Below are 72,089 nucleotides of genomic sequence, written 5' to 3' on the forward strand. Positions count from 1 at the left end.
AATTAAATAATAAAGTCATATTAATAATAGATAGTTTGGTTATAATTGACTTGGCTTCTCAAAATGCCTGTTTCTAAGACTTTATTAAACTTTCAGGAGCGAAAATTTTATATAGAGTAGTCATACATATTATTTTCATTATTACGATTAAATATTTTATATAAAATTGCTACAAAAACTGATTCAGCAGTTAAAAATATCTACCAATAGATTTTTTAATTACATATATTATACTTATAACAGAAAATTTTAATCTTTCTATTAATTTACTTCAATGTAGAAATTGTTAATGTTTTAGATCTAGATATAAAACTTCAAATTTAATTAAACAAATTGAAACGAGAAGATTAATGTATTAAAATACAAACGATACATGGAATTTAAAAAATTTTATATTTTTTTTTAACATAAGAAACTATAAACGTTGTATGTTATTTAAGAGATAAAGCAATATTCTTAAACTAAATGTTTTGTTCTTGTCAGAGACAAATTTTTTAATTAGTATTTAATAAATGTTTTCGTATAGTTTGCGTTTAATTATTTTTTTAGTGAAACTTCATTAAATATATTAATATGTTGAGTAACTTTTATAAACTTTTTTATTATATAAGAAAATTGATTATTCATTTAACTTGTTTTTATAGATGAATTTAAAATGTTATAGTAAAATTTAATACTTTTAAAATTTTTACTCGTACTTCGCTTAAAACATGTATTTAAAAAAAAAAACTAAATAAACACTGATAATCAAACAATTCAAACTTAGTGTTTTACCCTTAAGGGATTCTTAAAAACTAGAGATTGACAAAATTATAAGTTTATTTAAAGTTACAACTTTGGAATGTTAAGATCTTTTATGACGTAATACTTGAGTTTTGTTTGTTTGCTTAAGCTGGTAAAACACTGTGTACATGCTCATTTAGTTGTATAATTGTGTAGACTTACTCAATATTACAAATGTGTAGTTCATTTGGTGTCTTAAAAAATATTAAAATTACTATTTTTTGTAAAAATGCAAAACATTTTAATTGAGTTCATTTTCAAACAGTTGAATTCTTTGATTAATTTTAATGAGCTTATATGTAAACAATCAAGTCCGAGAGTTTTTATAAACTTATTGTTTAACTGGAAAAAGTTAGTTTAAAAAAATCATTTTAATATTGTTTAAATTTTATAACTATTGAAAATCATTAATAACTATTTAAACTTTTAGTTATGCAAAATTGAATTCGTTAAATTCGCGTAAACCTAATATAATTAGACTATATTTACTTACTAATTTATTTACCTGTTTAAGTTAATTCTACTTTTATTTGTTTAGCCTAAAATAAACAAACTTTTTTTTTTTTTTTAAGATAAACAAATTAAAATTGTGAGTTTTTGAATAACAGCTATAATTCTCATGAACTGAAAAAATATACTATAATATAAAATTAGTTATTTGAAGCAGGTTTATAATTCAAAAACAAAAATGTATTTACGTCTTTAAACCTTTTTTTTAATTGTTCAACCTAACTTAAAAAACTTAAAAAAAATTAATTCTTAGTATAATATTCAACTCAAAATAAATACAGTCATTTTACTACTTTGTAAGGAAATAAAAATCTTAAAAATACTGAAGCTAAGTATTCAACAAAAAAAAATTTTGAGCACTAAAACTTAATTTCAGTAGAAAACAAGAAAGTGAATGTTTATTTTAAATTTTTTTTAAACTAGTTGTTTGTTAAATTTGTTGGCTCATGATAATTATGAAGTTGACATTTGAAATTTTTGTTAAATACTAAATAATCAACAGAGTATAGTTACGAAGTTGTCAGGCAAAAGATAAATTGGACTCCAGCAAGAAATTATTGTCAAGAGAGAGGGGGCGACATAATACAAATGGACCCAAGAGTGTTAAATAGAAGTGGAAGAACGTAAGTTGCTTAACATTTACAAAAGTCTGTGCAATTTAGTCTTTTTTATAGTTTTTATTCATAAATTAACAATAAAAGTTATAAAGTTTGTATGTAGCTATATAATACTGTTCTAATTATGTTTATTATTGTACAAATAACATAAAAGTAGCTAATTTTGTAAACGTTAAATGAAAAAATTCATTAATTTCATTAGTTTGCTATACTAGGTATTATATTCTACTATTTAAGAAATTCTAATTTACCATTGTTTTTCTTTCGATTTATAGTAAGGAAAATAAACAGAGTTCAACTATGAGTAGTACATTTATAAACCAAAAAAGCTTAAATTTACCATTGAAAAGTGTATAAATTACTTTTCTGACAGTTATTAAATTAAAAATTTCAGACAAATAGCCGACAAATTAGGAATGCCGCTTTATATTGCTTACCACGTGGGAGTAAGAAGAGACGAGTCGGGTGTCTGGAGGAGAAGCAGAGACGGAGTAGAGGTGACTATAAGTGGGTGGCATTCCAAGGGGTTTCCAAGAAGTAAGAAAGAAAATACTGTTTTGTTTTGGGAACTCGAAAATGACTCGAACATAAATACCGTTTACAACTATCCTGATGGCTCAGCTTACTTCGTTTGTGAGTACTAACTTTACTTGACCCGAGATTTCTATTTTTTCAAACAGGATTTAACAATTTTGTAAACATAATTTCTGAAGTCTCAGAATATATATTGATTATTTACTTTATATTTTCTATTAAAAACTTTAATTGTTAAAACCACTATCTTTTTCTACTAATGTTTAAAAAGAACACTTTTTTAAAGTTTTGTGCCTCTTATAGTATAAGATGTTAATTATCTTTGTTTCTTATTAAATAAAAAATTTTAAGAATTTTAATAAACAAAATACTAGTCGTTTTCTTGTTGTCTAATGTTTTAACTTTACTTGTTTTTAATTTCTAGATAAAAAATAACTGTTTATCTAAAAAAAAATTAAAACTTAAAATTATTTAATAATAATTAGCTATTGTTTGAATTATAAAAGTTTTCAACAACAGCATCAAATTTTAAATATGTTTGCTGATCAAGTTATTTTACAATGCTAAGAAATAGTCAGAAATCCACTACTTATTTAAGAAGTAAAATAAATACGTTTCCTAGTTATTCAGTAGAAAAAAACCCTAAAGATACATCGTATAATTTCATTGTGACCAGTTTTTAAAACAAGCATAATTTCGAGGATGTTTTGTAAAAACTTTTCTCTATATACTTTAGAAGGTTATAAAAGATAAATATAATTGCAAATGTTTTAATAAATTTTCGCAAAATATTTTTTAGAACTTAAAATTGTGAAAACTTTGTTGAAAATTTAAATTATTTAAAAATAATTTATTTATTTAGTATATTATTTGAGTAAATTGTCCTTAGACAAGACGTTAAAAGGTATCCGTGGTATGCAACTCGATAAAGGAAAGGTTTCTTGTATACCAAGTCATGGATTAAATATTTTCAGCATATTTTTGTTCCTCAATAAACTTTAACAATCGGTGATTATAGATAAATACGAAAATCTATGAAAAGTTAGGTAAAACTACTCTGTTCTATGAGTCGTAATTTTAAAATGTTGTAGTTTTAAACTACGAAAAAAAATGTTTTGATTTTTTGGGTTATTAGGTTGAAGTGAATTATTTATTCAGCGTATAAGTATAGGTATAGAACTTAAAATAAAAACTAAGATGTTTGTTTAAATTTTTTTTTGTAAAATAAACGCTATATTGTTTTATAAACTACGTATATACTGATAATTTATAAGTCGTGTTACAAGAGAAAAAGATAAATTGTAGAAAAGTTATATTTTTACATAAAAACTTAAGAAGCGTTATTTTTTGTAAAGGTTTTTGTGCTGAAGTAGCTTAAAATTTTTGTAGAAGTTTACAAGAAGAATAAAAAAGTACATAATTATATAAACAAATATATTAAAATATATATCTTGATAGATGTTGTTTTTAAGCTTTAGTATTGTTTTGTTGTAATAAAAAATCACAACATAAAGACAGATATTTTTTTTGATTATAACTTTAATTATACTTTTAGTATGTGCTTTAGAATGAAAACAATGTGTTTTAATTTTTTTTTATCAAAACAGTTTCAAGTATGCTAACTTTAACACAAAAATACAAAGCAAAACATTAACAGATCTTTACAACAATGCTTTATTTGCTTTTTAACAAAAACACTTTTAATTATTAAAAAAGTTTATATTAGTTTATCAAATAGGGCACTTATTTAGTAAAATTTTATAAATAATACAAACTCATAACAATTGTAGAATCACTTTAGAAGATAAACTGTGTTGACTTTTTGATCTTTTATAACTTTCGGAAAAAACTAGTTTAAAACAAGCTATTTATGAAAAAGAAGACAAGTTTGTTTTAGAATTATTTTTGACTTTTACGTAAAAAAGTTTTATTTATGAATTATGGTAAGGAAGTTTAGGAAAATAATGAATGATTTAAAATTATTAACATAGTTAAAAAAGTTATTTTTTCTCAACTATATGCTTAAAATTAAAGTTATGTCCAGTGTTATATCTTCATTTCACCTCCTGTCGAACCAATATAAGGTTTAACTTATTATTAACTTAATTACTTTTATTATAGGCATCACTGTGCGCGTGTTAATTGCAATTTTAGCGATGAAAATAATAAAAGATAATAAAACTATAAAACGTGTAAGTAATAACAACAGCAGTAAGTAATAAAATTAAAATACAAAAGTCTTTTATTATACAAGCTGCTTAATTAGAGTTAACACATGTGAGAAAGTTAAGTTTAAAAAAAGTGAAGTTTTTTTGGATACACTACAACTACTTTCAAATTTTATTCTGTATATTACCACAATTTGTTGGTCCAAATAATAGTTGCATCCAATAGAGCGAAATTTCTACAGAAAGCTTTGTTTTACATTAAGTCTATTTCACCTTAAATGAACGAAAGGTAATGTAGAATTTTTAAGCTTTATCTTGTTTTTGTTTATATTTTTATGTTTGTTTCAGATATTTTAATTTATTAACAAAATCACTTAATTTAACAATGAATTATTGTTCAGTGACAAAATTTCATTTATGTATTTAAAATTATTCTTTCTTTAAACTTTTTTTAAAATTATCTAATAATTTTGTATTGTCCTTTACTTTTCAAAAATATACGTAAATCATCTTTAGCAATAGTTAAACATATATATGCTAAAAGTAGCTGAAAAAAACAAATCGTGTTTTTTTTTAAATAGCAAATATTTCTTGATAATACAATTATTTTTTTAATCGGTTTTCAACTGAATATATACTAACTTAAAATCACTTAGCATAAGACTAAATTGGAGATTTCTAACTTTAATACTTCTAAATACCAGTAACATCTATTTTATTTTATTTAATTATTGAATACTGCCATGCCACTATTTAAACAGTTATTGTAGCTTTTTTTTATAATCTTATTACAGATGCTTTAAACAACACATATTGTTCACAACAGTATATAAAAAAAAGTAGAATATAAATATGGTGTAAAGTATTGTATAAATTATAGTAGTAATAGTTAAAGTATAAATAGCTAACTTATATCAAAATTAAGATAAAAAAGAGATTTCAAAACTACTTTACAAAACTGTTTTAATATACCTTTAAATTCTGTAATAATAACTAAAAAAATTAGTCAAACCTGCTTGGTAAGTATTTAGAATTTTAGAAAAAATACTTTTTGATAATTTTAACAAGTAGAGTTAAGATTTTTTTATTTAGGAAAATTTTTGCACACTATATGTATATATATATAAATTATTTTGGTGAAATTTAGTTTATTGTATAATGATATTAGGTATTAAAACTTAAGTTTATTTTGTGTTTTACTTGAAACAATGTTTTCTTATAATTTCCTAAAAATATATTGTTTTGTATAAGTCTTTTAATTAAAATAATTTTTTGAAATTAACTTTCTATAACATTTAAAAACTTTTGAACACCATCAAATATATGATTCGAATATTTTGATTGTATAAAACAGGGGTCGGCAAACTGCGGCCCGCGGGCCAATTGCGGCCCGCGAAGGGTAAATCTGCGGCCCGCGAGCACGTTATTTTTTTGAATGGAATGCGGCCCGCGAAAGAAAATTTTGTGGCCCGCGAGCATGTAAAAGTGGCCCGCTGAGCAAAAAATATATTTCAAGTAAAATTTTTTTCGGTAATTCGATTTAATGTGTTTGTTTGGTTTTAAGTCTCTGTATAACATTTAAAAATAATTAGAAGAAATTGCTACTTTAATTTAAAAATGTAAAAAAGACAGATTAACATTCTAACAGAATATTTTTCTGAGTTTCATAATAACTTCTATTTTACAACAGCAAGTAATTATCTAAAAAAAGAGTGCTTGAATTTAATAAGTTTGTTATATTATACCTATTTATCAAATAAACTAAATGCCAATGTTTTCCATTTTGTACAAAAGTAATGCACAGTAATTAACTAAAGTGCCATTTCTTTATAGCTTAGATATTCTTTCCAATATTTTTTATACCTAAGTTTCTTTGATATATTTTTTATTTGTAAATGTTATGTTTTAGTGTAAAAACATTTAAAATAACATAGTAATAAGAAAAAGAGGTTTATTTAAGTTTTGTTTTAACACATTTTAATTTTTTAGAGGTTTTCTTTGCACTTGAACTAATTTATATGCACACAAACTTAAAAAAATGCTCATATTTAAAACCATTTTTTATAAAATACTTTAGTTAGTTTAACTTTAGTTTATGCATAATTTTCTAAGTTTGTTTTTTCTATATGTAATATCTAAATTTGCACAGACACAATTAAAACAATATATACGACATAAACTAATATAGTTTTGGTAGGTATACATTTTCATTTTTCAAACATTGATTTTGTCAAACTAAGTTAACTTTTATGCTTTGCATATCAATAGACACATTTGCTGTTTTTTGGAGCTACCTATTTAATATAAACTAGACTTAGGGATAGTTTATAAACATTGACACACACTCAGACTATCACTATTTGAAGACTTCAAATCTCAGGCCAACTAAGTCATTTTATAAGTTTTTGGCTAGAATTGTTTTTTGTTTACAAAAATATCTGGAATTTTTTTGTTAATTCAGGCTGGCTTTTTTGCTTAAAAGAGTAGCAAATTAAATTTATGATGTAAGTTTTGCTTAACCCAAAGTGTTAGTTTCAGTTATATTATATGTTATAATATATCAAGTTCAAGCTTTGAACTTAAAAATTTATGCTCAAAAATTTTGGAAAAAAACTTGAATTTGAAAATTTTTGAAAAAGCCTGGAGTTTCAAACAGTTTTTACATGTAAAGTAGTGAAATTTCGATTTGACACAAAAAATATAGCAAATAAACATTTCTATATTAAAAAATATACTTAAGTAGCTTACCAGTGTTTTTTAATATTGATATACTTTATAAGACACTTTTTAAACTTTAATTAAACGTTATACTAAAAATAAAAGAAGGAATTGTACTTCTAAAAACTTTTTGTGCATTGCACCTTTACTTGTAAAACTTCACCGATTGTTGTGCTTCGTGTTTGAACTAAACCAAGAAATTATACTTAAGTTTCAAAGTTAAAAAAACATCTCTAATAAAAATTCTCAGATGAGCAATAGTTTTTTTTATCGGTGCTCTCATCTTAACATATTGATTAAAGTCATAATTTGATTTATGCGACTTTATAACCTTAATGCATTTCCTAAATATGACTTTTTGTTGTCATTGAAGAAATAAGCAAAAGTTTTTCATTACTGCCAAAAAAAATTCTTTAAAAAAGTTTTCAATTATAAACGGTATCTCATTATAAATAATAAATTTGCTACTTTATAACTTGCCTTAACAACTTTTTTCTGATAATTCTGTAGTTACTGAAGATAATCATGTGCTTTGTTGGAACTGACTTTGGTGATTTGTTTTTTTTATCGTTTCTCGCAATAACTCCTAACTAACGTTTTTTTTTTTTTTGCTCGTCTTTTATTTTACAACTAATATTTTAAAATTCTTCTTGCAGATAAAGAATTGCTGTAATGCTTAATAAAAAAGAGGTTTTTCTCTTCGCTAATGACTCAATTAAGTTTTATACTTTTGTTAAAAATGTTTAAGAAAGTTAATTGTCCATTCCAGCTGACTTATATTTTTTTGGCATTCAATTTGTTTACTGTTAATAAGTTTCGTTATTTCTTTATGTTGTGAACTTTGTTTTAACTGGGTTGCTACACCAACAGGCTATTTAAAAAGCTTGAAAACTCAGATGTGTGTGAAACTTTTATTTTAAACACTTTAAATAAATCTTAGAATTCCCAGAATAGTTTTTATGACTGTAGTGTAGTTTACTAATTGTAGTTTTTTCTAGTTTTTTACACTTTGTGTACTTTTTAATGATGATGATATTTTTACTAGGTACTTGAGCTTGATTTACAACGATTTACTAGCTTTTTAAACTTTTAATGAACTTAGGCTGGTTTGATACAACTCAGACATGTTTGCTTTTTAAGTGACAACCATGTAAAAGACTAGTTACTAATAAGATATTTTATTTAAGTATTCGAGAATTAATCATGTTAAAGAATTTGTTCTAGCTTTCTATAATACAAACAGGTATTAATTTTATTAAATTAACTAATTACTAAATTTTAATGAATGTAAACTATTTAACACGCAAAAACTTTTTTTTGGAGTTAATATTCTTAGAAATATGAAAAAATGGGTTTATAATAAAACAAATATATAAAAGTAACTAATAAATTGTCTTTCAAGTTAAATTGTATGTAAAATTAAAAAAGTATCAAATTTAACTTAGTAAGTGCTTATGAAAGTACATAGTTTATTAACACTTAAGTGTATTAGTCAATGTAAATTTTATTCTAATTTTATTTAATTAAATTTAAATAGTCATTCTATGTATAGCTAAAAGTTATTTAAAATGATAAGGTGAATAAAAGTAAAAATTTTCTTTAGTGTGACTAAAACTAAAACCAAAAGATTATTCAAATGTCACTAAAACTAAAACTGCGGCCCTCGAAGACTTTGTAAACTTGAAATTTGGCCCGCGACCACCAACTGCCTGCCGACCCCTGGTATAAAACAAAAGAAAAATGTAATTATAGTTTTAAAGTACAGTTTAATTTAAGTATTACCAAGAAAGATATTTTGATATTTAATATATTGCTGACGTACTATCTTAAACCACACAAATTTTAAAACAAGTTTTCGTATAAAATGTAAAGATAAACAACAAAGTTTACATCTCGTGAATGGTATCTATATTTGTACTGCATAAAGCAGTTTTAACTTTCAGCGAAATTATTTCAATCTGTTATTACTTTAAACGTTATTGGTACATATGTTTACTTAGTAAAAGTTATGATTAATATATTTACTTATTAATATAAAGTTTGTAAAAGAAAACATTGCTAGACTTTTCTAATCTTGAATGATCAAATGAAAACATTATTCTCTTACCTCCGTCTCGAAGTCTTTTCAATTTAAATTTCATCTACGTTGTAAAATTAGAGTATAGTATAAAAAGTATAGTTTAGTTAAGCTAAATCTAACTACGGTTTTTTAATTTATCAAGCAATGATATACAAGCATTTCTTTTTAACTATTATTGGTAACATAAAAAAAAAAACATTGTTTTCTTATAGTAATCTCAATCTCTTAAAAGTTTTACAAAGTACATAACAAAATACTACACTTTTAAATCTAAAAAATATTTCGTAGTTATTTGTATTAGTTCATTGATATATTTATCCAAAACTTCTTTTTTTAGGTCATAAAATTGTGTTGCCCGTTGCAGTTTGTAACTAAAAAAGTCCTCCTTAGTACTTTACCTTACATACTGCGTTTGGAACTGAATTTATTTTAACTGCCATTTGATGAACATACAAATACTGGATATACAAAAATATTCTGCAATTTATGTATAAACAATACAAAATACTAAAACAACACAAATTAACGAAAAATAATAAAACTAGAGTCAAACTTAATCGTTCGTAAAAATCACATATAACTTAAACGTAAAATATTTAATTTAATTAGTATTTAAATTAAATACTTGGAATCGGCTATACTATTTTTAACTTGTATATTCATATTCTAACTACACAGTGTTTAAGCTAAATACGTAAATTGAACCAATCTATATATATCAAATTAAAAAATATAAAACTCAAGATACAAAAGTTTAATTTAATTTTTGAAAAAAGGATATGATGCTAATTTTTAATAGTTGAAATTGCTTGAAGTAAAAATTATATCATTAACTTATTATTATTTATTATATTAAAAAAATTAACGCACTGCAGATTCGTTCAATGTACGTACCTGCATTGATAATAAAATACAAGTTTGAGTGTAAACGTGTGTCATAATTGAACAAGAAACATTAAAATGTTGGTACAATTCCGATACAGCTTTTAATTTAGTTAAAACTAATGAAACTATATTTCATTAAACATATCAGGTATTATTGGTCTTTACTTACAAAAACCTATAATATATAGACATAATCTATAACAAAAACTTAAGTTATATAAATAAATCATAGTTTGTGAAGAGATGTAAAAAAAAAATAACTAAAACGTTTTTTTGTTTTTAATATATATTTTTTGTATATAGATAGTTTAGATTAATGGCATACAATTTTTTTCAATCAAATTTTAATTATTGAACACAATTATACTTTTAGGTCAAGAATTATATAAGTTTTACCTAAGTTTAAAAATCTTATTGAAGCTCTTTATACACAAAGAAAATCTTTATTTAAAGTTATCTATATACATAAAAAGTTTATATTTAAATCATTTTATAAAAACTATTCTAGCTTAACTTTATAAAAACCATAGCTTATTAAAAACAATAATTTTTGGAAAAATATGTATAGTAAAATTCAGTCTTAAACTTTAGTTTAAGCCTTAATTTTTTAAACTTTTACAACTGTATTTAAACAGTTTGCTACTTAATAAACTACTATAAATTTAAGTTAGGTCCACACTGTTTAAAGCTTTATGAAAAAAATAAATAAACTCAAATGTCTGCGCAAAATAAATTTCAGCCATAATTAATTATTAGTTAGTGTAATAAACTACTTATAAGCTTACATATATACTTTAAAGCCACGAGTTTTGTGGTAAAAATGTTGACTAACACAAGACTACGTACCATTTTAATAACTAGTAGGTATTTATATGTCATTTCTTTTTTCAGAAATGTTCAGTAATATTGTATTTACTTCACTTGTAAGTTGTTTTTATAAAATGGTTAATTTATTTATATGATTAAACTTACTATATTCCATACATGGCACTATACCTTTTAACGACTACAGTTAAACGTTTCTAACTAACATTTTAAAAAGATTACTATACATTTTGCGTTTGTAAAGCTTGTTTAAAACTATTTTTGACGTATAATTGTTTAGCTATGAAAGTAAAACTTATAAAAAATACGAACTATATAAATAAATCAAACACCTTTTTTTTTTCTAATTTGTTCTCTGTATACAAATTTCAAGTTACAAACTGCATTGCGCAGTACAAATATTCAAGATGCCTTTTTATACAAAGTTGAAAAACTATCACTATTATTATAGAACCTTTTACATAATAAGATTGTGAGAACTTGGTTCTTAAATCCATTCTATTTACAAAAGTCAAAAGATTATTTAAGGGCTAAATTTAATATGAATTTTTAAAACCAATATTGTCATTATGATTAGTCTAATGCTTTAGGTGCACATAAAAAACTAGCTATTTCCTTTTACATCTTCATCCTAACCAGCTGACTGAAATTATTTTCTTCCACGACTTCATCCTGACAGCTGACTGAAAATATTTCTTTTCATCACTTTATGCTGACCGCTGACTGAAAATATTTCCTTTTATCATTTCATCCTGACCGCTGACTGAAAATTTTTCCTTTTATCATTTCATCCTAACCGCTAACTGACACTTAAAAGTGTTCCCTATATTGTGGATTTTTTATTGGTAAAATGGTTAAAATGATTATTGTAGCAGTATTGTGTAAGTTTTTTTTTGTGAACATGTAAATGATAGCAATGAAAAAGATAAATCATATTTTATTCAAAGTTTAAAATATCAAATACGTTACTTGCTGTTAAATAAATAATACAGATTATTCAAACTGTCTTCTACATGACGAAACAACTATATTTCAAATTATTTTGTAAAAAACTTTCTTAATATATTCATTGTTTATTTTCTTTCGTTTGTTTGATTTTTGTTCCACAGACGAATGTGGTTTTAAAAGTTTTACATTCAAACAAAGATCAAACGGATTTAAAGAAATTATTTTTGCCAGCTTAAAGTGTTTTGTAATTAGATTGAATTTAGTTAAAAAGTTTTCTTCGAGTTTTTGTAGTTAAATTATTTATATGAAATCAATTTTTAAAAAATGTTTGTTATGCCTATTACTATTCATTTACTATATAATATTTAATAACTTTAATAAATTGTTACATGTATCTTAAGCAATTTCAAAGTAAACAGTTACCTATCATTGTTACATATATTAACTTACAAGGTTTGTAATAAAAGTAGATTAAGTTTTAAGTCAGTTGTTCATAAAATTTAATGATAGCCACATTAAACCAGTTTTTCTAATGAACGTAAATTTTCGGTGGATTTGTTAACCTGGCTTAAACTTAATTCGTAAAACTCAAAAAGAAGCAGAACAATTATCTGTAACTGACTAACAAAACAACAGCTCAATTTAACACCGTTTATTAACAGCCCGGTCTTATCATATTGATATTACCTTTCACCACTTTATGCTGATCGCTGACTGAAAATATTATTTTCACCACTTCATCCTTACCGCTGACTGAAAATATTTCCTTTCACCACTTCATCCTGACCGCTGAATGTAAATATTTCCTTTCACAACCTCATCCTGACCGCTAATTGACATTTAAAAAAGCTCTCTATATTGTAGATTTTTTTGGTCAAATGGTTAAAATGCTAATTGTAGACAGTAATGTATTTTTGTGAACATGTAAATCGTAGCTATGAAAAAGATAAATCGTATTTTATTCAAAGTTTAAACTATCAAATACCTTACTTGCTGTAAAATTAAAATTATAGATTATTCAAAGTGTCATATATATGACGTAACAACTATATTACAAATTATTTTGTCAAAAACTTTCTTAATATATTCATTGTGAATTATTTTCTCTAGTTTTTTTGATTATTTGTTCCACAGACAAATGTGGTTTTAAAAGTTTTACATTAAAACAAAGCTTTAACGAAATTAAGCAATTATTTTTTCCATGGGGATGTGTCACTTTTGCACGAGGTGACACTTTTGCACGGCGACTCTTTAATTAATTCTTACAGAAAAATGTATTGTTACATAAAATACTAAAAGAAGTTAAAAAAAATTGTAAACATATTTTTTGACTTTTCTAAAATACTAGTTTCTTTGTGAAAAACAATTTCAAGTTGTTCTTATTTATGTCTTCAGGCACAATATTAAATGCAACCAACAATTTTTAATCTAAACTTCATATTGTAGATTGCACATAAAATTTTTGACATCATAAAACTATAATGACTAAAAATTGAAAATTTTTATAATGACTTATATAGAAACAATGAAATTTTCAAGAAATGACCATAAGATTATTTAAATTATTTTCATTGAGTTTTTACTTTTCGATTTCTATTGAATAAATATTTATAATTGTTTTAAAATTTTAAATTATAATTAGTAGTCAACCTTCCGTCTATCATAGTTCAAAATTTCAAAATTTCAACAAAACTTTGTTTTAAAAAAATTTTTGTAAAAAATAAGTTAAAAATTATTAAAACTTATACTTGTATTGCAAAACAACACTGTTAAAATAGTTTTTGAAATTTCAACTTATTGATGACGTAACATTTTAATTCCAGATTGTTGCCTAAAGATTTTTTTATAAATTAAGACCAATAATAATTTTTACGTTGCTATTACCGGTCCTTAATTTAAACTGCTAAACGCAGTTTAAACTTTCACACAATTTATTCAAAATCGTTATATAATAGAGATTGTTTCATAATTTAAACACTATTGCTATCATTGTTTATTTGTGTAACCTACTTAGTACAAAGAAGGAAAACAAAAATAGTGCTTAATAAAACTATTAAAAGAATATGTCATAAAATTTCACTAGATACAGCAAAACAAACGTTTACCAGATAGTTAATGTTTAAAATAGAACATAGTATATTTACTTACGAAACACAAGGTTAAAATTAAGATAAAGGATACTATATTAAACTGTTAAAAACAATCTCCAAAAATGCAAATAACAATTAAGTTAACAAAGTTTAGTAATTAAGCTACGTAACTTACGACTAATACAAAATAATTTTCTACTATATTGTGTAAAATTATGAGGCTTAATGTGTTTAAGAATTTTCACTTCGAAGCAGAACTTTATAGGGGATATTTAAAATTCTAGTCTAAAGAATCAAAAGTTTGTTAACTTGTAAATAAGCAATTTATAGTAATTGATCTACAGAACTAACAGTTTTTAGCTTACTTAAATCTTAAGAAAGTAGTCTAAAAGTACTTCTAGCGAAACTATAAAGTTAAAGTAAAAGCTTTATTTTTTTTTTGACGTATACTTTTAAATAAAAAGAATACTAAAACTTGGTACTTTTACTTGTACTTTTACTTGTTGATAATTAAAGCTCATATTCAATCTAACCTCATTACTAAATCTGTATCTAAGTTTTGAGTTATATCATTTAGATACTGCTTTGAGCAATACAAAATTTCAAAAATTCTAAAAAAGTTATGTTAAAACTGTCAACGTTCTTATAGAAATAAGTAAAAAAAAAGCTTTTGCTATTAAATTGTAAACACGTAATTACGTTAATTAGTTTATTCCAAACATAACCAAAAAGTTTTTAACAAAGTGTTATAATTTTATTGTACGTCATCAGTAAGTTTTCTTAAATATAATCAAAAAAATTGACTTCAATTTAGTGCAATTATCATTCAAACGTTACACTTTTACTGTAAATGTTTAAATACATACCCAACTTAAACATTTATTCATAACAAATTTGAATTATTATTAAGGTTTGCCAAAGATTTTATATCACAATAACTAATAAAAAAAGTTAAACAAATCTTTAGATTTGTTTTAATGTAATGTACGTTAAGAATAGTTTTTGTTAAAACAACAAGACATTTTACAAAGTCTATAGAAAATGATTTTTGCTTCAATTCAAAGTGTAGAACGCTAAAAAAAATATAAAAAGTAATCAAAAAAATTTAGTTCGAAGTAATACGTCGCTTAAGTACTATTATGCAAACATGTGTAGAGAATACAGTTAGTTAAAAAAATAAATAATTTTTAAGCTTTTAATGTAGAAAGCATCATGATTTTTAAGTATGTTACTTAAAAATCAAAAAATATTAAGCAAAGTAATTAAAGTTGGTTAACTAAACAATAGTTTTGTTTTAAAAGGTGTTAGATGAATATGATTTTATTTTCATATTGTCATTTTATAATTAATAACGTCATTTGCGTATTAGCTTTTGAAATTTATAAGAACAAAAAAATTATAATTATTAACGATTAAAGTTCCATCTAAATTAAAAGTAAACTTTTGAAGACAATATAAATAACACTATATACAAATAAATCTAATTAAACATAGTTGTGAAATTTTCAAACGACTAGTGTGTTACTTGGTGTACAAACTATTAAAATTTTGACAAATCGAATTCTAAAGATTCGATCTTAAAAATGTTTGAGTTATCGTAACTTATCTCTTTTAATATTTTTTCAAAAATTTTATTGTTAAATTTTTTATAATTTAAACTAACACGAGCGTTATTTTCAATCTAAAAGTTTTTTTTTAATTATAGATATGACACCAATAAATTTTAAAATTAGTAAGATGCACAAATATTCAAAAGATGGTTGTTATGGTACAAACATAAAAATAACTGAGTTTAATTTACTTATTTAAACAATTTAACAACTTATTAAACTTAAAAGAATGAATGTAATTTAAACTATGCAATCTTTTTAAATGTATAAAGTAAGGTACTTTTAAATTTTTAATTTCAATGTGACAAAATACATCAAATATCTTAATTAAATTAGTAAAATTGTTTGTAAAATTACACATCACAGTTTTCTAATTTATGTTTCTACCGCGCAAAGTAGTTTTAAAATTTATCTTACTACCATCAAGACCAATTACAAATAATTATAAAAGTCTATATTGCTTGCTCTATTTTATGAGTATTTAAACTTTCTAACTGTTACTTTGATGTAAAAAATGTATGCATTTGATAACTTAATACATATTCTATTTAAAAATAATTTACATTTAATAATATCTATACACTTTCTTAGTCAAATCAAGTAGTAAATTAGTTTTGTTTATGCGATTAAAAGTATTGGTATTACAATATGTTGTCTACTAAAACGACTTTATATTTAAATAGCAACATCGTGTCAGTTAAAGATAAAAGTAGAGTTTGAACTATTCATTTAAAATATAAACTGTTGTAAATTTAGTTAGATGTAGTATTTACATTTTAAAAGTTTTATTTCGACATAAAAGATTTGAAGACACTAAACATTACAAAACGTACTTATTTTTGAAAATTTTTCTATCAAAACTGTTACGTTTTAATAACTGCTAGTCTTTTTTCTTGCATTAATCATAATTCAAACTGCTTTAAGTATTTAATAACTTTAAATTTATTCTTAAAAATTATAAAACTTTTTATTGTTTATATGAGTCTAAAGTTCATTTTTATCATAAAATTATTTCATAGGTAATAGGTAATAAGTTTGTTTAAAAAACTGAGTTTTATTTTTTTAAAAGTTTTTAAAGATAAAGAAAAAACTATCATTTTCTAACCTACGTGATTTAAATCCTTTTACAGTTAAATTAATTACAACCTAATAAGTTATGGTATTCGACTCCTATAGTTTTTTAGGTCTGCATGCCTAAAATATGAATGAACTTTTAAAATTTTTATACCGTTGAATGTAAACTGTATACCAAATTAAGTTTCATACGTTCTTTATTAATTATAATTGTGTTTTTGTTAACTGCTTTCAGCAGTACAAATTAAACCAACCATCTCATGTCTATTATTAAGAAATATCACAATACTTATAGAAAAACGAACTAAAAAAGAGCTGACAAAACGTTGTTACGTAATTACAGTTTTTGAAAAAAGTAAATTGTTTCTACAGTTTAAAAATAGATAGCAATTATTAAATAACTACGTCAATTTTTTTGTGCTAAATTTGTTGTTTAAGTTAAATATTAAAGCGTTTTTTATAGAATTTTTCAGTATGAAAAACTTGAAAAAAAAGATTGTCCATTAATTCAAGTACAGTAGTTGAAGCTATAAAACAATATCGTATTAAAGACATTAAATAATAATTGCTTTAAAATTTTGTTCAGTAAACTTTCCTTTATTTTAAAACTTTATTTGTAAAACATTTTACAATCGGAATTTCAACATAACTGTACTTATATCTATTTAAAATCTATTTTATTATCACATATAAAGTCATTTTAATTACTGTAAAACGTATTTTTAAACTGTTATTCTCCAATAAAAGTTTTTGAAATAACAGAACTAGTTTATACTACAATAGAGCTTGATTTCTTAAGTATTTGCGATTCAAGAAAATAAAACACAATAAACTGTATGTAGTTTCGTTATGTAAATTTAATTTTTAATAAAAAAAATAATGAAGGACAACTTATCAACTGATTAATTATGAAATTTAAAAGAAAAGACAACTTTAAGCAGTTTAAAATTACATGTTAGTAAAAAAAATTAAATTATCATTCATACCAAACTTAAAAATAACTAATATTTTATTTTTATATCAGCTTCTAGTTCAAACAACTATAAACTGTTTAATCTTATTAGTTATAAAAATTATTACTTTATTGCATTACATTTATACCGTAACTAACCGTAAAAAAATGTTAAATAACGTTTATAACTACTCTTAGAGTTAATATTTTGTAAAATATGTTTACTTAAAAGTTTCAAATTGTTGTAAACCTGTTTGCTTAGGCTATTTTAGGTATAGTAAACAATGTGTATTAAGCAAGTATATTTTGTAAATTATTTTAAGTTTATTAATACTTACATTCTTTTAGTTAAGTATTTATTAGAATTTTTAGATGAACGTTTTTGTTATTCAAATAAATAAAATAAGTATAAGTTATAAAACATTCAAAAAGCGTTATAAATCTATAACAGCCTAAACAAAAAAATGTATATATAGTGTTTTCTAAAACCTTACAAAAGTTACATTGAAGATTCGCCATAAAAAATAAATCAATGAAACGCTGGGTATTGAAAATCATTAAATATTTATATTAAACTTAAAACCTAGTCAAGCAACTAACTTTTTTTTTTATTAAAAACAACATAACAGTATTTTTTATTCTATTTATCACATGGCATATATAAAAGTTATTTTAGCAATATAGGTTTGCATTAGTTAATTATTTATTGAAGTACAATATAAAAAAAATTGATATTATAGTTCTGTCAACATAGCTATTAAAAAAAAAAAATTCAATTGATTGTAAAAATTTTACTAAGCCATGAGTTATAAAAAGATCAATGCTTTCACGGAAATCCTCTTCAATTACTGCACGTGACTATGCAAAAAACCTGTCTTCTCTCGAAAACAAATATTTTATCAATTAAAAATTTTTATTCTAAAATAGAAAAGTAGTTAACTGTAAAGTAACTTAATCAAAAGCCTGTTGGTTGTATTCTTTAAATTATAAATAAGTTTTATTATTGAATAATAAAAATAAAATTTTATAAATTAGTTTATTTTGTTTATTTTTACGATGGGTGTTTTAGTCTTATTAGCTGCTTACAACTTAATAAATCTTTTCTGTAAAATACCTAATCTAGAAAAAGTAGTTATAAAAATTCTTTTGTTTATTTAGACTAAAATCTAAACTTTAACTGTTGTTTATTTAAAGTTAACTTTAACAAAAATAAAGATGTTCAGTATTTTGGCTAACATTGTTAAAAGTTGTTCTTTTGTAATCATTTAAGCAACTAATTAGTAAGACATAAACTATATCTAAAAACTGGTAAGTTAATTATAAAAATTTATTGTTTTTCGTTATATTTTCAAAACTTCTTTTTTACTCGTAACTTATGTCTTGTTTTAAACATCTGCTAACTAAATTAACTTCCAATGCATTATATTTTAGTATAAATTGCTTTGAGCAGTGCAAATTCGACATAACAATTATAGTAATATAAAATAAATCTTAAACAAAATTCGCGTAAACTTTGTAGTTAGGTCAGCACGATTTATTAAACCAAAATAGTTTTGACGTATAAGTTAAAATGTAAACAGTTATTAACTTTTTGTTAATTTTAATTTTTAAAACTTACAAGTAATAAAATAATACAATTATTATTATGCATAATAATCTTTATAAAAACACAGTATTTTTTTCTATTTTCATTTTTGAATTATTTTGTTAATAACAGAATAAAAATCAGACTTACTCTTCTCTATAGAACTATAAACTCTTTTTAAAGTTAAAGCAAGCAATTCGTCATCACTTGTAACTCTACCTCCCCTTTGAAATTAACACTAAACTAAACAAAAAATTGAATTAAAAAACTATCTTTTTAAATGAGAATAATTACCTTTGTGACACTTCATTTGGCAAACACTCACAAGGATAAAATATCAGCATCAAAATCACAAAGAGTAAACAAATCATAAAGCTAAAATCTCAAGGTAAGTATTCGCCGATGCTACAACAAAAAACACATAAACAATCGAACCATATGATCACTGCCACCAATATTTACTCAATCAGCTGTTGCGAACTCAATTAAACCTTTATCTATTTGAAATTATTAAGTTCTACAAAAAAACTAGAATATAGAAATACTAAAAGCTGAAAAAAAGAAATGTTTTTGAATTAATAAATATAAATATCAATGATATGATCATTAAACTATTAAATATTATATATATTTGTAAGTATTAAATTGAGGTAAGACTCACAAATGATAAAAAAAAACTTTATATTAATTTTATAATTTCCCTTTAGTTTCTAAAAAAACTAAAATTAAGTACTTAAAATGCACTAATATAAATCTAACAAAGTAAAAAAAAAAGAAATTAAACAAATAAAAAAATGTTTTTACATGATTAAAAATATCTTTTCCGACGTTTACAGTAGTAAATAAATATTAAATATAAAAAACAAAAAATTTAAGAAAAGTACGATAAAAAACATGTTGTCAACAGGTTTTAAGTTAAACAAATTTTATAAGATTTTTTTTCTATATCTTTTTACTAGACTATTTTTTTGTTGTAGTAAATACTACTAAATTATTTAATCAAGTGTTTTTCAACGTTCTACGGATTTTTTCAAATATAAAAATAATGAGTGTACTTTTATTCTTATTTTTATTTTTATATAGAAAGTTTCTTCTAAAGAAAATATTTTTTTTTAAAAGGAGTAAAAAAGATCAAATATTTAATTTATCTTCTTTTTATTCTAATAGATAAAGAACACAAGTAGTAAACACTTGCTCTGCGCTTGGCGCTAAAACGAAGTGGGTTTAAATAATTAAATTTCGAATCAAGTCGACCGGGGTCGGATATACCTTTCAGCTGAACGGTACTACTGATACATAATTGGGTCAAATCCCAATGGTCTTTACGCGGCGCCGAAAGTCAGTCGGGTATTTTTCTTACTCTGACGGCCAGATCAAAGGTTTACTTTCAACGAACCGCAGCGAAATACTGTTCTAATGATCACAACGTCCCAGTCTTCAACTGATCGTTTTAAAATGATTTAGGACCTTATAGATAATAGAATAAAACCACGGTTGTTGTGGTAAAAATTGGGGTTATAAGTGCAAACTAAAAATTATAAACTTAATAAGAATTATTATAAATGTTTTCATCATAAGTATTGAGAACTTTAGTTCTTGCGTCACAAAAATGTTTTAAGTAAAAACTTAATTTAAACGAACTACCTTGAATTGAGTATAATGCCTTCGTATAACTATTTTTAGAGATGTATTATAATAAGTGATCATTTTTTCAGTATAATGTATAATTTTGTTGATTAATAATTGTTTAATATTTATTCACATAATGCTTTCGTCATCTAATAAACTAAATCAATTTAATTGTTCTATTATGTTTCTATTATTTATTTAAAATGTAAAAAATTTAATTATTATCTTATTTTTTTACAAAAACTTGTTTAAAAGTTAGTGTGGTTTAAGATTTAACGTCAGCAATATGTTAAATTTCAAAATATTTTTCTAAGCAATGTTAAATTAAACTGAAATTTAAACTATAATTACTTTTTTCTTCTGTTTTATACAATAAAAATTATAGGATCATAGGTTTAATGGTGCTCAAAGTTATTTAAATAATTACAAAGAATGATTTTAATAAAAAACACTTATACAAAACAATATATTTAATCTTTTTATATAACAAACATGTCGTTAACTATTCTTGTTAATAAATAAACTACCAGAACTCGACCCAGCCTAACAAAATGGAATATTAATGACAGATATAGTAGTTAAAACGAAAGTACATACTTTTTGGTCATAATATAATACAACTAATTAAAATAACATAGTATAACACAAACGTTACAACTCTTGCAATATGAAGTAGTGTTTATTGTCTTCAAAAATTTTAAAATCGAAAAAACATATTTGTTTTTTAAATTTACTTTTAAAATTCATCAGTTGAAAAATTCAAATTTAATCAGTTTTACTTACGCATGGCAAATATTATAAGCTGTGAAGTATCTGTGAAATTTTTAGCTGTTTTAGAGAGCTTTTGGCCATTTATATCTTATTAAAATTTAAAAAATACATGTTATTGTTGCAAAGTTAATAAATATATGTGCCTAAAAACTTGCTTTAAAATAGTTTTAAGTGATGAACTGTTTTTTTCTTTTTAGAAGTTCAATACTTATACAATTTTAACTCAAACTTAGTAAGATATAAACTACTTTGCGAAGTAAAAATACTGATTTTGATAATCAATTCATATTATACATATTTTCACTATAAATATAGCAAAAAAAGCTACAGAAAATTGTGAAAGTTTTGCTATTACGTCTTCACTACTTTATAATTTATATTGAACTAATTTAAAAAAAAAAAAGCATTTTTTCATGTTATCTATGTTATGCTTTGAATAAATACTTATGAACGGTTACTAAAAAAATTCTATGAACAATATCTAAGTTTTAATATTAAGTAAACAAAACTTAATTTAAGCAAAACATGTTTGTTATCTTTTGCAAAAAAAAATCTAGAATATCAATACTTATACGATCTATAAAAATTTTTTCATTATCTAAAGGCTAATCTAGATAAGTTTACTTAAACAAGACATATATTAAATGGTTTTGAACTTAAGAATAATTTAACCTAAACAAAATATATGTTTTGCCTTTTGCAAATGCAAATTAAATTGTTCCTTTTTTTTCGGGGAATATTTTTTATTTAATCTAAATAAGAAGTTATGTTACCTCCTATGAATATATATACAAATATATGGTCCTAACAGAAGATGTTTATTAAAAAAACATTTTTATGAATGTCTTAAATGTTTTTTTTAAACAAAATTTCAAAGTTTTTTTTTATCAATATAAAACGGTTTGTATTGTAAATTTATTTGATAATGTTGAACATTTTGAAAATTTTTAGTGATACTAAAAACTTTTTTGAAAAATGGTTTTTAAATTTTAAACAAGTTGCCAACCGAAAGCTAGATAAAAAAAACAAGTTGCATTCTATACAAAGTTTATATAAATAGATTGCTAATACTTAAATAGGTATTTTTTACTCAAACCTATAATCGTTTTACTTTGTAGTTTTAAAAGTGCAGTTATGTTAAAAATGTGAAAAGTCGTTAAAAGTATCTAAATGGTGTACAACTCGATAACCGAAAGGATTTTTGTATAAAAAGTCTTTTAAGCTTTTTTGTCGTTCTATAAACAAAATGAACTCGTTTAAAATTAATTATACATAAAAATTGTTAATGTCGTACTTATATTTCTAACGTTTTATTTAATTGCACTATTGTATCTATTTTGATATTAACTGAAAGTAGTGTGGTTAATTAAATCATTAGAGTATGATAGTTACCGTATCTTTACGGGTCGCTTTAGAACACCACTTATTTAAGTGTTTTGCATTTTATATTTTCTGTAACAGGTTTTATCAATTTTTTTTGTCAGATCTCCAAACATGAAAGTGTTTTATATAATTAATCTTCTCTAATTTGCAAACATTTTAGCATGCAGATGGTCAAAACTATACTTAAAAACAGTTATACTAAGTTATATTGTGTATAAAATGCCTTCGAAACATGGAATTTAAAAAACATTTCATAATATTATATATAATAAAAAAACTATTTTTTTTAAACATTATCTAATCTTTTTTTTATTAGAGTATACTTTGTTAAAGAACTTTTAATAAAATCAATTTTTGTATAAGTATTAATATATGGCTACTACATTTTAATTTACTTGTAATAAATTAAAAACATCACTTAAACATATAGTTTTACATATAATCCTTTTAGTACTAATAAAATTAAGACACCGTAAAAGCCTAATAACGACAAAACAAATTGCTAAAACGAAATCATTGTACATAGTAAAATTGAATGTTCATAAACTTACAATAAAGATAAATTCTTTAAAAAAAAAGAAATAATATAATAAATCAAAATTTTTGAAAAAAAATTTGAACTGGTTTTTGTATAAACTACTTTTTTTATTTAAAAAAATGTATCTAGTTGCTTATATTACAAATACAAAATCTTAAGTAAATATTAAATCAAATATACAAACATAATTATAAATATAAAAGATACATTGTGTTTATTGTATCGTTTATTATATGTGGTAACCAATAAAGTTGAATTTTGTTCATTTTGAAGAACTCACAAATGACAGTAATCCTGTACATTTTTAGTACAATAAAAAAAGACATTGTTTGTTTGTTTTTTGCTTATTTTTCTTATTGTAAATTGTTTTTTATTCATTGACCTAAAATCCCTCTACTATTTTTTTTTTTCTTAAATAAACAAAACTCTCTACTTGTGTAATAAACTATTTAACATTTAAGTTGGAGTTATCGAAAAATATAAAAAGAATTGTCGTAAAAGCAGGTTAAAAGAAAAATATTTTTTCTTTGAGTCACACGTTATGTAGTTATCAGACGTTGTTTGTCTTTTCTAAAACGATGAACGTGTAACATAATTCAAAAAAAAGTTTTTACGCTTCATTGCTCAATTAGAATGATAACTATAAACACTTAACTGTCCCTGGTCCTGAAAAATAAAGTTTTAAAACAAACTTTAACATTTGTGTTTTATTTTTATATGGTTACTACATTTAATTACAGATAGAAATCATATTAATCCTTTTTGTTTCCCTTTTAGGAGTAGTTTCAAAACTTAACCAGAAAAATTTTCCACAAGGACTAATACCGAAAGTCAAGTATAACTTATTCATTTTAGAAAATTATTTTTATCTAGGATTTTGGTAAATCTGTTAACATGAGTCTATGAGTAATTTATTTTTACGGGAACTTAACCATACCTGTTAAAACGAGTTGCTTAGTTAACAAATAAAGTTGGTGAGCGTGTCATTTAAAGTAAATAAACAAACGTCTATAATGTTTTCCATCTTTCGATTATATAGTTTGATTGTGACTGCTTAGTAAAATACATATTTATAGTTTTTTAATTTTTGCTTTTAAATATCATATGACATTAAATTAGAAATGTTTTAAGTTTTTTAAACCTTGTCACTTTAGAACTTTTCCATTGTTATAAAAAATAAATTTTGTAAAAATAAAACGTGTTTAAGTTTAAAAACATAATTTTTAGAAATTTGAAAGTAATTTTTTTGCTACCTTTTAGACGATATAAGCTTGAATAAACAAGGTTCAAGATGAAAAATTTAAGCTATATAACTGTCAATCTCAATATTTTTTCTTTTTATTTAATAACATTGTCTAGTTTGAAAAAAAATCAATTACAACATAAAACTCAATTTTAGATTTAATATTTTCATCTATATTTTTAAGAGCTCTACGCTATGTCCAAAATTATCATAAAAAAATTCGAATATAAAACTTTTGTTCGAATTATATAAATTTAATTTATTTTTAGTAAAAAGGATATACTATAGCTTCGAAAATGACGCAATTACCGGCCGATTAAAAATACTTTAAACAAAAGTGACTAAAGCTTATTCATCTTATATATTTAATTATTTTTTTTTAATCATCAAAACATATAATTTAAAACACTAAGTACATAGTGAAACTAAGTAGTACTGGTAGTGTAAAATACAAACGTTAATTGTTTTGAGCAAAACATCAAGAACACTGACGGTTAAACCTATGTATTTCATTTAATTATGAAATCTTATATACAACATGAAAAAAGAACACGTATCTTGAAAAAATCATTAAAGTTAACAAAAATTTAATATATATTTCATTTTTAAAAATTTATTTAAGTTTGAGCTTTGCACATAACTTAAACATTTCTAAGCCTTTTAATAACATTTATAAAGAGTCATACGGGCAAAAGCTAGTACTGTAATTCATAAACTCGTTTGTAATGTTTAATGTGTATTTTGTAAAAGAGTTTTTTGTAAAAAAGTATTTTTTCCAACAATTTTTCATATAGTCTAACCTAGTATTTTGTAGGCAAAGAAACCTATCTTAAGTAGTAAAAATATATTTTTTTACAAACTTTGAAAACGTAGGATAATCATAATAACAGAAAAATATGATAATAACATATAGAAAACAAAAAAAAAAATTACAACTTTAAGTCGTAAAAACTGAACTGATATTTTGGATAAAGTCAAACAAATTATCTGAGTATAATAAAATTCTTAACAAAGAGTAGTTTTATTGTTTTTATAAGAATATAAAAAAGCTAGGAATACTACACATAAAACTTTTATTCTACACATAAATAGCAACAATTATTTCTTTATTAAATATTTAAAAAAACCAAGATTAACAATAAAGCTGTTAAGTATATACATAGGGATGTTAATTACCATTTTTAATTAATTATATTCTTGTATACTAGTGTGCACCAGTGTACACACTGACGACCACTGGTTTATACTAACTGATTATAAAATTAGTTTTAAAATAAAAATAAAGTAAATAAATAAATATAGTAAAAGTTTAAACATTTTTTTCATGTTTTACCCTTTTTAGAATTGTATAATAAAATTTACCATTAATTTGAAACTTAATTACTAAATTTACTTCCCTCCTAAATGTACAAACTAGTAGTTAAATTATAGGAAAGAAGCAAATTTTTTGAATTTTAAGTTTATTAAATATAAAAAATTGCAATATTTAAAGAACTCATTTATCTTTAAAAAAGCTACAGTTAGACACTAATTTACAAATTAACTAAAAAATTAATAAACATTATTTTACATAATTTGTTAAAAAAAAAATTACTTCTTTAAACAAGGGAGTTTTCCCTAGAGGTAAATTTACCCAAGGTTAACAATTGCCAAACTACATAGTACAATTTCAAATCATTAAAAATTTTAAATCATAATTTATAATATTATTTGTATTGAATTAGTGTTCTAGTTACCGAGTAACGATGTTGTTAAAATTATTTACAAACAATAACAAATTTTAATAATTTTAAATACTATTTTTCCTATATTTAAATAATTGAATGTGTAACAGTCAATTTGTAGTAACCTTCAGCCGTTAAAAATTGCTTTATTTGGAGACTATGAAATAAATAACGCAAATAATAAACACATAGACCAAAAATTGTTTAAGTTAAGAAAGTTGTTTTTCATCGAATGTTATGCACCGTGCTATAAATAAAGCTTTTTAATTTTTGCTAAACCATCTAGTTGTTTCAGTAGGTGTTCAATATACTAGCTTTGTTTCTTAAACATTTCTTTTATAAAAAAATGTGGTTTTAAATAAGCTAATAACTAGTTTTGAACTTTAGTTAAGTCTAGTTAAGTAAGACAAGACACATACTTATTGGTTTTGAATTTGAGTATAACTAAAACTACCTAAGAGTGTTTTGCTTTTTATAAATACATATATTTATGTGCCTAGTTTTAGGGTTGATTTCTAATAAACCTATATAAAATGTTATTTTATCTCTTTTTTTTTTGGTATATATTGTAATAACATAAAATGTTATTATATTTCTTTAAGAAGTTTTAGTTTTTGTTTAAGATAAAGTTTAAATAGACTTTTTTTTGTCATTATAAAAAAGATTTTATTTTTAAATTTGTTGTTGAACTTAGAAAAATTTTTTTTTGCTTACAATTTTTTATATTTAACTTATTTTTTTATTGCGAATGAATTATTAGCCGAGAGCTAAAAAAATTGCTAAGTTAAATATTGCAAAATAAATATAAAAAGATCGCTAGTATTTCATGGTTTTGTAATAGATTAATTTTATTTAATATTTTACTTGTTTTACATTCTAGATTATAAACTAAGGTTACTTTAAGAATCTTAACTTGTGTAAAGTTAACATTACCTGACAACTTCTTAATGACGTAGTACAATAATACCAATTATTGTGTGTAAAACATGCTACTTAAAGACTTTAACATACTATTTAAGTTTACACTTTTGTCTGCTACAAAATTTGTACCACTTAAAAAAGTGGTTTGAAATCAAACCATACGAGTGAGAATGTTATTAGCTTGGTACTGCCGCTTAACAATGGATTTCAAACACCAGTGGTACGTTTCATTTGTTTTTTCACACTTTAATTTTTTTTCAATACTTTAAAACTGTCTATTTTTAAAACTGTCTAACTTTTAAAACTGTTTAATTTTCTATAGTCAGCTGGCCAAATATAACAGTTTTTTTATAAAATGATTCTGATTTGTCAAACGAACATTTCAGTATGCTGCTAGGCAAAGTTATACTTTGAAAATTTTTATTAAGTTATAGTAAGTAAGAAATACCTTGCTTAAAGTACTTACAATACAAATTTTAATATAAATTATTAATAATTATTTTTCGAAACGCTTATTTCGTAAGTAAACTTCTAAATATTTTAAAAATAAAAACTTTGTACAATAAAACATCATAGATATTTAATTTATCGTATTTTTCAATTTGCCACTAACGTAAAAGCCAAAATCTAAAGTTTTGCAGTAAAAGGTTTTAATACGTTCTGGCTAACATGATATCAAAAACTTGAAGTCATCTCTCTAATATTAGTTGCGGTTCAGTTATGAGTATAGAAAAAATGATAAATATTTTAAGTTTCAAAATTTTTGTGGACCGCAGTTTTAGTTTTAGTGACATCAATAAAATCTTATGGTTTTAGTTACGATATAGATATTTACACTTTTAATCTCTTTAGTTTTTAAAATTAGTTGTAGCTACACATAGCCTGCCCATTTAAATTATAAATATATATTAGATAAAATTACATTAACTAATATACCTAAGTCTTTGTACTTTCTTTAACACTTAATAAGTTAAACTTAAAATTTATATTGTTACTTATAACTTTACTTTCTCAGAACCCGAGCTTAAAAAAGTTTTCAGTCTTAAAAATCGATTACTAGAATATGATAAAAAAATTTTTGTATAAAATTGTTCAAGATTGCTCTTTAAAAAAGAATTGTAAAATAAATATTTAAATAACTTACTAATCCTACTTTTTTAAATATACCAATTAAAACACCAATAACACATAAGGTTTAAAATATAAAACATTTTTAATTTTTTTTTGTAGTAAGAACTTTAAATAACATGCTTTGAAAAAAAGAAATACAACCATTTTATAGAATTTCTATAAAGTTTTTTTTTAAATCTAACACTATAGGTCGTGTGTTAACTGCTTGTGTATAATAATTTTGAAAATGTTAATGATTAAAATAAATCGAAGACATCCAATTACCGTTTTTTCAGTATAAAAGTGATCAGCATAAACCGCCTAACGCAGTACAAATATCTAACTGTAACCATTATAAACTTTAAAATCTATCGTTGAATAAAAAGAAAACTTCATTTTATAAAGTTACGAGAATATTGTTCTTACGTCATTACTACTTTAAAACATGAAAGTGTTTTTCATTTGTTCAGCTAGGTTGGTAAAAGTTATTCGTTTTTACTTTTTTTTTTGTATAATGCTTAATTTATCACTTTGTTATTTTAATTAAATATCATTTTATGTCCATCATCCCTGAATCGATATTTCTCAACTAAAGCTATGTAAAAAAAAAACAAATGCATTTTTTTTTCAAGGTTTCTAATTTAAAAGTAAGTTGGAAATTATATATAAACAACTATAAACTAATTAAAAAACATTTCACATTGATATGAAATACGACTTTCATTTTTATAAGCAACTTATATTTTTCAACTAATAAAGGTTTTGTTATTTATTAACTTGACTGTTTTAAATTACAATGAAAATCAATCTTAGTTTTTTCTATAGAGCTAAGTTTACATTTAAATATTCTAAAGACGTAAAACATTGTTGCCAACAGTTTTTAATTGATATTTTAGTTTTTTTTATAACTAAAATTTGTTTTTTTATAATATATACAATTTTAGCGCAGATATGTGTTTTCGTCATTAAAATTTTATTTTTCCAAACTAATTTTTAAAATTATATTCTAAATTGTGCACAATAGATAACAAATAATTATTAGTTGTTAACTTATGATAAAGGTAAACCGCGCACATCATATAGACCTTTTTTTCAATATTAGTGTAATCGGTATAAACTGATCAAAGCAGTACACATTTTTAATTGTACATCTTTTTATAATTTGAAAACAAAAAATACATAGAAAAATTCAATTATAAGTTTATGGTAATACTGCTCTTATGTCATCACAACTTTCACATTTAAAAATATATTTTATGATTTTAGTTAGGTAACTAGTATATTGTTATATTTGTTTTTCTTGTGTTTTATAATGTGCTTAACTAATCTCCTAACTAACGTGATAATATAACAAACTATTTTGTTTATCTTCATTTAATTTGTATATCACAACTATTGCTATATTTAATAGAACCATAAAGTAATTTGTTAGAACCTATAATTAGAACTACTTACGGCTGTATTATAAATTAAATAAAATAAGTTATCTTAAGACAATGTAACAAAAAAGATAAGAACTTACTTAAAAAAGACATTAGTTTAAATGAAAAACGTTTAAAACTACATTTTTCTTTAGTGCAAATATTGGGTCATTGATTGAAACCTAACAAATTTATAATTTTATATAAATATATCTAACTTATTTTTGCAAAATAATCGGTATTAATGTGCTTTCATCACTAAAAATGTTTTTAAGTAAAAAGTAATTTTAAACAAATTTTGTTGATTTTACAAAAGTTAGAATATTTAATATTTATTTCGTGATAAAAATACGACTTATATGTTCATAAAAATATTCGTATAAGTTCTACAAATCTATATCAAACCCCTGACACTGCTCGAAGAATATTTTCTACAACTACATAAGTTTTGCTTCAATTTAGATTAGTATAAGGTTGCTCAATGATTAATTTCGACTGTTTAATAATTAAGTGAACTTAATTGTTTGAAACATTTTTATACACCATTTAAAGAAACTTTTTTTACGCTAGTTTTTGTCATATTAAGAAAAAATTCAAAACTACAAAAATAAAACAATACTTTGTTAATGAACTTTTTGTTAAACATTTTATTAGTTTTATAAAAAGTAGATATAATCAAATCAGCGTACAGAATTTTTTTCACATCAAAACTTACTACTGACAAAAGAAAAAACGACTCTATTATTTCTATCGCATTAATTATTTTTTAAATTTTTTTATCTTTAATTATTTAAAATTCAATTAAACGCTTGTTTGTCTGACATGCATCAACTGTACTGTTAATAAACAACCAACCAATGTCGTTCACTTGTTAAGTTCTATTTTGACTTTAATCTATTATATAATGATCTAGGAGTACTTTCTTTTATTAAACTAAAATAGTTTGTTATTATTTGTCAATAATTATTGGTGAGTTTTATTTTTGAAAAACACGATTAATAGCTTAAAAAAATGCCATATAATTTACATGTTAATAATGTATTTACAGATTAAATCTTTTACATTAGTAAAAAAATACAATTAAATTGATCTTGAACAGTATGTAAATCAACGATAAACAGTTATTTATCATCAAAATTTTGTATTATATTGTAAAAATAAACAATCATTATTAGACTTTAATAAAAATATATATATAAAGGCATTATACTCAATTCAAGCTAGTTTGTTTTAAATTAAGTTTTTACTTGAAACATAATTGTGACATCAGAACTAAAATTCTCAATACTTTTAATAAAAACTTTTTGCATATATTCTTAATAAATTTGAAATCTTTAGATTTCACTTAAAATCCAAATTTTTACCACAACAACCGTGGTTTTATTCAGATATTTATAAACTTACCGTTAAAAAAAAACCTTCTTTTTACTAATTGAGAATAAAAAGTATTTTTGCTATCTACTAACTTAAATAGTTTAGAATAAAAAAACTTGTGAAGTTACTTCACTGTTCTAATTAAATTGCAAGGAATTTGTTTTAGATATTCCAGGATCTGTATATTACTTAGAGTTATCATTTTAATCAATATCATTACACTTGTTTATAAAGAAAATTTTTCTAATAAAAGCTCTAATCCACCTTGAAAATTAAATTGTATAAATTTTTATTTCTTTATAGCTTTTTATCATTAGATATAAACTAATACTTTTGTTATAGATCTACTTCAAAACATTTTTATGTTTTAAACATAATTGAAAGTTTTATCTTATGCCAATTGAGTTTAGTTTTTGTTATCAATAGTGAGCCTTACAGAGTGCAAATTCACGTTTTGTACAATATTTAAAAATGTATGTATAAAGATAATAAAAAAGATAAAATATTAATGATACAGTTTGTAAATTTAATTTATAATGTTGTTTATTAACTTTTTCTACTTAGTAAATTGATTATTTTGTTTATATTATTCTTTTGTCAAAAAAAATACTAATTTCATTGTCTACCTTGGAATCCTTTCATTATATATTCATTTAATGGTCCATTAGTTAAGTAGTCTAACAAAATTTAATGATAAGTTTGTTATTGTTTTTACATAAAAATTAAAAACTTAAAATAAAAATAGTTTGTTAAAAAATATATTTGTTTAGTTGACGTAATTTATTTTCATTAAACTATAAACTAGAAAGAATGTTGTTAAGTTTCACAGTTTAATGGTTTACCACAAAATTTGTGGTGAAAATTTGTCCTTTTGCATGAAAATAACGATGTAGTTTACATTTATAGTATATACTAAATTATTTAGCAAAAGTTAATAGTAAAAATGTCTTACATCATTAAAAACTTAATATGAAAGTGTATTTTTATCGAAATTGTCCTACACTTAGTTTTAAGTTTTGTTGAAATGAAGTTTTAGGACAAAAACAATAATGTAATTCGTATTTTTTAGTGGTTAACTGCTTTATGTTTTTTCTAAAGAAATCATTAATTCTTTTAATCTGTAGATTAACATTATTATAAATGTACTTAAATAAAGGAACAAGTGGTAAAATAAATTTATATGTTGATAAACTGCATTATGTATTGCTACATGTAAAATAATATTAATTCTAAAACTCGAAGGGAAGCACTTACATTTTTTTGGTAAACTATGTGTTATGACGCAATAACAAATACATTGTCATTCTGAAATTTTTTGAATTCTTTCCAGTTAGTCTTTGTACCGCAAAGTCGGCGGCTAAAGAATTCAATCCGAATCTAGCAAATTGCTTACACCAGGATTTCTCTATCTGAACGATATCGCCCACAATTGACATATTGGTTACCACGGTCGAAAGTTTATGACAATGTAAATATGTAATTAAACATTAAACGGGAGATATTTAGTCAATTGATTTTATTTTTTTACCAATAGGACGATTAAAAAATATCAGTTCCTATTTGAAGCTCGAAAAGTAGAAATGTTTCTTTGGTTTAGTTTTGGTTTATATGGGGAAATAATTAGTATAAACGCAAAAAAGTAAAGGGGTAAATAAGAAAAGAGAGAACGATTTCAGTAATTAGGATCGAACATTTAGTTAAACTCGCCTCATTAAACGATTTTGATAAATTTTTGGTAAACCCTTTTATTTTAATTAATCACTCTGAAATTTCTTAAGTATTTAAATATAGTTTGTAAAGTTTCGCAGCTGCTTTCTGTCGTTTAAATTTTTTGATTTTAAACAAGCAAATTGATAAGTCATGGTTATTTGAAAATCTTAAACTTTAAAATACTATATTTTTAATTTTATTTAAGGTAGTTTTTATGGGAGCAGGTCAGAATGACACAGCGAAAAAATTACACGGTCTTTAAATAGACACGATTCGTCACTTTGGCACGGAGGGTCACTTTGGCGCAGCGAGAATTTGACACGGTGGTTAATAAGGGAGGGAACGATTTGTTGCGAAACTTCAATCTTCATTGGTATGGACAACGATCTTATTTTTTTAGGAAACTTTTCGGTTTCCTGTCTTCTAACCGGTTTTGTAGAATCAGCAACAATCACATTGATTAATTTAAAAACAAAGACCGCAGAAATTTTTGATTGTGACTTCATAAAATAAAGTTAAACATGTAATGTTTATACCTTCTATTTTCCATTGTCGTACCTATAAACAATATACTTATTTTTAAGCAGTAGCAAGGTGTTAGGTGTGCTTTAAAGCTGTGCTTAATAAAAGACAAATAATTATTTGTATCAAACAACGTTCACAAAGATGCAAAAGCAACAACTTTTTTGACAAAATACGACTGCCAAAATTAAAGGGAATTTATTTTTGATTTCTTTCGAATGGAAAAACTTAAAAACAACTGTATACTTGAACTTGAAAAAAGTAATAAAATGTGGCAAATGACTTGCCATTTTGCAACTAAGAAAGATGAAAACTTATTCAAACATGTTTTTAAACTTCAGCAACATTCTGATTTTAAACAAATACAATCTATACTTTAGAACAATCAATCAGCATATCAAATCAAAAAACTAGTAGTAGTAAACACATAGAAAAAATTGTTTTATCAGCTAAAACTCAGACGTTAATGAGAACAACTATTCTACTGTTGTAATTCCAAATTCTTATGCGGTTCTTATTTTGAGTTTTTATGATTAAAAAAAGTAATATTTGCGCTCTTTTGGCGACTTAATAGGTTGAAATTTTGAACTAAAATACTGCGTTCCCTGACGATTCACGTTAGTAGCAACATCTTCAAAAAATCATTGTGCATTTGATTTTAAAGATCGAAATTTTGCGGCTCTATGCACTTATGTTAGTTGCAACATATATCGTGCACTTAGAACTGGAAATATAATGCTTTTTCGCAAATAAAATTTTGACCAATTTTTGGACAATTTGTGACAATGACTAAACTGCTGTACGGTATTAGTGAATACTCAGTCATTAATTTTTTTTACAAGCTCGTTATATAAGAGCAATATATAATACTAACACTTTACTAAGTTTATCTATAAAAAAAAGTAAAAACATGTATGAAGTTAAATTGCAGTAACTCAAGGAGATAGTTTTAAATTATAGATAGTTTTAATTGTTTCTACGTTTTACCTATTGAGCTTACAAAAAATATTTTGCTTAATAACAACCTTCATATTCCTAGATACAACCTTTTTTTTTCTATAATAAATAACTTTAAAAAAAAAACAATTAAAAAATTCCTTGAAATACCTGACAGAGAGACTAGTTAAAATACACAAAGTTAAAATTAAAGGAAATAATTTTTGATAAATGGCTTCGTTTATCAAAAAGAAAGAGGATTAAAAAGTACAAGTACAAGACAAACATTAAACTCTAGTTAAACAAGAAATCAAAAACACAATTAAAATTAAATTAAAACTTTGCTGTTTTACTTAGACTGTTTTCATTAAAGTGTTTCAAAGCACAGATGACATACATAATATTTAATATTATTTATACTAACTTTTAAATGTTTATAACAAAATTGCTCTGTTTTTTAACTAATATTAACTTTATAAAAAACTAACAATTGTTGTTTTTTATTTCTGATGAGTCTGTATTATATTGTAAATCTAAAACAGGTAAAGAGCTTTATTTTTAATTGTATTCTCGAAAAAGTTTAACTAGCCTAATAAAATTTGATTTCATAAAAAAAGTTTTCATAAAATTACGCTTAAACTAAAAGAAAACGAGTTAGAACCAGTTTTAACATACAAACACGGATTGTTAGAAGTAAATTTTTAAACTTGATTAAACATAAACGCTTTCAAAAAGGACTAAAATAAAACAAATATACCAAAACTTAAGTTTTTCATTTGTAAGTTTAATTTTTTACTACATTTTATTGCATATATTATTAATATTTTTTGAGTATTCATTATTATTCAAGACTTCTAACATTGATTACGTTAATGTATATCAAAGTACTTTTAATATAAAATGCTAACCATAAAATTATAATTAGCTTATTTTTGCGATTTCAAAACCGATTTTTTTGTAAAAACTGACCTTTTAAAAATCATTGAACAATTAATATTAATACACATACTTTTTAAATTTTTTAGTTACCGTCTATTCAATAGTATAATTTATATGGCGTTTATAGTTATGCGAATAAAATTTAGATTTTATAGTTCCAAAAAATATATAATGATTTTCATACTTGAGGTTTTATTGTTGAAAATTTTGAAACTTTTCTGTTACATCAGTATTGGTATCATGTAAAAATAACTTTAAACAAATTTTATAATTTCGACAAAAGATAAAGAATGTAAGTATAATTTAAATGATTAAAGCAAATAAAAAATTGAACAATTTGATTATATCGGTAATAATGTTTTCAAAAAAAGACTTTTTTTGTTACTTTTTTAAGTGACATATTATAAAACTGCTTATTAATTTTTTGTATGCTATAATACTAATTAAAACTAAATTTTAAATAATCTTTTTTGCATCGCTAAACTATCAATTTTGTATTCATTCAAAAGAAAAACCGAATACTTAATAAAATTTTATAATAATATAAAATAGAGTTTATTTAACAAGTTAAGATTTAAGCGTTTGGTAGTAAACATCTTAGTAAAAACTTCACATAATTAAAACTTCACTTAATTATGTATGTTTAATGTGTGCTAACACTTTAACGAAGCTAGTTCAAGAAATATTTATTAAGTAAAATTATAAGTTAATCTAAATTAAGAGTTAAATTAATTTAAAATGAAGAACAAAAATGTTTTTGAATATTTTTGAATTTATCGTAAATTTACAATTAGTTTTCACAATAGTTGAAAACACGGAGTAACATAAACACAGTTTGACTCTACAATTTTTGACAAAAAATATATCAATTAGGCATTAAACATCAAAAATTAATTCTGACTATAAAGAAAAATAACATATTATTTTTAATCAAAATATAAATAAAATTATTGAAAACCAAGTGTTGAGTATTTCAAATAAACATGTAAAACGATTATAGGATTTTTTTTAAGCTTTTTAAATGCTTCAAAATTAAACCACCAAAATCAGGTTTTGACCTTAGCCAAATAAATTTTTTAATGACTATAAAAATTTTAAACTGCATTTATGCAGTACAAACGTCTCTTCTCCAGACTTTTATATGATAATTAAAACAATAATAAATTTGAATAAAAAGTTGTAAAAAAAATTCATGTAAAATATTTCTTTACGTCATTATGACATTTTTGTGTCAAAAATTTATTTTTATTATAAACAAGTTATAAACTTACTATCTTAGCTTAAGTAATAATTTTCATAAACAATATGTACTAACAAAATTAATGACAATTATCTTCTTTAGTTTCGTAGACTAAATACTACTACAATGTTATATTTATTCTTATTCTTAAACCTAACTAACTATTCAATTAATTATTTACTAAGTTGAGAACTTTTTCAACATCGTTTTAAAAAAGTTTTTTAATTGTAAAACAAGCAGTTTGACCTATAACTAAGAAGTATTTTTTTAATCTAAATTATATGGAATTCTAAATCAGGGTAAGCTGCAATTTAACTAAAAATACAAACGTCTTGTTAACCTTAAATGTATCAATTTAAAAACCACTTTTTGAACATCTAAAAAATTTGACAGCTAAACATAACTTAAATTTAAAATTTTAGAATTTTTTTTAAACAATATGGTTACAGAATAAATCTGCAGAACTTCTTTCATTAGTTTACTAAATAGATACAATGCGGAATATACGAATATTATAATTTTTTTTAGTTTTATATAAAAAGCTTTAGTTATCAGAATTGAAACTGCAAAAGATGTTAGTTTGGGTAATAAACAATTTGAATAACTTGTAAGTTTATAAAACATATAACCAAGGTTTACAATGGGAATTTGATTTATTAATTCTTTACAAAATTATCAATGGCAAATATAAAAGTTTTTTTGACCAGTTTTTTAATTTTTCCCAAAATAAATATCAACTAAGAGGAAATAATTTTAAAATAAAATGTAAACATGATTTTCAAAACAGTCAGTGGCAAGGCGCATTTTTTCACAGAGCAAAAGCTATGTGGAACAGACTACCTCAGGATATAGTATCTTGTGAGAGGGTAGAACAATTTCGTTTAAAGCTAAAAAGATTTGACTTAAATACGATAAATACCAGTAAAATTAACTAATTTTCCACTGTAACAAAAAGAAAAATATTCGTTTCCCTACGCCTCCCCTCTACAAACTATTAGTTTACTTATATATTTTGTAGTTATGAATTTTGTTTTATAAGCCATGATTTTAGACAAACTTCTTTACTGTGTGTACTAAGTAATATATAAATTTGAATTTTTTGAACTGAATTTTCAATTTAGTTCATTTGTTTATCATATTGTGTTTAACTTTGTGTTTCCATTTAAATTATGTTTGTATATATATATATGTATAATTTATCTTAAAGTTTTGAATATAAGTTTATTTTCTTTTTCTCTTTTTGTGTGTCCTGTTTAAGTGGCTCAGGTTTTGATGCCTGAGTCCAACATTGCACAATAAACAATATAATAATAATAGTTTAGATAAAAAATTTATTAACTATAAGTTTTCTAATAGAGTCTATGTTTTAATATACCCTTTGGGTTTTTTTGTTTTATTTTTTTACTATTTTCTTTCTGTTTTTTTTACTCTCGTGCAAAAATGAAACTCGTGCAAAATTGATCTTTAGTGCAAAAATGTCTTTAATAATTTTATGCAAAAGTATCTTCATGCACTCGTGAACGAATCTACTAAACGCTACTTAAAACAATATAACTTAAATTACTTTAAAACTATCCTATTAATCTCGTATGTACAGTGTTCATACTTACCTGACCATGTATTAAAAATATAATCTCAAAAGACCATCTACATCTGTAAAAAATAAGTAAAGAAGCAAAAAATGCCTTTATCAAATATTTCTTTATTGGATTATGTCCTTTTACTTTAATAGATAAAAAATTTAGTTGATATACTTAAAAAAAATTAAATTAACACTGCAAAAAAAATTCTTTACTTAAATAATTTAATAATAATACATCTTGTTTTAGAACTAGTTAATTTAACAGCTTTTATCACAACAACATATAAAGCCCTAAATACTTAAAAAGCTTTTTTTCGAAAACTTACTAACATTTATATAAAAAGTATTTAAGTAAGTTATAGGTCCATTTTATTGAAATCGCCTCAATAATAGTTAATTACCGATTCAATTTGTTACTTTTTTATCAGTTGTTGCCCTCTTAAAGCCAAAATTTAAAGTAAGAAAACTATGTTTTCTACTTTATGACCAAGAGCCTCAAACTAGAATTACTCTAATTTATAAACGCCCCTTTGATACAAACATTTTAATAAATTGTCCCTTTGTTGTAATTATCACCTTTTTACTGTTGAATAACCTATAAAAATCTTAGATCTAATTTCAACTTTTACCCTTTATGTCTTGAATTACCTATAAGGGAGCAATTATTCTTTATTTCAAAAATCTTATGTGTAGACTTTATGCTACTTACTCATAAATTTTTAGCCGCCATTGAAGCAATACATAAGTTGACACACATAAATGAAAATTTCTAATGAACTGCTTAGAGTTTTTACAAAAATATTGCAGAATATATTGTAGTGTTTCTGTTATTATATCACTAAAAAAAGCTTTTTAACTTTTGCTTTTAAAAATGAAACTTTTCTAAAATATGACTTTTGATAAAATAAATAAATTAAAATGAAATAAATTTTGTTTGCAGATTTAAACTACAAACACAATTCATATTAAAAATAAGCTTAAAGTATGTAACGACTAACAACTTTGTTTTTTTTTTTCGATTTCAAGCTTAACATTTCAAATTATTCAAAAATTTACTCTAAGAAATCAAAATATTACAAATTCTGATAATAACACATATAAAATAAGTAAAAAATGATATAGCTTTAACAATATAAATTTAGCAGTTTTAGATTATTTTTTTTGTTATATAACTTTTTAACAAAAAATAACTGCTACTAGGAAAATACATTACTAAACGTCTTAATAAAGAAAAATAAAATTAAGACTCATGAAAAATTATTATAAGTTTGTTAAAATATTGAAAGCGAAATCTAATGAGATTTATGTTAGCTCTTTGAATTTTAGTGAGAGATTTAAATTCTAATGAACATTACAAATCGATGTTCGATCAAAACAACTACAAACAACAACTACTAATACATTATATGTAATATTGAGGGTAAATTATAAATATAAGTAATTTCAAGTTTTTAAAAACAAATATATACAGTTGCAATATAGTAAAAATAAATTTTTCTGTGCTAAAAATGCTGAACATTTAAAAAATTAAAACATAAACAAACTAAAACAACAAAAAAACTAGTAAAGGGAACAACAATCAAGAGAAACTAAACTAAAATAATAAAAATACTCACGAATATTTATTTTTGACTTGTAATAATCTTTGTAACAATACTTCAATTAGCAAAACGAATTCATAGTTAGCTAAGAATTGATGTTTCACAACAAAAATATTATTTTCATAATTTTCGGTATATCTATAACAAGCATCCTCTATAGTCTCTAGTATATTTGTATTTCATACCAAATCAATATGTTTAACATCAAAGGTTCAATTAAAATTAAATATCTCTTAAATTCGATACAGCTAGTTAATTCCCAAACTAAAGTTTTATATTTAACACCTTCATCTATTTTAAAGTTATAATCCAAAATTAAATAAATGAATCATATAAATGAAAAATTTCTTGATACAGTCTTAAAACTATAATTAAAAATAACTATATACAACCTATTCAAACATGGCCTACATTACAAAATCAATATTAAAAAAACTGAATATTAAATAATTTAAAATCTAACAAAAAACTAAGTTACAAAAGAGTATTTGCAAACAAATAAATTTATTCTGTGAAGAAGTGTCTAGGTTAAAGTAGTTTCGTTATAAGTTGGATATTTTTAAAAGTCAAAAAATAGTAAATAATGTTATTTTAAGGTATTTTAAAGGTAATTTGGAAGTTATAAAAACAATTACGATTAGTATATAAGCCTTGTTTTTATAACTATATAAACATAGTGTTTAAACTGTTGGTTACCTAAGTTTAGATTTTATTTTTTCTCGGTTGACAATGTATTGTAAGTTTTATTTTATTAAGGAAGTTTGTCATCAATTGTCAATTTAATTCATTATAATAATTTGCTCTTTGCTCTAAACTTATAAACAAACTCTAGAACACATCTTATGTTTGTTACAGTTTACTTTGTATATACCTAAAATAATAAATAAATTTATAATTGTTAATTAATATTTCGAAATACAGAAAAGACTTAATTGGCTACTAGAGTTTTACGAAACTTAAAATTATTAAAATTAATTTTCATTCAAAACTAAAAAATAGTTTCACTAATGTTTTAAGTCTGACAAACAAACTATTCATTTTCTCAATAAAACCTCCTTTTAGTATAAACTCTAAAAACATACTAATATAGTATCTAATACTTCTCTAATAATAATAATAGATAAAACTAACATTTTCTTACAACTAAAAACTTTTATAACTTTTACAAGGACTAATTATTATAAGTTTTTTTTAAAACAATTTTTCTAAAGTAGCTAGACTTAAGTAAAACTACAACATAACACACCTTTAACTTTTGAAATTTTATAATATTCGGTTTTTCAAATTTTATTATTTAAATTAAGATTTAAGTTCAACATATTATAGACTGTTTTTATAAACTTAAAATATAGATAACATAACTAACTAATGATATTTACATTTAGAATATAGAAATGCTCTGAATTTACTATAGTTTGACAGAACAAACTTAGATTTACTTAAACTAGAGTCTTTAAATAATTTATTTAAAACCACTTTTAATGTAGTACAAACTTCGGAATCTATTTTGCAATAATATGTTGGCAAATTCGTAAAAGTTAATATATTTGTTGTATAAATAGTTTAGTTGTTACATGTTTTTACGTCATTAAAGTTTTATTTTTTTTAATTAAATTTGAATATTCAATTCAACTATCTTATTAAATTCATAGTTTTCATTGTAAAAGTTTATTTTAACTTTTTCAACTACTGTTAATTTTTTTAAATTAAAATTTGCTGAAATGTTGGTCTTCCAATAACTAGGTATAATTTGATCAAAACATTTTACGAAAAGAGATTTAGTAGTTTAATGACAACTTTTAATTTTTTATTGCCATTTTGTATTTTTAAGTTCAAGTGTGTTCTACTTACCTTTGTTAAAAGTGGTATAAAAGAGTAATTAACTAAACTGCTGAATTTTGCAATAAAGTCACTGAGATGGTTGACTTGAACTTCTCAGGATGATTTTTTATTTGCAGAAAATATTTTTCTTTGGTGAGATTTTAGAATTTATTTTAAAATAGAAAACTATACAACTAGTTTTACTATTATTAAAACTAACATATTATTTAAAGTTTTAATTATAAAGTTGCTTTTTAGGAAGAAAAAAGACAAGGTTTAAAAAATACTTCTACATCAATAAGTAAAAAAATTAGTAAGTTTAAGTTAGAGTGTTGAAAACTTTTATTTTATTTTAACTTGAAACTTGAATTTAATATAAACTATATCAATAAAAAAACTTTTTGTGCTGTTTTTATTTTTCATCTCTTCATTATGTGTTTTTTAGTACAAGTAACAAAAGCTTTGATGCCTTGTCACATTGTATTGACAATAGACTCTCAGTTTTTTATAATATATTTTAAACAAAATTACTTAAAAAATCCACTAAAAAGTCTATCTTACTTATAACTTTCATATTTTTAATACTTTAGATGAAAATAACAGCTAATAATTACCTAGTTTTACACATATAAAAATTATGATAAATAAAAAAACATAAAAATTATGATACTTTATTGGAGAATCAAATGATTGACAATATAAAAACATGCTTTTGTGCCACATTTAATTTTATCTAATTTTACGTTTAATACTGTCATTAAAGTTATGAATATATTCAGAAGTTAATGATAGCAGTTAAAATTGATAAAAGAATATGAAATTACAATAGATTACAATCAGATACCTTGTGCAGTATAAATTTAGGATCAAAAACTTCTTATAAAATTGTTAAAAGTTTAAAAAATTCAAAAAAAAGCTTACAAAATTTAACAAAATTATTTTGTTACATCAGAAACAAAACTAAATTCAAAACGATATTTTAAGCAATGTTTAAATAGATTATTTATTTAAGTTACTTTTGTTTAACTCTTTATTTTCGATATAATAATTATGTTGTTTAAATTTTTTAGTGCTTTAAGATTTTTAGCTGATATACATAAGATAAATAAAATATTTGCGAGTACTACTTATATAACATTTTAAAACATAATCTGTACAAAATATTTGAAAATTAATATCGTCTTTGATAAAAAGTAAGCCTTTATTGGAAATTTTTCTCACAAATAATGGTTAACAAAGAAAAAAAATATGCCAATAATTTATAACTTCAAAAAAAATTGTTTATTCTTTTTGTACAAACAAATATTGCTGTTAGTTTTGTTTTAGCCAAAAAATTTTAGCAATTTTATACTTAATCACAAAAATTTTGTGTTTTTACATATTGCAATCAGCCATTTTAGTAAAAATTTAATATTTTTTTAGATCTCAGTTACCGATTTTAAATGAATATCTGTAAACTTAAAACTCTTTTGTTTTACTGAAAATATACAAAGGTTTAAATTTAAAAAATTTCTGTAGCTTTAAATTTTTTATAAAAAAATTCCATATAAGTATAATAAATCACTAATTAATAAGTTTGTTAGACAAGTCCAAAAGAATGAACACAATACTTGAACTAGTAGAGATTTTTCGTAAAAAATTTGTAAATTTTCAATGTATCAATTTTTTTATAAAAATTGGTTTAATCATTGTACAATTAGTTTCCATATAAAAAGTTTTGACTTTTTTTATAATTTTTCTTATTATTTCTGTACCCTTTGTAAACCAAAAGTAGAAAAAAAACTAAAATTTTAGAACTGAAAACCGCAGATATCAAGTATTAATTTTAAGAATAGTTACTTTTCTATAAAGGAAACTATAATATATAGTTACATATGAAGGTAACTTTAAAACATTTTTACGGGTAGCTGTCAAATTTGCACGATCGTCTAAATTGCACGAGGGGAAAAAATTGCACGAAGATACTTTTGCATGATGAAAATTTTTCACGAGCAAAAAATTTTGCACGGAGACATTTTTGCACCAGTTAATTTTTCTTTCCTTTTTTTAAATTTTCAATTAAATGTAATTATTTTTTTATCTTTTTTACTATCACTGCTACCTCTATCCTTTATCCTTGGTCAGTAAGTTATTATTATTCTTTTTATCATTTATATTTATATAATGAAAATCATCAAATTCTTTTATCATCGTTAATATTTCAAGCTAAGTTAGAACATAAAAGAAGTTTTTGTTTCTATTTGATATACACTATTTCTAATTAAACTCATTTTTTAAAATAGTATTTTTTTTTTGTTATGAACTAGTTGTTGACGTAGCAACAAATATACCACAGTACATTCTGCACCTTTTTTTGTTACTTCTAAACAATTTACTTCAAAATTAATATTATTTTTTTTCAGTTTTTATACTTTTAAGATAGCGGCTTAAAATTAACCAAGTATTAGCATGAAAACTACAACAGGTATTCTAAAGTTGCTCAATATGGATGGTATTGACTATCAAAGATAAAAACTAAAGAAAAAAGACTGAATAGCAAAAAGGTAATTAAAGTTATTTGAGATATTGTACAAGGGTGAAAATGCAATAATTTAAGTTAAGTATAATAATAAAGTTATCTACATTTATAATTGTTCTCACGAAGTAGTTATAATGGTTATACTTTTCTTTATTAAAAAAAACTTAAGTTCAACTAATTATGCTGTATCTACATAACCTTTATTTTATCTGATTTTGTAGTTTCATTATTATAAATTATGAAAACATATTTTGTAGTATTTGAATTTTTGAAAGTAAAAGTATTTGTTATTTAATAAAGTATGTTAAAAAAAACTACAAAGATGAGTTATTCAGTTAAGGTTGAACAAATTTATAACTTAACATTATAGTAAACTAAAAGTTTAAAAACTTAAAAAGAATAAAATAATATAATATTATAATTACAAAAAATACTCTATATAGATAAAGCTATAGATATTTTGTTTGTTTGCTAGCCAAGATCAGTTCTTTGTGATAAAACAAACAACAGTTAAGAATTAATAAATAAATACTTATAAAACATAGTTGACAATATATTGTATTAAAAATATTGAAGATATTTTACTAATCAGAACTTGTTCGACTGTTATTTGTTAGGCTGAAATTTAAAAAAAATTTATTGACATATAAAATTCACTTTGTCTTATAAGTCAGTATTTATCTAAACAAGGTGTTTATAGTCAAAGCTGCTTTGCACAGTACAAATACATTTTATTGTTACCTGACACTGAACATAAAACCAAAATAAATTAATAGAAAATTTAACAAGAAAAAAATCTGGAATTTCGTCGTTACGTCATTTCAATTTTAACATATACTATAATTTATGTATGTTGTAAACTAAAATGTTAAAAATAACAATATTTGCTTAAACGTAATTATATGCCTACGGTGTTAAAAAAACATTTTGTATTACTTAAAAGTAAAGTTTTAGTTTATATTACTATTATTAAAAGGTTAATTTAAAATCAATTAATAACTAAAGCATAAATTAATTTTGTTGTTCTATACACTAAAGTTTTTGAAGCTTTACTTTTTATGTATGTTAGTTTATGTATTGAAAACCATGTCATTTACAATTTATAGGTCAACAAACATATAAAATATACAGACTCTATTATGTAGTATACCAGCAAACCACTTCATTAATAATAAGCAGTTGCAGTTGTCGATACGTAGACATTTTATTGAGCTTTTTTATTTCTGTTCTTAATTTTAGGGTAAAAGCATATCCATGACATAAATGTTTTAACTAATTTTGTTTAATCTATAAACTAAATATCCTAAAGTACAAGCAAAGTTTATTACAACTTAGTTTACCTTTAACTATAATTGATTTAAAAATATATATATAAAGTTCGAATTATAGATACGATGGTTGTTTAAATTTTTTTAGTCATAGTTAATCAATAAATTTTATAACATTTAACTAAAAATTTTTTTGAGTTTTAATATTATAGGGACTAAATTAGTGTGTTTAGTCTAATCAGTAGAATTTCCTTCTGAAAAATTCAAAATTATATTAATAAGTTGACAGCCTAATACTTGGACAACTAAAGTGAAGTTATAAAACTTTAAACTAATGCTTTTGTTAACATTGGATGTTTCTGATACATGTTAAATAATTTTCGCAAGTTTGAGCTGAAAGTTAAAGTTTTATTCTGATGAATCGAAACAAAATGCTTAGAAATTTGACAATTTGAACAAAATTATAATGTAAACCAAATTTTTTAAGACTTTAGCCTTTAAATGAGCTTTTTACATCCCAGTTAATTGAGCATTATTTTTTAGTTGAAGCAAATAACTATACAGACTATAGCATTTAAAAACTTGCATTCTTCAAAGCTAATAACAAACAACTTACTTATATATATAAAATTGTTGATTTAATAAAAACCTTGTATATTTTTATGGTCAGTAGATTTAACAGCCCGTTTTTTTTTTTAATTAAAATTATTAAGGTGACTACAATGGTATATCCTTATGTTTTAAAAATGTTTTTGTGAAAAAATAATGTTTATTTTGATAATAAAACAACAAGTATTTAATTCTACATGCTCTACTACATTTTAAAAGTTACTGAAATTTTTTTATAGGGTTTACACAGGCTTTAGCTTCGGTTTAAAACGTAACATTACATAATAAATAATTTTTGTTTAAAAAAAAATAGTGACGTAAGAACGAAACTATCGCAAATTGTTTTTTCTAGGTTTTTAATTTTAAGCTTGATAGTTTTAAAAAGTTACCAACCGTCTTTTAGGAGATATTTGTACTGCGTATAGCGGTTTATAAACAAATATAAAACTAAACAGGCGGAAGCTATTTAAAGATTCCTTAGATGAAAAGTATTCTTATTATACATGCAAGCCTTGTAATATTTTAAGTTATTTTAAAATTATGCATAAACTACCTTTATAAAAATAGTTTATTCTTTTTATGTAAAAAAAGTCTCAAGTTTTATTTATATAGTACGATTTGTAATCTTTTAACAAAAGTCACGTAATACTTTTTATAAAGCTATTCTGTAGTATATATATTAAATTAGTAAATATAAATATATATATAAGTAACTAAATACACATTAAAAGTAAATAAAACACTTGGAAATATAGTAGTCGAACTGTCCTGAAAAAAGACACTATTCTGTAAAAGTAAATATTTATTTTAATTTAATGAACAGGTTTACTGTCCATTAATCATTAAAGTATAATAAACAAGTATATAGTCTTTTACAACTTGTGTTTACATAACAGGCCAAATAATTGTATATAAGTAGTATAAAGTTTAGTATAAGTGTTTTTTAGGATAAAATTATTTCCGTTTGTTCACCTATGTCGTGGATAAATGTGAATTGTTTGTTCAGACAGTGAACTAACTACTTTTATTAGATTCAACATTGTTAAAATTATATCAATGTTAACTAACTTAAGTTTTTGAATGAAACACGCTTTTATTTAAAAGTATTTTTTATTATTTAATAACCATTATGAAGTTGAAACTATTTAATCAAATAGAACTCATTCTATATTATAATTCAATATTAATAATGTAATAACTACTATTTAGAATTAAGAATCTAAACTTATTTTAAGTGTTTATGAAAAAAGTTGTATTGATCTAAAAATAAAAACTTATGTAAGATTTTATAAAAATAACTACATACACAGGTATATTGAAATATTTAGTAATTTTTATGTTTAATCCTTTAATTTAAGTAGAAATTAGACTATTAGCTTACACGAAAAAAAATTTCAGTACTTTTTTTATTTATAAATTCTGTAAAGCTACGAACAAAAACAATAAATTGTATAAATTTAACATTCTGCAAAAATATTTTTTTATGCAAATAACTTATTGACATAACAACAACATGTTCGTTATTTTTCTTTTGCATTTTTTTTAATGAATTATAATACTTTTCAATAATGGTTATATATTTTCTAAGATACTATTTTAACTGTTTAACGCAGTTTTTAACAGATAACTTTTCTATTTTGATTTAAAAAAGTAAAAATCTATCAGTAGAATATGTTTTAACTTATAGATTTTAGACCAAGTCTCATTCATTATAAAATTTTGTTAAAAAATTTTTTTTATACATAGCCGTTATGATGTCAAAATGTCGTAAATTTTACGTAATTTATTTTTAAAATGCCTAATATTTTTGTTAATTCATTCGAAAATTGCAGTACTTTTTCGACGATATTATATATAAGTAAAATTATACAGCAAAAAATGTTTTCATCTTTTAAGTTAAATAACCTTAATAAAACTTACACTTACATTTTGTTTAAAACTCAATTCACAAAATAAACGAAAGGTTTTTTTTATAAGAATAAATAAAAACCTTTCCTACAAATTTTTGCAAACCTGTTCTTAGTTTTAGAAAGATATTATTATTGAAGATACTGTTACAAATAATTGTAAAAAACTAAGTAGTTTATAATTAATTTATACTTAAAATAACTTAATAGGCATTAATTTATTATATTAGTATTAGTCAAGTTTACTTAAAAATAAACAATTTTTTCAATTTTTTAAACTTTTTCTGGTTCTTTTAGTTTTAGTTATCTAAATTTAATACAGTATATTAAATAAAAAAATTTGAAATTATCAGTTATAACCTATATGTTTTTATATTATTTTTATCAAATAAAAACATTTTAAACACAGAGTTTGTCGGCTTAATGTTGAGTACATAACTTGCAGTGCATACCTAAGAAATGCGTACTTAAGCCGAAAATTAAATAAAAAAATATGAACTTTGAATAATGTCTAGACACGCCTCTGGTTGTAATACAAATAAAACAAAGTAATACATGCAAGAAAAAATATTTAAGTATAAATTTGTTTTTTATTAGATCAACTATTTATTTTTAAAATATTTTTTTCAAGCTTGTAATAAGTCAATAATGTTTTTGTTAAAAAGAAATTGACAATTATTTTTTGGAAAATATTTTTTTCTTGTAAACTGACTAATAACCAATTTAACAATGAAATATAAACTAACTTGTTATACTAAAATTGCTGGTTAAAACTTATTAAATTATTATAAAGTAAATGTAAAATTTAAAAGTAAATATATGTATTTATAACTTTATGCAATGTAGTATATATTGAAATTGAACTTAAAACTATTTAAAGTTTATAAACAAAAGAAAATATGTTATCAGTTTATAATTTTTATTTAGAACTATAACATTTTTGTAATACTCAATTTTTCTGAAGAAATACTTTAAACAAACTAGCTTGATCCAAATATTATCACTTACGTATTGAAAATAAGAAAATTTAATTTAAATGAAAAATTGTATGCAAGTTTTTAAGAGTTAGAAAAAAATAGCAAACAAATAACTAATTCATTTTAATAATGAGGTTTGGCAAAATAATTTTTTTACCAGTCAGTTAATAAAATTTTATAAAGTTCTAAATGAATTAAGTTCTTGCAATAAAGTTAAAGAATCTTGGTAAAAGTTAAAAAAGTTTGATTTAAATAAAATGTTTGTTAGTAAAATTAATAATCAATTGACCTATCAATCGTTGAGTTAATTTTGATATTTAACTCAATTCATAACTCATTTTAAAGCTTCACCTTACATTTATTAATCATTGATGATCAGTCTTTTTGAATATGTTGAATGATTATTTTTTTGGCCACTCAATTTTAATGTGCTTGATGCTTTAGTTTTTTTTTTGTTTCTTTGTTAGTCAATGCATTTAGAGTTTGATGACAGATTGTTTTACATCAAAGCGTTGTTAAGCATAAGTTTGTGGTTAAAAAATTTGCTGCTTATGTTAATATATAAATTTATTTATATACTATATTTTTGTTAAAATAATGAAATTTGTGCGTTATTTCTATTCTTTATTTATTGCGTTATGTGTCTTTCTGTTTAAATGGCCTTGGTCTTGACGCCTAGGTCCATCACATGGACAACAAACTTGCTTTGATAATAATAATTTCCAGAATTTTCCATATTTGTTAGTGTAAATTGTCAAATTCAAGAGTTCAAGGTTTTTTAGTAACCCTGCAAAGAGAATGATCTGATATTTTAAGAGAAGGTTTTAAATGTTAAATAAATTTTAATTGCTCAATTCATTTTTAACTATAAATTATAAGCAAAATCTTTCGGCAAAAAATTGTTTACTATTGTCTACGATTGTATCTAAAACATATGTTGTTTAAGATAATAAAATATAGTTCATATACAAAATTGATAAAGTATTTTCTTTTAGTAAATGCTTTAAAACAAATTTTTATATTAAATTTAAATACATATTTTTCTGATTGAGATTAAAACCTAAAAACATTATTTAAGTTTATCATATCATAGTTCAGTGCCTTAATAAAATGTAATGTAATGATAACAAAAAATATGGATAATCATATTACTATGTTATTTATAGAAAAATCAAGTTTAAAACATTTTTCAAAACAAAATGTTATGTTTTTACTACATAATACAAAATCGCAAGCATCTCAAATAAATCATCTATGAAAGAAAAAACTATTTATTTATTATAAACTCCATTTTGTACAGTACAAACATTCACAATTATTTGGTAAACAATTATTTGAAAATAATTCACAGATATATATAGAAGCTTGTATAAAAAGTTTTCGGTTTCTAAAGTACTACGTCTAAAAGAAGTTTATATTTTCAAAATATCTTTATGCTAAGTTGACGTAAGTTGTAGTTTAGAGTTATTTGTGAAAAAAGTTTTATTTTTTTGAAGTATATGTATTATCTACTTTTCTATATACATGTGTTTACTTACCTTAATGTTTGTAATATTTTTTTCACAAGTTTAGAAATGCTAATTTAAAAGCTGAATGCATTGTATACGTTTAAAATACGACCCGTTTATCTAACGTTTTTAACATTTTTTAGAAAATAAATTACTTTTAATTACTACTCATAGAATCAATTATTAATCCTGAAAAACACGAAAATTTCATTGAACTAGTTAAAATTATAAAGCCGTCAACATAGCGGTGAAAATTATGGTCAACAGTAGAAGAATTAATGAAGTTATTTAATTGCTTAATTTATACCAAAAGTTAGATAACAAGCTGTGATATTTTTGGTGTTACGTCAGTAATATTTTACTTCCAAAAACTACAGTAACTATCGTTTCTAGTATCGAATAGAAAAAATTATCATTGTTACAATACGCTGTATTTTTTTCGTAGTGTAATTATTAAATAAGCTAAAAGCCACACTGATTGAATTTGAATTTATTAATAAACTTATTAGTGGTACGTGATTATCAAATATTTAACAAGTTTTTCTAACTATCATAGTTTATAAACAATTATAACAACCTAAAGTAAAGAAAAAATACAGTTATAATACAAACATTAATTTTTAAAAAAGTTGAAGGAATTGATAAAAGTTATTATGGAAACGATAAGAAAACCTTAAGATTTTAAAATCGAATCTTAGATTTTTTTTTACCTTTTAACAAACATTAACAATGAAAAATTTATATAACTTTAAAGAGTAACAATTTTTTTTAAATTTCAATGCCTGCTTATTTTTGGACTACTTTTTTTCCTTCTCTTTGTATCAGACTAACTAAGTGAAAACCACTTAAGAGGTTTATCTTTAAATAAATTTTTAATAGAGGTTAATGTTGGATAGTAAACTGGCAAGTAGTTATTTTCAAAGTTTCAAACTTGCATATTATTTTACACTTAATTACTTTTACTTCTACAAAAAAATTGATGTCAACTACCTTAATCTAAAAAAATATTTTAAAAAGGACTGTACAACCCATATTCTAAAAAATTAACAAATTATATACAAAAATTTACAAAAGAAATTAAGGTTATGTTATTACGTCATTAAAACTTTTATTTCAATACCCTAAATTAATTAATGATTTAGCGCTTTCTAGTGTTTTATATTATAATTTACTTAATTATAAGTAAAAAACTATTGATATTCAGCTTAGCTTTAAGAAGACCAACAAATATTTTCTAATCTTTACTGTAAAGTATTTTAAATGTTTAGAAAACCTACACTTTGCTAATCATATGCTTATAATTTTTATTCGCTTTTTAGTGTTAGTAAAAACTGTTTTTTGTAATACTTAACAAATAAGGTAAATGTATTGTTATTTTAGGTATAAATATGAATATTTTAAAAACTAATAGTGATAAGATAAACCGAACATTTGAAATCGATGAATTAATTGTGTATAAACTGCTTTGCGCAGTACAAGTATCTTGACATTGCCCTCAGAATTTTATTTTAAATTATTATGTTTTTAAAGAAAAGTTTACGAAATAATTTGCAAGAAGTTATTTTTTACGTCATAACTAATTTTTGAACTCGAAAAAGTTTTGAATGAGTTGTATTGAAACTAGAATTTATTTATGTTCATTTTTATGCTTAAGGTAAATATTAATAGCTATATACTTTGAAACAATACCTTTCTAGCTTTTCCCAGAATTAAGATACTATTAAAGGTAATCGTTTGACTTAACTAAATCTATTACTATACAAACAGTCTTTTAAAGTATTTATTAAATTATTAGTAATTTGTTTTGAACTTTTTTTTTGTAATATGACAAAAACTAGCTTTAAAGAAGTTTCTTCAAACGGTATATGATTATTTTTCAAACAATTAAGTTAACTTAGTTATTATATTGTCGAAATCGATCTTTTAAGCATTCTTTAACTAATCAATTTTAAGCAAAACTAATGTATTTTAGAAAATAATTTAGGAACAGTGTCAATAATTTTATATAGTATTTTTAGAATTTATACAAATAAATTTGTCAATATAAAAGTCGTAACTATAACGAAAAAAAATTGTATTTTTGTCACAAAATAAATAATTAAACATTTCAACTGTAGTAAAATCAACAAAGTTTGTTTTAAACTACTTTTTACATGAAAAATTTTTTAGTGACGCAAGCACATTAATCCTGACTATTTTGCAAAAAAAAATAAGTTTATTTATACTAAATTGTTTTTTTTTTTTAATTGCAATCGATGGTCCAATATTTGCAACACTGAAAAATGTGGTTTTTAACTTGTTACACTTAGCAGATTCACAGACTATAAATGTGTACTGCTAAATGCAAGTTTTAATTCTCACATCATATACACGAAATAATTATCATTATTTATAATCTTAATTTTTTTATAAATATTTCTTATAGTTTTTCTTCTGCTAATATCGGTTCTTTTTAGTAGTTTTATTTGTAGCGGTAAGTTTTTGTTTAAATTGTGCTTAATATTAAAGCAAAATAGGTTGTTTTTTGCTATTTCGCAGGGATTATTTATTTTAAAGCACTTGACCAAATAAGTTTTCTTTATCAAAGTTTACAAAATAGTAAAAAATTGTTTTAGAGTCAACCATCAAAAATTCAAGGTTATTTCTATCGATATTTTAATAATAAGTTTTAACAATTAACGAAATTTTGCAGTTTATATATTTATGACAAACTCTACTTCTCGTTTCATGTTTCACTTTAAATTTGTTACATTTTTTAGGTTAAGTAAAAAGTAATGTAATGACGAAAACACCATAACTTTTCCTGCAGTATTATTTATTAATTCTTAACAATATTCGTGAACTATTGAATAGAATGTATTTGTACATCATTTCGAATTCGGTAATTTTAAAATTAAAAAAAATAGCTAAAAGTTTTTCACGGAATGGATTTGTTAAAAATGAAGTAATAATGTTCATTTATAATTATATATATATAGATATCTAAGAATATATAATATTTTAAAGATAAAATAAAAATAAAAATTAAAGAAAACTTAGGCTAAAGTTCAAGGAATTCTTAGAGCGCACATAGTCAAAACGTGAGTAAAAGAACAAAGAGTTTGTGAGCAAGCAAAAAACAGTTTATTATTAACTTCACGAACCATACTATTCAAAAATTAGTAAGTATAGTAAAAAAATGAAAAAAACAATAATTTAGGTTGGCAAGAAGAACAAAACTTATTTTATATAAAACTATAACAGTTTTCCAAGTTTGATAAATAACTGTTTTAATCCCTTAAGCCATTCAATACCTAAATTCTTTTGTTAGAAAACTTTGTTACATACTGATATTTATTTTCAAATAGCTGATTTTTAATATAATTTGTTATCAACTGTTAACAAAATACTTCTCCATTCAAAATCTGTATTTGGGAATTTGAAAAAAAAGATAGAGTTAGATTGTGAACATATTAGACAATATTTTAGACCAGGGTTTCCCAAAGTGGGCGATATCGCCCCCCTGGGGGCGATTTTAGTAAGTCGGGGGGCGATAATTAGTAAGGGGGCGAAAGGGTGGGCGATAACTAGTAAGGGGGCAAAAAGGGGGCGATTTTATAGTTTTGGGCTGTCATAAAATTTTTACTTTTTATCTTGCTATGTTACTAATTTTAGCTTGCTATTAAAAATTTGACCCTGAGGTAAAACTTAAACAAAAAACTTTATTTTGTTTATGTAAAGTATAGAGAAAAAAATCAAGTACTTGTGACTCTTACTTTCAAGTAAACTACATATTTTCATTTATATATTTTCTTATTTTACAATTACATAGATCATAGACGATCGGAATCCCTCTTACCATTTTATAACCTGACATAAACGTTATTTGGGATCAAAAATGGTTTGTAAAATTCTATGTTATTTATTATCAACTATCACCTCATGATATTTTCAATTGTTTTTTGAAAAGTCACTAAGTTAGACTAATAAATAAAACTACACAGGGTTGTCAATTTACTTAGAAACCTGGAAAAACCTGGAATTTGACAATTTAGGCAAATAAAAAACCTAAAAAATCTTGAATTTTTAACAATTTCAACATACTAAGAAGGAAAATTTTGATTTGACACAAAAAAGCTATCATATAGATAAAAATATGGATCCCTTCGAGGCAGATCTTTTTGAAGTAAACGACTTACAGAAAGCCTTCTCAGACTTAAAAACTGACCTTGAACTTAAAGTAAAGTTTTCTAAAGAACGATATGAAAGTTTTTTGACTCAACAAAAAATAAGGCAAAAGTATCCAATCATTGGGGGGATTTAGGTTATTGTTTATAGTTTTTCCTTGTAGCTATATTGTTGAGAAAGCTTTTAGTTCATTATCAACATCTTGAGCAAAAGATCTAACCTAAATATTTGTAAAGGAGACTTTATTTTACTGAATAAGAATCAGATTAGAAAAACTTGCAAGCAGTTACGAACCTCATCCTTCACATTATATTAGACTTCAGTAGAAGAAATTACTTTATAAAAGTTTTTTTATTTTATTTGATTTTTTTAAATACTTCTTATTTAACCTGGTTTGTATTGTGTTTAAGTAGTCTTTTTATAATAAAAAAATATTAATTTGTTTATTCTACAACAGGTTTGCATAATGCCTAATAAATATTAATTACGGTGGACTTCCTCTTGAGTTCGCATTTTTTACCCAAAAAAAAATGCAAATTTATACTTTCTTAAATTTAACTAAAATAAAGTCTACTAAGTATTAATAAAACAAAAAATACATAATATTTAATATCTTATATAGACACTTTTTTTAATGAATGTTTGTTTTATGTTTTAGTTTATTTCATGTTTATTCTTAAGTTATTGCATAAAACATATTTAAATATATTATTTTGTAAAAAAAAAATGGTAATAATTTTTGAGTTTGCACATTTTGATTTTGTTCAAAGTGCGATTTCAAGCGGAAGTCTACTGTATTAATTAAATGGTTTATGTTTTAAATCTGTTAATAGTTATATTTTGACCTGGTTAATTTTGTTTTTTATATTTGTCGTTTTACATTACACTAAAAGTTTTTATAGCGTAGTGATTAAAGTATTTGTTTGGATAAAATTTATTTGACATCTTTTTGTTAGTACTTGTTTATTCTGTATAAATAAAAAATAATTTGATAACCATTAAAGTTTTTATTTCAATTTTTTTTTTGGTTTTAAAAGAATATAGATTCGAAGTCTCTATTTGAAATGACTTCAAATTTTTTATTTAAAAGGTTGTTAAATTCAAGTTTATTTTCTAACTTGATTTATTATTGTTAAAAAATCTATATATTAAGGAATTTTAAACTATTAATACAACTGTTTTTTGTTTTATCTTAATTTTAATTATATTAGCAATTAGAATGAGTTGTTTATTTAATAGTTCAACACTAGCTTTTAGTTTTACACTATTTTCTTCTGGTAAATTATTATAGTCTAATAACTAACGGCTTAAATAAGTTACTTAGTATTAACTTCTAAATGTCCGAAATTCGTTATATAAGAGATTATTATAATGTCAGATTTCAGTTAAGATTTCAGATGGGTAACGTACGGTTAAGATCCAGTCAAATTTCTACGCGCTAAATAACTTAAAAACTACTTGTCCAAAATAAACAAAATTTAGTTTTTTTTGATACTTAATATTTTGAAATACACTTTCAATTTGGTTTTCAGTTCACAATAGTATTTACTAGATCACAATAATACTAAATCATTTTATTACAATTTTGCTCGAGTTTTTTTAATTTTATTAAATGTTGTTTTATTAAATTATGCAGCCCGCAATTATATTTTTTTAACGAGTTGAAACTAGAAAAATATTTTTTAGTAAATATGGATTGCTGACTACAAACGTTGTCCACTACTACCCTAAATGTTTCAATAGTTTCAAAACAATTCATATTTAAACAGGATCGATTACAGATTACACAAGACTTTTTAATAATTAACTATTTTTATACACTTTAATGGGCTTATAAGAAAAAAATTGTAACTTATTTCCTCGAGCCCTGTAAACTACTTTGAACACAGCCCAAAAGTGCGTGCATAAGAAATACCAGACTAAATTACATTTGAAACACAACTTTTTTAGCTCAAAAGTTTGTACTCAAGAGAAAAACTACCTTTTAAAATCGTGGGGGGGGGGGGGCAAAATTTTTCAAATTTCTGAAAAGGGGGCGATTTAGTAAATGAGTTTGGGAAACCCTGTTTTAGACTAATTCATATGCTATACAAGTTATTAATTTATATTTTGGTAAAACTTGCAAGATTTGTTTATTTATAAATTATCTTTTATTTGAACTAAAATTGTATTTTACTAACTAGAATACAGTTAATAAAAACAGCTTTTATTAAAATGCAATAAATCGGTTATATTTGACAAAGTTTGTGAAGTTAAATAAAATTTAATTGTTGCAATAATGTTGTAAAATAAAATATTTTACCATTTCTATTCATTTCAATTTTAAAAGATTCTTAAGAAGTAAAAAGCTTTGAACATATTTGTAAAAATGGAATAATAAATGTTTTTTAAAAACATAAACTGTTAACTTTACATTTTTAATAAAACTAGTAAATTCGTTTTGTTTCTATTCAACATTTATGGTACAAAAACCAAAAAGTTTAATATTTCAGCATTTCAACCCTTGTTTTAATTTATATTAGTTGTAATTTGTACACAAAGTGTATACTAAATAGTTTTTTTTTTTTAATAAAATATAAATCAAATAATTTGAATTCCTTAATATACCATGAATCTGGTAAAATAAATAAGCTATAAAAAGTTTTAGTACACGGAACGAAAAAAAAATATGTTTTGATTAAATATAATCCTGGTTGAAAATGTAAACAATTCTTAGGAAAACTGAAGTTTGCTACAAATAAAGACAACTTTTTTAGATATATATAACAATGTTTTATACACCTTAAGCATTTAAATAAATATAACTGAAGTTTTTTTTTTTGACATCATATTTTATAATATACAAAATTAATTTAACATGTAGTTATTGGTATTACGTAACGACGTAATTTACGGTTTTTTTTTGTAACTTATTCTTTAGAACTCTGATAGGTTTAGTATAAGCAGCGGCATCTAAATCTTCATACTTGAACTGCACTATGCAGCTCTTACAGAAAATGTTTTGAATTAAGACTTCCTTCTAAAGCATTAGAAAGTAAAAAACTTAATTCTTAAGCAAAAATACAAGAATAGGTTATTAAATTGTTAATAAAGCTACTACCGATACAAGATTAGTTTTGTAATATCAGTTTTATGTTTTTGAAATAGTAGATTGTATATCTTATACTTGTACATTTAATACTTAATGTCTACTTTTACACTTTTGTATATATTTTAAGCAAGATAATAAAGTTTTCTTTATAAAAATTTTTGAGTAAGTAAAAAGTTAAGTTCTATTATATTTTATTATATTCGTTGAGAATTTAAACGCATTTATACCTTAAAAATAAGTTGATTCCATCAACTTTAAAGTAAAAATTCAATTGTTTTTTTAGACAATAAACCACTATAGATAAGGTATAAAATTATAGAAATTATATTATTAATTTACGGGAATACTAATTTTACGTTATAAATACTTTAACATTTGAAATTAGTTTTCATTTTTATGCTAGGTAGTGTTTTATTTCTATTAAATATGATCATTTTTACACTACGTGATTTTGCTGAACTGTTCGGTACTATATGAACTGTTATTTAAACACGCATTCTCAAAAGACTAAATATATATACTTATTAACGGAAAGTAAAACTTTTCTAAAAAAAGAAATGTTTACTCAAACAGAATAGTTCTGCTTTAAGGTAAGTTTTTAAAAACATTTTGCCTCATAATCTTAGAAAATATTTTTTTGTTAATGACTACCACATTTTTAGTCTTTTATGTATTTTTATATATGTATACCTACTAAAACGATGTGATAGTTTTAAAAGTATATCGTGCCTTTTTTAAAGCTTATAAGTCGTTTAAAACTAATAAATTTTAAAAACTTTGAAACACTGACTGCTTCTAAAAAAAGAGCATAAAAAACAGTAAAATTAACAATAATAAATTTTAAAACGATAAAAAAAAGATTCTTTTAATAATATAAAAAAGTATTTAACATTAGTAACGAAATTTAGTTTGTAAAGATTTATCATAGTTTCAAAATACAATAAAGTATTAACTTTTTTAATTTTCACTGCTAAAGTTAGTAAACAAGACCACATATAATTATTTTAATATTTTTAGTGACCTTTGTGTGAAAATAGTTTTAAGTTTAGTCAAACTTAAACTACTTATTATGCTTTGAGATACATTAAAAGTACCGCTTTCTATCGTACAAATACTGGATCAAAGAACCTCTCAGAAGAGAAAGTGTTGTAAAAATATAATTTAGAATTTTACATTGTAAATTTAAAATTTTTTACGTAACTAATAAGTTATCATGTAAAATATTTTAAAACAATATAATTTTATATTCGTACAAATAATATAATTTATTAACGTGAATATATCATTATTTTACTAAATAATTTAAACAATAAGTACGGATATTTCTATGATCATTACTTTAGGATATGCAATTATAAAATGCTTCGAGTTATGAAATAAAGTGAGAAAACTTTTTATAATATTATGCTTGAAATAAACTGGTACCTTAATAACTTAATCAATACAAATAAACAAATTTTGAACTAAATAAGAAATATTTGAATACTATGAAAAGATGGAAAAGTGTATAAAAATTGTAGACTAAACATTTTTTCCTTTATATTTTTAATAGTGTCAAACATTCAAAAAACTAACATTATCTGCTGAAAAAGTTTTTTTTCAAAAACATAGAAGTAAAAAAAAAAAACTTAATAACAAACAATCGTAAGATTGGTATATTAAAATGACACAAACTTTGTAGTTTTTATTCTTTAAAATATTTAAGCTCATAGGCTGTATAACTGAATTCAGAGTTTTACATAATCTTTAAATATAAAACATATTAAAAAAGAAACTGTACACATTGGTACGTTCGTATTTTTTACTCTTTTCTTAACTGTAAAATAAATTCTTTGATATTTCTGAAACAACGCTTTGGTATATCTATAAAATTAAAAAAGAATCGCTTTGTTTAATAAAAACAATTAGTTTAACATAAAATAGAAGTTAGGCATGAAACATTACTTACTAAAAACTGAAAGCTTTGTTTTTAACAAATTATAAGTACATTGTTAATGTAATAAACAATGTAATGTAAAGTAAGGTTTTCAGCGTTATTGAGTTATAAACTTATTTTAATGGTGATAACTCAGATCCATTTTACTGACGTTTAGAATTTTTTCCTAAGTTTTTTTCTAGCGAATAAAACACGCACAATTTACAATTTTTTAAGTTTTTAATAGATTTATGTGTTTTCACAATACTTACATGAGACTCAGCTAAGCTGTTTTGTTAAAAAAAATCTAGCCTCTTTATTCAGTTTGAATTTATTAAGTCTATGTTTGAAGTTTGTTTAAAACCGCTTTAAGCAGTAAAAATGTTCCGTTTGAAGAATTTTTGAATTTTAACAAATATTTTGATATATATAGAAAACCTTTTAAAATATTCTATAGAAACGGTTTTCATACATCATTACAATTTTTATATTTCATACTAAATTTTGATATGTACACCAAATTATATATAACAGTTACTTTTCATATACTGGTATATTTATTCACAGAAGCTGGAAAAATTTATAATGTACAAGACTTCTAATGTCTTTTTAACTGTTTAGTAACTCAACTTTACTTTATAAATTGTAATAAAATATTTTAAAAAATAAAAAAAGTAAGTATAAATAACTTTATTTGAGTAAAATCAAAATTATAATTATAAAAATATTATACACTAAGTACTTAATTTAAACAAATTAGAAACACACAAAGCTGTATATATATACTTAAAAAGTTTATCTATATACAGATGTAATAAAGAAAAAAACAGCTTTAATAACTTTATATAAGAAAGATTTATAAACTACCGTAAAAGCAATTTTATTTTGTTGTTTTTAATGAAACTAAACTAAATCTATTCCTTTAAACCAATTTTTTTTTAGTACAAAATATCTTTTTTTAAGTATCTCATTACTTGTTTTTGCACTTTATTGTCTAGTAATTACAAAGTAAAATACTGATCAAACTTATTGGTAAAAAACGCTTTGTATTTCAATAAGACTTTACTAAGTTTTATTCAAAACCAAAGTCTAGCTCACTGTTTTTATAGACAAAATTACGTATAACTTTATGTGTAAATAAAAATTTAAGTCATAAAAATTTCAATATTTTTAAATTATTTTCTGATGTTATAAAGTAAATTGAACAAACTATTATTTGTTGTCTAAGGATGAAAACAAACCGACCAAATCCAGTAGACCATTCTTTTTTATAATGTAGTCAGTATAAACTGCTTGAAGCAGTACAAATATCCACATAACATCTATAGAAACTTTAAAAACAATCGCTGGATATAAATAAAGCTTCATATAATAAATTTACGGTAATATTGTTTTTACGTCATCACAACTTTCACATTTGAAAGTATGTTTTATGTTTTAAATTGAGTAGGTAACATAAGGTTTTTTAGTTTTGGTTGTGCTTTATATTATGCTTCATTAGTTACTTAGCTAATAATATAAACGAACAAATTATTTTGTCTCATTCAATTTTTTTAAACATTCTGTAAAACTATAATAGGTTTAGTATAAGCAGCAGCATCTAGATCATCGTATTTGTACTGCACTATGCAGTTTTTATAGAAATTATTTAGACTTAAGACTTGCTTCTACGCATTAAAAAGTAATTTGTTTCTGTTTTCTTAACAAATATTATATTAACGTTTACCATTTACATCAGTATACTAAGAACAAACTAATACTTATTATAATTCTAAATTAAACTTGTCAGGTCAATAATGTTTTTATTATTTTTTGAATAACCTATAAACTTAAATAAAATAATTCTGTATGAGGGTTTATTAAAAAATAATCCAAACAAGTTAGAGTCGCATAATATAACTAAGAGAGCAAACATTAGTTTTTAGTTAAAAAAAAGTTAACAAACAGACCGAAGATAAAAAAGAATTATATGTTAGTTATATATCAAATTCATTTCTTTAACCTCAGTTTTGTGGTAAAAATACTGAAAACAAACCATAAAATTGATTTAATATAGTTTAGCAAATATAAAAAAAAAAAAAAAAAAATGAATGATATTTTATTTTACATTATTACTATTTTTTTATGTGAGAATATGTATAAAAACATTTTGATCAAAGTTATAATTGTATGTAACGAATAATTTTTATCTGCAGAAAGAAATATTTACATCAAAAAGACAAAGCTGTTTTGAAACAGCTTTTAAATTTAAATATTGGATGTAAGTAAAATCAACTCGTTTTTAATTAAATAGATATCAACAACACACTTTATTCTAAAAAACCTTATGTTTACGTTTAATAATAAATCTATTTGATATTTATAACAAAAGCCTTATTAGTTTCTTCAATTTAAATATTTAGTAAAAAACTAATTTTAAATCTTATATAAAACTAACAATTTTAAATATATTAGTTTAAATCTTAACTAAAAACATTACTTAAAAAATAAAATAAACAAATAAATTGTCGAAATAAAAGGTAATGTCATTATAAGTAAATACTAGTTAGAAGCAAAACCTACTTATTAAACTTAAATGTTTTTTATGAAGCATTGATTTGGTACTGTCTTCTACTCACTTAAACTAGTTTTTTGAAATAAATGTATTTATTTTAGTTCAAAGTTAGTATGAAGATCAATCTATATTTATTTAAACGTTTTAAACAATACAATTAATGTTTTTAAAACCACATTAAGTATGGTAAAAATATTAGCAAGATGCAGTCAAACATCAATATTTATTATTTATAAAAGCAATTATTATTATTCCCAATTTAAAAAGTTTAACAAAAATATTTACACTCAATATTTCATCAATACACTTTACTAGTTTGTGCCCCCTGAAAACCAAGATTAAACCAAAAGAGCAATATTTTTCTTTTTTTTTGTATTAAGGCGTTGAGTAGAAACCACTTTTTTTTTTGTTAACGAGTAGAAATCATTTTTTCTAACTTACAAACAATTGGCATGTTTTTACTAATTATCGGCCTTCGACCACTGACAACTGTTTAGTAATCTATTTATTGTTTAGATTTATTGATAATTTTCCACCTTAATAGCTAGTATCGCAACATTAGATTGATTAAATCGCCAACTTCCGATTAATTACTAAGCTGCTAGTATAACGGTACAAATACTGACTTTAGAATTAAATGAAAAAGTTAAAGAAAGAAATTTGGTTCGTTTATAAATTACTCACCAAGTAGTTCATGAAAAAAAATTATAAATATAAAATGATAGGTTGTACAAGAAGTTTCATAAAGTTAAAACATGAAAAATGATTTGTAACAAAGTGCTGTAAGTACTTTATACTAATATAAATAACTATAGTGTGAAGTTAGTATTCAATTAAAAATATAAAAACTACTTGAAAAAGTCTTGATAATTCTAAGTTCTAAAAATCCTTTAAAAATATTAATCATCTTCAATGAATACTTATCTTTTAAACTGGCTTAAAAATATTAGATTTATTTAACAATTGTTGTCTATCAGCCAGAAAGTTTTTTTAAATTAGTTTGAAACGAAAACTAATAATAAAAATATTTTTTTTAATATCCTTGTATGTATTTTTTACACGCATGAAAAACATTAGTTTTACTACTATTTCACAATGTAACTAATCATCCTTGATTAAGAAGGTGTATAAATGAAGTTAATATAGTTAATAAAACCACGGTTGATGTGGTAAATAATTGGATCTTAAGCGCTGTAAATAAATTTTTTACTTAATAAGAGTATATGCAAATGTTTTTCATCAAACGTAATAAAAATTTAGTTCGTATGTCAAAAAAATTTTTCAGGTAAAACCTTACTTTAAAACAAATTAGCTTGAATTGAGTAAAACATTTTTGTCAACATATAAGTCGTAACTATGACATGAAAAAATCGTTTTTTTGCCGCAAAATAAATAATAAAAGATTTTAACAGTTGTAAATTTAACAAAAATTTGTTTAAACTTCTTCTTCCATGAAAACATTTTTAGTGACGTGAGCATATTAATCCCGATTATTTAGGAAAAAAAAATTAAGATATTTATATAAAAATATAATCTTTTTATGTTTCAATCAATGATCCAATATTTGTACAACAGAAAAAGGTGGTTTTTAAAATATTACAGCTAAACTTATTTTGTTAAGGTAAGTAGACTCACAAAGTTTAAATTTGTACTGCTAATTGCAATTTATAATTCTTACATCATCTACAAGGGATAGTTATTTTTATGCATTAACTTAAAATTTTTTTTTAAAGTATTTCTCAAAATTTTTCTTCTGTTGATATTGGTTATTTTGGTAGTTTTATTAGTAGCTGTAATCTTTGGTTTAGATTAAGCAATTTCAAGCAAGAAAGCCTTTTTCTACTTAGTTATGGTTATCTACTTCAAAATATTGATTTATAATAAAAATGTTTTATTTAAGAAAGTTTGTAAAAAGTAGTTTTAGGGTCAATCATCGAAAATTTAAGCTCAAATATGTAAAACGCAAATTTAGTAATAAATTTTAAAAATAGTTTTACATAAAAGGAATTTTGCAGTTTACAAACTCTACTTCTCGATCACGTTTAACTTTCAAATTTCTTACACTTTCTAGGTAATGTTATGACAAAAACACCATAACTTTTCGTGTCGTATCATTTATTTATTCTAAACAATATTCAGGATATATTTAATGGAATGTTTTTACATCATTGCGAATTCTGCGAGTCTAAAGTGTATAAATAATTAGCAAAAAGTTTTTATCGCAATGGATAACTTTTTGTTAGAACTGAAGTAATAATGTTTGCTTATATATATATATATAATTTCTATATATACATATTTGTTTTTTTACAAACATTGTTTTCCGAACAAAATGCTTGTAACTTTTAAAGTTAGGTGTAGTTTTTTGTTGATTTAATTTAGATAAATCAACTTATTTTAAAACTACTTATTACAGATATTCTTAATATTGTTAATAATGTTAAATAAATGGTTGTTTTAAACTTATCTAGAAATTTGAAATCAAGAAATAGAAAGTATTTATGTTTTTTAAACTGTTTCATTCAGATGATTGTCCGTAAACAAATGTTAAGCGAGTTTTAATTACAACACTATAGTTATTACCGTATTAAAACTGTTTATTGCCGTATAATAAGCCATTTTTTTAATAAAACGAAAAATTTGTGCCTCTGAATAGATGATTATACTATGAAATGTATTAACAATCTCAAAAATAACAAAACTTTGATGATAAACTTACTGAAAAATAATCTTAGAATAGCAAGTATGGTATTTAATTTATAAAATATTCTAAAGACTTCTTCTAATTATTTATGTTTTCAACAAACTTTATTAATGTTCAGTTATATGTAATTTTTTTAGTTTGCATGATTAAGATACTTTGAAACAACTATATGATTATCTACGTGATAATTTTTATTAAGTTTACTATGGTCCGTGCTAACAGTCATTTAAAGATATGTATATATTTAAGAACAGTGTCAATGTATAAATAACTACTTACCTCAAAAACTTATGTAATTCATATGTTTTATTTATTTTTTTAGTATAATGTAGCTTATCTATTTATTTAAGATTAAGAGCATATCGCACAAACAACTGTTGAATATTTTGACATATGTTAATTAAAATAACATGATCATAACACTTTGTATTTAAGTATTACGTTAATAAATGGTAGTTACTTAACATAGTAGTCATATGGTTTGTTTACATGAAGAAAACGTTTTCAAGGGCTTGTGAAATTTTGATTTTGGAGCTTGTTATGTCATTGTTAGTTTGTATCATTGTAGTACCTCATAATTGTTTGTTATTGTGATTTATGGATAGAGCAACATTTCACTTCAATCTCCAAACTATTCAACTCATTTGTACATTTTTACATCACTGTTTGTCACTGGATTACAATTTCTTGTTTTCTCTAAATATTCATCTTTATTTTAAATACTTCTACAAAAAAAGTTATTTTCAAAAAGTATTCTTTTCTAACATTAAAAATTTATCAATGTTATTTTGTATCAACATTTAAAAATTAAACAGTAACTTATATTAACATATTAAGCAAAAGTCTGTATAGATAAAAAAAATTATTAACAAGTTGTAACAAAAATTAAACTAAAAACAAATTGCAAACATATAAAACTTGTTTACACATTATTAACAACTTTCAAGCAGTAAAATTAAAGCACTAGTCTAAACAAAAGATAGTATATAGCCACATTTATTGTGGTACAGTATTTTTCATCATTGAGATTTAAAAAGTTAGACTTAATTTTTGTATAGTATCAATTAATATTTTAATCTGTATAATTAATATAATGTATATAAATATATATTAACAGTATTAAAAAAAAACATTCAACCACTACTACGTTGTATACATCTGTGATTAAATTATCTAAAATTAGATTTTACAGGTAGCAATATAGATTTTTTATATGATAAAATATGTTTGTTTTAATTTTGACCACTAATACTCACAAACAAGTTTTTTTTTATTTAACTAATTGTTTTTAGACAATAATTTTAAAGTTCTTAATTGTTTATGAAGTTTAAATATTAAAACAAAACTACATAGTAGTTTGTTTTATGAAAAATTAAGAATAAAACTTAGGTATACAGAGAATACTAAAGTTACGAAACAAAATTTTGTTATATTTGAAAACTGTCACATCACACTTAGATGCAATTAAAGGAAATTTTTTTAGCAGAATTTTTTTTAAAAGAAACGTTTTAAATCTTAACGTGCTTAGTATACTAACGTTTTTGTCAGAAATGGAAAGACGTAAAAATATTGGTTAAAAAAAATAGCTAAACCTAATTAATGTTGATATTGTGTTAAATAAAAAATATATAAAAGATTCAAACCTTGTGATTGAGAAGTAAAAATAGTTGTCTGATTTTAAAAAAAATCAATATATTTCAACCTTAATTTAAATAAAATATTTTACAAAGAAAGTACAGTGTTAAAGTTAATATACGTCTGCTGAAACATTTTTTTATCAATTTTAAACACAATTGCAATACTCTAGTTACTTATTAATAACATAAAATTCAAAAACATTACTGTTGTATAACACTCAAAAACTTACAAAGAATAATTAGGATAAAAATGGATAAGTTATACTTATAAATAAAACTTAACTTTACCAACTTACGAAGTTAGAAAAAAATGTTTTAACATAAAAAAAGCGTTTCTATAATAATTAATCCTCTGGTAATTCTAAAACATAATAAACTCAGAAAAAAAAACAAACACCCTGTAGTTCAAAACATGTAAATATTAATATACAATACTTTATTTTAACTTAGTTGATTAACTTGATTAAGATTAGTCACTTGATGTACTTAAATTGTAAAAAACGATGTATCACATAAATTAACATTTTTTAACGGGCTTAATACTTCTTATCTAATTATTCTTGTAAAGTGTGAGCTGAGGCTTACTTTTATTTCTAAATTTACTTATTTTATACTGATGTATATAAGTTAATTTTTCTTTACAAAAATTGTTTCATTTATGATAGAAAACCACTTATATGAAAGAAACCAGATAATTAAGAGTGTGTAAAGTTTAACAGTCTATTTTACTTTAGTTTGTTGTAGCAATACGAATCTAGTTAATATGCTATTTTTAGTTTTTAAATGACTATGACAGAACAAATACAATTACGAGAAATCAAATCTAATTTTTAAACTAACAGAAATATATAGAAAAATATACATCAGTAATACAGTTTTTTACTTGAAAACTTTATATTGATTTAGAAAAACTAAGTTTGATAAATTTTGCTTTGTTTGAATATTATGTTTTATTTGATTTTAAACTAGTACTTTAAAATAAAATACTTCTGATAACTTTTGTTTAATTTATAATGTGATCAATTTGCAAACTTTTATCTAAAATTCTAATGCAGTATTGTCCGATAAAAGATCTATAAACATAAAAACTGTTGCTATTTTGCTCTTACACATAACTGTAAATAAATATGTAGAAAATATATTATGTATTAAAAAAATGTACACTTAAATTAGTTTTTTTTATAGTTTATTAACTGTTATAGTTTATGTCATAGTTTTTAACTGCTTTTAACAGAATAAATTCAATGAAGTTTTCCCAATCTATTTTATAAACCTAACATGGCTTCATATAGAAATACTTATATAGTTGCTAACGTGATTTCTATTTTACGTCATTAATATTTTTAAGTTAGAAACACTTTTGTATAATCTTGGTTTTATTTTTGAAATTTTACATCTATATGTATCTTTAGTTAAAAATTAAAAAAAATAAATATATTGGCACAACATTACTAACGAGGCAAACATTAATTTTTATTAAGAAGCCATAAGTAGTGGTAAAAAGTAACAATCACTATTAGAGACGATTTATAATAGTATTTGACTAAAATATAACACATTTTGTAAGCAAGAATTGCAGGTTATAAAGTTTTACGTAACTATAAAGCATTTTTATGTAAATTTGTAGGAGATAAAGTCGGTAACATAATACAATTTGGTTCGACCAAGAAAGTATATATAGTTTATAAAATTTAAATCTTTAAGAGAGCAAAAAAAAAAGAGTTTTAATACAGCTTTTGCTAAATACTTGTAATGAATACGTATGTAAGTAATTTTGATACAAGTAAGTTTTAATAAAATCACTATTGTAGCCTACGAGGGTTAACTAAAAATCTTAACCTTAGAAAATTAATAAATATTATAGTTTGTTTAAGTTTAACAATTAAGGTAAGTGAAATTTTAAATTTAACTAAGTATTTTTAAACGGAACCACACTTTAATATAATAGTAGCCGTGCAACAATACAACTATGTGGTAAGGTTTGGTTAACAATTAAAAGAAATATTGGTCCTGTAGTTAAAATAAAAATAAGGCAAAACTCAAAAAATATGAAAATAAACTTAGCTTAAACACTACAACTGTTGACGTGTTAAAAAAATAAAATTTAAAATAACATAAGGAAATTTTATAAGGGCTGTTTAAGATGTTTTATCAGTATAACAACATACTTTTATTGTTTCTAGGTATTAAAAGCTTTCAAAGCAAACTTATACAACTTAAAACAAAAACAATAAGTTCAAATAAGCAATTCAAATTGTTTTACAACTCTAATCAGTTAAATTCTGAACAAATTTAGTTTAAACTAGGTGTTTAGTACAACAACATATACAAAAATTATACACGTACATTTAAATTAACATAACTATTATGATTAAAATCTGTAACAGTTTTTATTTAAAGTCTTAGAAAAGTTTGGGTTTTTGAAAAAAAAAGGAAAAACTCAGTTGAAAGGTTAAAATTTAACTTTTTCATTTAGTTATTTTTACCGAGTTATTCAAGATAAAATACATAAAATTATTTACATACGTACAATAAAATTAAACGTTAATCAACATGTTTTATTCAAAACTAATTGTTGCAGATCGTCTATAAATGCATTGCACAACTAAAGTAAAGCTTTAACACACTTTAAATACTACCACAACTTGTTTATGAAATTTGAAAATTCATATTCATTTTCCGATGCCTCGTTTTCATGATTTTTACTACAAACATTGTTCTACAAAAAATTCTTGTCTTTAGTTTTTTTATCTTTTTGCTTATATGGTAAATATACTTTAATATCTGTCTTCGGTAGAATATTATACTTTTTGTTTTAAATGAACATAATTATTTTGATAATATAATTGTATTGAAACATGTGAACAAAAATATAGTTTAAAATAGTCTATAACGAGAGTAAACTTTTAATAATTAAAAATTATATAGTTTTATTCTTGTGTAATCAGGTTAAAAACAATAATATATTTGTTTTTTATCCTACAAAAAAATGAAATTCATCTTTCGTAGTTTTCAATGACTAAAATATTTGTAAAAACTAAGAACACATTGGAAAAATCTGTTTGTTAAATACACCGAACTTATAACTAAAATGTTACAAATATTTATTGTTAACTATTCGGTATATTTCCAACGTATTATTTACTTTTATTTAAAACGTGCTTTGAGCACCGTAGTCAGTATATCCAAAAATGATGTTAGTTTTTGTGTTTTTCTTATGTTAATTGCAAAAATTGTTAGGTTTTATTTATTTAAACATTGCAATTTTTTAAGTAATTCAACTTACACAAAATTGAATTTATATAATTCTTGGTTATTCATTTATACTTTAAGCTTAGTTAAAACGTAAATAACTTTTTTAGTTTTATTCTGATAGACACATTTTCTAAATCAACACGTTTTTCAGATAGACTATTTTGTAATGAATAAATTATTGACGTAGCAACAAATATACTGCAGTATATTATGCAACTTATATTTCATTAAATTGAAAATATGTACATAAAACCTAACTTTATTTTATTCAGTATTTATACTGCTAAGTTAGTGGCTTAAAACTAACCAAGTATAAGCATAAAGACTACAACAGGTATTCCTAAAGGTGCTCAATATGGACGATATCAAAAGTAAAAACTAAAGAAAAGTCTGAATATCAAATAGGTAATTAAAATTATTGGCGATATTGTACAAGGGTGAAAAAACAATAATTTATTTAAATATAATAATAAAGTTTTCTAAATTTAACGTTATTATCACTCAGTAGATGTAATGGTTATAAAATTTGTTTAAAACAAATAAGTTTTAAATTTAATTAACTATGCAATATCTACATAAATTTTTATTTTATCTGAATTTGTGGTTTAGTTTTTTATAAACTATGAGATCATGTTTTGTAGTATTCAAATGCTTAAAAGTAAAACTATTTGTTATTTAAATAATTAAGTTAACAAAAACTACAAAGATGAGTTAATCAGTTAAGGTTAAGACAAATTTATAACTTAACATTATAGTAAACTAAAAACTTATTTACTTTAGAAGAACAAAATAAGATAACATAAAAAATACAAAAAAAAAACTCTATATAGATAAACTATAGGTATGTTGTTTATTTTCTAGCCGAAATCAGTATTTTGTGATTAAACGAACAACAGTTAAAATTTTATAAATATATACTTATAAAACACAGTTGACAATATAATCTATTAAAAATACTAAACATATTTTATGAATCGGAACATGTTCGACTGTTATTTGTTAGCCTGAATTTTTTTAATTTTTTATTGACATATAAAATTTACTTTGTCTTATAAGTAAGTATTAATCTAAATAGAATGTTGTAGGCCAAAACAGCTTCGAACAGTACAAATACAACTAATTATTACAAGACAGCGAACGTAAAAATACCATAAATATCTAGAAAATTTAACAAGAAAAAAATTAGGAATTTCGTCGTTATGTCATTTCAAGTTTTATTCAAACTTCTGTTTTTCTATATTGTAAACTAAAATGTAAAAAATAACAATATTTGCTAAAATTTAACAGTATGCCTAGGGTGTTAAAATAAAATATTTTGTATTATTTGAAAGTAAAGTTTTAGTTTATCTCATCATTATTTACTATTAACCTTTAATTCCATTATCTAATAAAGCCTAAACTTATTTTGTAGTTCTATACATAACAAGTTTTAATACTTTATTTATCGTTACTAGATGTATGTAGGTTTAACTATTGAAAACCATGTGATTTACAATTTATAGGTCGACAAGCATTTATTATGTATAGAATCTAATATGTAGCATACCTGCAAACCACTTTATTAATAATAAGTAGTTGAGATTGTCGATACGGAGACATTTTATTGAGCTTTTTTATTTATGTTCTTAATTGTTTGGTAAAAACATATTAACGACATCATTTAAATAATTAAGTTTAATCTATAAACTAAGTATCCTAAAACACAAGCGAAGTTTATAAAAACTTAGTTTACCTTTAACTACATTTGATTAAAAAAAATAGCTCAGATTATAGATACGATCGTTGTTTAAAGTTTTTTTAATAAGAGTTTGTCTGTTTAATAAATAAGTTTCATAACATTTAATAAACATTTAAATTGACTTCTAATTTTAAAAGGACTTAGTTGGTATGTTTAGTCAAATCAGTAGAAGTTTCTTCTGGAAAAACTAAAATTATATTTATAAGTTGACAGCCTAATAATAAGGCCCGCTATCAGCCGAGATCGGCTATGCGTGTTGTGCACAGAGAAGAAAAAAAGAAAAATAAAAAAATTACATGTTTAAAAAAACAAAACTTACACAGGGATGCGATAAACAAAACACAAAAAAAAAAAACAATTAAATTCATTCTGATTCTTATTTCTTCATCTTCGTCTT

This window comes from Thalia democratica, chromosome 2 (genome assembly GCF_965202585.1).
Source record: "Thalia democratica chromosome 2, ktThaDemo2.hap1.1, whole genome shotgun sequence".
Taxonomy (NCBI): domain Eukaryota; kingdom Metazoa; phylum Chordata; class Thaliacea; order Salpida; family Salpidae; genus Thalia; species Thalia democratica.